Here is a 67,337-nt window from a genome sequence, read left to right as displayed (position 1 = left end):
GAAGGGGTGGAAGAAGGGTGCGGGGAAAGGAGCAGAAGAGGGGTGGGGAGAGGAGCGGAAGAGGGGTGGGGGAAAGGGGTTGAGGCATGGGGGGAAGAGGGGTGGGGGAAAGGGGAGGAAGAGGGGTGGAGGGAAAGGTGGGGGAAACAGGGGAAGAGGGGTGGGGAAACAGGGGGGATGGGGTGGGGGAAGAGGTGGGGGGAAAGGGGGAAGAGGGGTAGGGGAAACAGGGGGGATACATATTGACTATTGGTGAGTTATTGTATTACTGTTGGTTATGAAAGGAACCTGAGTGTCAGCAATATTATTTATTAAACAGTGCAGGTTTAGAGGGTTACCAGTAGTTACTGTTAGAATCAAAGTTCTTCCCACCTCTAATTTCCCCTTTATAACTCACTTCCCCACTCTCAGTTTACCCATGTGTTCACAGGTTGTTCCCTGGTTCTTGGAACTTCTCGTAAGAATAGCTGCCTGTTCCACATCACAAATGAATTTTCTCAATACTCAATTCAACGATAAAGTAAATACAATAATATTTGTGGAAGTCATGAGCTTAGATGCCTTGTAATGTCACATGGTCATAACTAACCCTCAGAACACCTCCAACCATAGTTAGTAATCCTCTGCTACAAGCCTTGCTGGCAATCTCACACCAGCTATAATATCCACCTTCAACAATAAATTAATTCTTCATCAATATCTTCTTTTGGATCTTGTTCAAACATCAGTCTCTATAAGTGACATGATTAATATATTATTTCAAACAATGGTGGTGGGATGAAGCTTTTAAGTGGTTACTTAAAGGCGTAAATTGGTCCCCTCCCTGAGGCTTGATCGGGGGGGGTGGGGGTGGGGGGGGGGGGGGGGGTGGGAGGCGGTAAGAAGGCAGCGCCCCACCCCAGCCTCCAAACCTGCTTCAGGATGAGGGGAATTACATTTAGCCCAGAGGGAGAATGTGGTAGTGATTACTTTTAAATCGTTCAGCAAAGAACTGGCATATTCATGATAGCTGAATGGTGCAGTAAGCCTCTTTTGGTTATCGTATATTCTTTGTGTAAAGAGAGATCAAAAATTATGGTGCAACACATTTAATCCAAGGGCACAAAGTAAAATTGCATATTGCCAAGTGAGTGTTTAGCTCTTATATATATATATGTTTCCAATATGTTGCTCTAATAATGGAATTTATCCCTACTTTGTTGGTTATGTATAATTTTCCCTAATATGGTTGTGGCAAAGTTTTATTATTGCCTCAGTTATAATTGTTAAGGCGTTAATGACCAAGAAATGACAAAGTGCAGTTTAATAAAGAGTTGTCTGCAAAGGACCCCATAATGTGTCAACCAAAAAAAAAGGCCCACAGAATGCCTGTCCATAATGTTAATTGGTTAATTTGAGAGTTATATAGAATCACAAATATCTTTATAATTGTCAAAGGCTTCCTACGCACTAAATCAATAAATGACTCTGTTCTAACATAATTCACATAAATGCAGTTGGGTATTGGTTTTGTTTCAAGATGTGTACAAAGATGGTCCCGAGCTACCTGATACATCAAAGGACAGGCTCAAAGCTGGGATAAAGGCTTTGAATAACAACTGTTTCAGATAATCTTGAGAAGGGAAACAAGAAAATTCTCGTCCTTTTTGACTGCGCTATGATCCCCATAGAGATTAATAACTTTCAAAAGTGATGAATTTCCCAAATGACCAAAGGATAAGATTTCACTTTTTAAGACTTACACTGTAACAAACAAACTCCAATCAACATAGTTCAAACATTAATACATCAAAGAAAAAGGTACATTTTACATTAACGAATGCAACCAAAATATGCTTGACAAAATGCTTTCACGCTCCACCTTGCTTCTGGCAGGTAGTTGCTTAAAAAGACAATCTCAAAGTTACTCCCAGCTCTCCAATAGAGGTTCACCTCCCTGCCATGCCACAATTGGTCACAACTGTTCCACTCCACCTAAATTTTCCAAGTTCGATTATCGCCAGCAAAAGCCCATTGAACCTTTAAAATTATTCCGCTTGTTGTTTTTTAACACTAGCGGATTTCCCTGCTTATCCATGGCAGCAGTTTTTCTTCTGTTCTGTGAACTCTTGTCAGAGGTGCTAAAAGTGCCACATGACACCACATGGCAAACCAAGATCACAAGGTCACTCCTTAGAATTGAAGTGTTTACTAGGCATTCATCACACCCCATTTTAGAACTTGTTGTACCTGTTCATTCTCAGATATTTTCGACCAGTTTGCTTACTCTAAGGTTTTACCCCAGTGTCCTTATTTGCAAGATGGAAAAAGGACAAACACAAGTAAAGGTTCAACAAGTTTATTAATAATAACACTATTAACCCTTAAATTACCCACATAAAACAAGAGGATACCCCAGATTCAAGTATACTACCCGTAAAGATGGTTTGGTTGAACTGCAGGCTCGAATCTCTGAATCCCTCTGGTCCATCGTCACAAAGGTGAGTCTCGATGGCAGCTTCTTCCTTCCTTCCTTCTTCGGTCAGTCTTCCGAATGGGCAAGGCTGTCTCCTTCATCGAGTCTTCGCTCCTGTGTGTCTCCAAGTGTGTCCCTTTATCCCCCAGCCTGTTTGCCTTTCCAGAAACTACTCTGGCTTCTGGCCAATGAGGTTCCAGGAGGGGATTCCAATACCCAGTGGGTTTCTTGATGTCTGCCTGACAGGACACCAGGGTCCGCCCCCCAGGTGTCCATCTCCATGTTGTTGCTTATGTATAACTTGTTATCAGATAAGGTATCCACAGGAACTCTTGGTGACAGAAAGTCTGGCCCGATCTGGGCTTCTAACAATAGGCCGGTGCATTTCAATGAGGTGCAATGATCTCCTGCTAAGTCTCGATAGATTGTAACGACCTTTGATGGGTGGTTGATGGGTCAGGCGCAGACACGTTTGTGTATTTGTACAATTGGCCTGCCTGAGGTTTGACTGTGTTTGATTTTAATGTGCCCAATTCTTTAATTTAGGATATCCAATTTTATCAGCCTTAAAACTAGGCCCTGTTTATATCACCACATTCCCTCCTCTTGACCCAATGAGCGTCAGCGAACCGGATCACACAATCCTCACCAAACCATCTCAACAAGCAAGTACCCCGAATCTGGGGTTGACAGTACCATCCCTAACCCACAATGGTACCAACAAATTGAAATGAAGTAAAATAATTAAAAGAAACAATAAGAAACAATACATCAATCGGGTATATACAAAACAAAGCAATAAACAGTACAAAATGACAAGTGACTAAAATAAAATGTTGGGTATGTGGCATGTGCCCTTGTTGTTGGAGGACTATGGCACAGTATGACAATAGATTCTTCATCCCACAACCAAAATGTGGTGTGTCGGAAAATTATGACGCAGTATAATGTGGGCAGATAAGAAACCCTTTTCAATTGGGTGATGCGTGGAGTGGATGGATAAAGCTATTTACAATCTGGACTGTGATGTCCTGATTCTTTCTTAGTGGGGGGAACCTATATGGGCGGGCTTTGGCAGCCAGATACCCACTGCATTACCACCTCTGGTGGTGAGCGCCGGGTCAAACAGTCCTGGGAGTCCCGGTACCAGGGGCGCCACAGCGGGTAAGGTTTACGGGTTCCCCATCCTTTCCATCGGGGTCCCCTGGGCCGGGGTTTTATTCCTGAAGCCCTGTAAATTGGGGCGGGGACCGAGGTTGCGTGTGCTGTTCCTGGGGATACTGGGTGGGGGTTGATAACCTGGGGTACAGATTGTGGTCCATGGTTTAGGTCCGGTGCTGTGGGGTGAGGGTTGGGGCTTCCTTGTGACTCAAAGACTCCTTCCAGGGTGACATGGTATTGGTGAAAATTTTGCTGGGAGCCAAATGCCTTCATTTGGTTCACATGATACCACCCGGCTTTCTTGTGGTCTACCATGACCTTGTATACCGAGGAGCTGGCCTTATCTACCACTGGATAGGGTCCAGCATATTTGGGGGACAAGAACGTACCAGGCTGGAAGACTCTGAACATTATCTGTTGCCCAACCTCATATTCGATGGGTTTTACCTTCCCATCAAAATAGGCCTTACTTTGCTGCTTCCGTTTGCCTTTCTTAACGGCTGCAGCCTGTTGTGCGGCCTGTATGTTTTCCAGGATGGCTCTCACGGCATTTTCGTGGGTGAGGGCTGTGACTTCGCGCCCGGACAGATTCAGCCCGAGTAAAGGTTCAATTCCTCGCATAGGTCGCCCGGTCATGAGGACATGGGTGAATCCAGTGGAACTAGATACGGAATTGCACACTGTCATTAATATGAAGGGAAGGACTTTGTTCCAGGAGTGATTGTTCTGCTGAACGGTCTTACGGATCATATCTTTGAGAGTACGGTTCATCCTCTCTACTACACCGCGAGATTGGGGGTCGTAAGCAATGTGGAATTGTTGCTTTATCCCGAACAATTCCATTACGCGTTGCATTACCTGGGCAGTGAAGTGAGTGCCCTGGTCCGAGTCGATGCTGCGGGGAAGGCCCCATCTAGTGAATATGTGCTGCACTAGGATGTCAGCCGTGACCTTGGCTGTGTTAGTGCGGGTTGGAAAAGCTTCCATCCTGTGGTGAACCATAGATGGTTATCACTATGGGTACTTGTACATATGTTACTCTTGTTACTGTTGGGGTTAGGGTTGGGGTGTTCCACCTGTTGGCATTGTTCTGTGGTACACTCCGGTTGGCTCCGCCTTCCTATAGGAGTATAAAGGTCACTGCACTTCCTAGTGACCCTTTAGTCTGGGATTGTATTGTTAAGCAGTATGCTCTATTCTTGTTGCTAATAAAAGCCTTTATTTCCCGGGTACGATCCAGCCTCCCGAGTGAATTAATCGCGCATCAATTTTATTAGCAACAATTTTTGTTTTGAAAGAAAACATGGAGCAAATGTTAAAACCCGATCGGCTTACCTTAGATCCGCGTGCCGCTGGAGCGTCGAACACTTTCGACCATTGGTTGAAGTGTTTCCAGGATTATATCGACGCCTCAACAGCAGTCCAAAACGACGCCGACAGATTGCGGGTCCTCCACGCAAGGGTAAGCGACACTGTGTATGTAACAATCCGTGATTCCCAAGACTACAAAGAGGCCATCGAATTACTCAAGAAGCTGTACCATAAACCGCCAAACGAGATTCATGCTCGTCACCTACTAGCCACTCGATGGCGGCAGCCCGGCGAAACGACGGGACAGTACCTGCGCGAACTTCAGCAGCTAGCCAGAGCCTGCAATTGCAAGCCAGTGTCGGCTACTCAATACACTAACAATCTGATCCGAGATGCGTTCGTGGCGGGAATCAGCTCATCCTATATTCGCCTGCGGCTGCTAGAGCAAGGTAACTTGGACCTAGCGAAGACGGTTGAATTGGCTGATGCGATGGAAACGGCCTCCAGAAGTCTTGAAACTTACCCCACCGACCACGTGGGAACATCGTGGCAAGTACAGCCACCGACTCAACTCTACCCAGCGGCTCCTAGGAACTGCGCGATCGTGCTTTCAACCTCGGACCTGACGGCTGCGGCAGCTCCAGGAGGCCCACGGTGCTATTTCTGTGGATTGGCGAAGCACCCTCGCCAGAGATGTCTGGCCAGGATGGTATTTTGCTCCGCTTGTGGAAAGAAAGGGCACTATGCTAAAGTGTGCTGAACGAAGCCCCCTTCGAAGCCAAGCAGTGCTGCGTGTATCTCCCCAGGATCCGTCTCCTCATCTCCAACTTCGTCGAGGCCTTCAACCACGTGCGATTCACGGGCGCCGCCATTCCTGATGACGACGACGCAAGACACGTGCGACCTGCGGGTGCCGCCACTTTCAACGCCATCGACCACGTGCAATGCATGGGCGCAGCCATTTTGGTCGACACCGGCCGCAGACGACCAGCAGGGGTCCTCATCATCGACCATCTCAGCTGCCTGCAGTTGCACTCGGGATCCAACAGTGGCGTCAATCCTCCTGGACCAGGCCAAGCCTCACAGACTCGACAAGTCCATGATGGACATAGAGGTAAACGGACGCCTGATACATTGTCTGTTTGACAGCGGGAGCACGGAGAGTTTCATTCATCTGGATACCGTGAAACGGTGCACTCTCCGAGTACAAACTGTCAGGCAGACAATCTCGATGGCGTCGAGGTCCCGATCTGTTACCGTTCTTGGGAGCTGCGTGGTAACTCTAACGGTGCGGGGCACAGTTTATGAGAACTTCAGGCTCCTCGTGTTACCGCACCTTTGCGCTCCAGTACTCCTGGGGCTAGACTTTATGGTCCACCTGAGGATTGTGACCCTGCAGTACGATGGGCCACTCCCTCCACTTTCAGTGGGAGAACAGCAGCTTCCAAATTGCCCAGCGCGCTCCACGTGCAGTTTCTCGACACTCAAGATTACCCCGCCTTCTTTATTTGAAAATCTCGTGCCAGGCTGCAAGCCCATCGCAACTAAGAGCAGGCGTTACAGCGCTGAGGATCGGATCTTTATTCGATCTGAGATTCAGCGGCTCCTCAGGGAAGGGATCGTTCAACCTAGCACTAGCCCATGGAGAGCGCAAGTCGTGATGGTCAAGACTGGAGACAAGCCCCGGATGGTCATAGACTATAGTCAGACCATTAATAGGTACACGCAGCTGGACGTGTACCCTCTCCCACGCATATCTGACATGGTCAACCAGATTACGCAGTACCGGGCGTTCTCCACCATCGACTTGAAGTCAGCCTACCACCAGCTCCCCATTCGCCCAGAGGACCGAAAATACACGGCCTTTGAGGCGGATGGCCGTCTCTACCACTTCTTAAGGGCCCCTTTTGGCGTCACTAATGGGGTCTCGGTCTTCCAGCGTGAGATGGACCGAATGGTGGACCAAAACGGGCTACGGGCTACCTTCCTGTACCTGGACAACGTCACTATCTGCGGCCATGACCAGCAGGACCACGACGCCAACCTCCTGAAGTTTTTACGCACTGCGACTCTCCTGAACCTGACCTATAACAGGGAGAAGTGTGTATTCAGCAAGCACCCCCTAGCAATCCTCAGATACGTGGTGGAAAACGGGGTCATCGGCCCCGATCCAGACCGTATGCGTCCCCTCCTTGAACTTCCCCTAGCCACTAGCATCAAAGCACTGAGAAGAAGCTTAGGCTTCTTCTTGTATTACGTACAGTGGGTTCCCAATTATGCGGACAAAGCCCGTCCGCTCATAAAATCTACCTCTTTTCCCCTGGCAGCAGAGGCTCGCTTAGCCTTTGAAGGAATAAAAGCTGACATCGCGAAAGCCACGATGCATGCTGTCGATGAGTCCATCCCCTTCCAGGTGGAGAGTGATGCAAGTGATTTCGCCCTGGCCGCCACACTTAACCAGGCGGGCAGGCCCGTTGCCTTTTTCTCTCGCACCCTCCAAGGCCCTGAAATTCGGCACTCCTCTGTGGAAAAAGAGGCTCAGGCCATTGTGGAGGCCGTACGGCATTGGCGCCATTATTTGGCTGGAAAACGATTTACCCTGCTCAAGGACCAGCGGTCCGTGGCCTTCATGTTCAACAACACGTTAAAGGGAAAAATTAAAAATGATAAAATCTTGAGGTGGAGAATCGAACTCTCCACCTACAACTATGATATCATGTACCGTCCGGGGAAGCTCAATGAGTCCTCAGATGCCCTGTCGCGTGGAACATGTGCCAGTGTGCAGGAGGACCGGCTACAGGCCCTCCACAATGATCTCTGCCATCCGGGGATCACTCGGCTCTTCCATTTTGTAAAGGCCCAGAATCATCCCTACTCCATAGAGGATGTCAGGTCGATAACTCGAAGCTGCCAGGTATGTGCTGAATGCAAGCCGCACTTCTATCGACCTGACAGGGCACACCTCATTAAGGCCACTCGCCCTTTTGAACGACTGAGTGTTGATTTCAAGGGCCCCCTTCCTTCGACAGATCGGAATGTGTACTTCCTCAACGTGGTTGACGAGTACTCCCGATTCCCTTTTGCCATTCCCTGTTCTGACATGTCCGCTGCCACGGTCATCAAAGCCCTGCGGAGTCTTTTTAACCTGTTTGGTTACCCCAGTTATATCCACAGTGATAGGGATTCGTCGTTAATGAGCGACGACTTGAGGCAATACCTGCTCTTGAAAGGAATTGCCTCAAGTAGGACTACGAGTTCCAACCCCAGGGGTAACGGGCAGGTCGAAAGAGAAAACGCTACAGTCTGGAAGGCTGTCTTACTGGCGTTAAGGTCTAGGGGTCTTCCAGTCTCCCGTTGGCAAGAGGTACTTTCTGATGCGCTCCATTCAATCCGGTCCCTCCTGTGTACGGCAACCAATGCTACCCCACATGAGCGGATGTTTACCTTTAGGGCGGCACGGTAGCACAGTGGTTAGCACTGCTGCTTCACAGCTCCAGGGACCTGGGTTCGAATCCCGGCTTGGGTCACTGTCTGTGTGGAGTTTGCACATTCTCCTCGTGTCTGCGTGGGTTTCCTCCGGGTGCTCCGGTTTCCTCCCACAGTCCAAAGATGTGCGGGTTAGGTTGATTGGCCGTGCTAAAATTGCCCCTTAGTGTCTTGAGATGGGTAGGTTAGAGGGATTAGCGGGTAAATATGTAGGGATATGGGGGTAGGGCCTGGGTGGGATTGTGGTCGGTGTAGACTCGATGGGCCGAATGGCCTCTTTCTACACTGTAGGGTTTCTATGATTTCTTCTATGATTTCCCTAGGAAGTCTTCCTCTGGGACCTCACTGCCGTCTTGGTTGACGTACTCAGGACCGGTCCTCCTGCGGCAGCATGTTAGGATCCGCAAGTCCGACCCTTTGGTTGAACAGGTCCATCTCCTCCACGCCAACCCTCAATATGCCTATGTAGCATATCCTGATGGACGAGAGGACACGGTCTCTATCCGAGATCTGGCGCCTGCAGGGGACCTGGAAACCCCCGTCGCTCCCGCACCCCTGGTTAGGGTTCCTTTGCCCATTCTCTCCCCTCCTGACACGGCGCGGGCAGTATCGGGACCTCCACTTAATCCTCTTACTCCCATGTACAGCTTGCCTGAGTCCAGGAGATTGTCGCCACCTCGAGGCTTGCCTGAGTCCAGGAGATTGTCGCCACCTCGAGGTCCACCCGTCCGTGAGGAACTGGAGGAGTCACTGGACACCACCTTGGAGAGATGGACACCACGGTCACCAGAACCGGCGCTACCGCCAGTGCTGCGGAGGTCGCAGAGACGGTGCGGACCTCCGATACGACTGAACTTGTGAATATATGGACAGTTCGTACTGTTTTTTTGCCCCACCGGCCTTTGTTTTTAAAGGAGGGGTGAATGTGGTGAACCATAGATGGTTACCACTATGGGTACTGAACCATAGATGGTTATCACTATGGGTACTTGTACATATGTTACTCTTGTTACTGTTGGGGTTAGGGTTGGGGTGTTCCACCTGTTGGCATTGTTCTGTGGTACACTCCGGTTGGCTCCACCTTCCTATAGGAGTATAAAGGTCACTGCACTTCCGAGTGACCCTTTAGTCTGGGATTGTATTGTTAAGCAGTATGCTCTTTTCTTGTTGCTAATAAAAGCCTTTATTTCCCGGGTACGATCCAGCCTCCCGAGTGAATTAATCGCGCATCACACCCATTTACTAAAAGTGTCTACGATGAACAGGATGTATTTGTAACCTCCCACTCCGGGCGGTAGAGGACTAATATAGTCAATCTGGAGATTTGTCCAGGGACCTTCCACAGGGCGAGTATGTTCCCCTTTGTGGGCATACTTATCAGGATTTTTCTGTGCACAGATGATACAATTATCCATGTAATGCCGCACATCCTGTTCTAGGTTTGGCCACCAACACAATCCTTTGATTCGCTCACTTCTGGTGAGCAATTCTGCCCCTTGATGGCCCTGGACATTGTGGTTTTGGAAAATGATTTGGTTACGGTCCCTGGTTGGGACCACGTATAGGCCGTCCTTAAGGACAAGCCCATCCTGTACCGATATTGCGTTTCGCCATTTTTCAAAGGAGGCGGGGTTTGCCCCTTCCTGAATTTGTTTCAGGTCCTGGTCACTGCTCTGGGCTTGTTTTAGGTCTTCAGCCTTGCTCTGGCAACAGTCACAGCTTCAATTCGCTCTGTAACTATTAGAACCATAGAACCATAGAAAATTACAGCTCAGAAACAGGCCTTTTGGCCCTTCTTGTCTGTGCCGAACCATTTTATGCCTAGTCCCACTGACCTGCACTTGGACCATATCCCTCCACACCCCTCTCATCCATGAACCCGTCCAAGTTTTTCTTAAATGTTAAAAGTGACCCCGCATTTACCACTTTATCCGGCAGCTCATTCCACACTCCCACCACTCTCTGCGTGAAGAAGCCCCCGCCTAATATTCCCTTTAAACTTTTCTCCTTTCACCCTTAACCCACGCCCTCTGGTTTTTTTCTCCCCTAGCCTCAGCGGAAAAAGTCTGCTTGCATTCACTCTATCTATACCCATCAAAATCTTATACACCTCTATCAAATCTCCCCTCAATCTTCTACGCTCCAGGGAATAAAGTCCCAACCTATTCAATCTCTCTCTGTAACTCAGCTTCTCAAGTCCCGGCAACATTCTTGTGAACCTTCTCTGCATTCTTTCAACCTTATTTGCATCCTTCCTGTAACTAGGTGACCAAAACTGTACACAATACTCCAAATTCGGCCTCACCAATGCCTTATATAACCTTACCATAACACTCCAACTTTTATACTCGATACTCCGATTTATAAAGGCCAATGTACCAAAGGCACTCTTTACGACCCTGTCCACCTGTGACGTCACTTTTAGGGAATTCTGTACCTGTATTCCCAGATCCCTCTGTTCAACTGCACTCTTCAGAGTCCTACCATTTACCCTGTACGTTCTACTTTGGTCACTTGTCTGCGTTAAATTCCATTTGCCATTTTTTAGCCCATTTTTCTAGTTTGTCCAAATCCCTCTGCAAGCTTTGAAAACCTTCCTCACTGTCCACTACACCTCCAATCTTTGTATCATCAGCAAACTTGCTGATCCAATTTACTGCATTATCATTGATATAGATGACAAACAACAATGGAGCCACCACCGATCCCTGCGGCACACCACTAGTCACAGGCCTCCACTCAGAGAAGCAATCCTCCACAACCACTCTCTGGCTTCTTCCATTGAGTCAGTGTCTAATCCAATTTACTACCTCCCCATGTATACCTAGCGACTGAACCTTCCTAACTAACCTCCCATGAGGGACCTTGTCAAAGGCCTTGCTGAAATCCAAGTAGACAACATCCACTGCCTTCCCTTCATCCACTTTCCTGGTAACCTCCTCGAAAAACTCTAATAGATTGGTCAAACATGACCTACCACGCACAAAGCCATGTTGACTCTCCCTAATAAGTCCCTGTCTATCCAAATATTTGTAGATCCTATCTCTTATCACACCTTCCAATAACTTGCCCACCACCGACGTCAAACTTACTGGCCTATAATTTCCCGGATTTCTTTTGGAACCTTTTTTAAACAACGGAAGAACATGAGCCACCCTCCAATCATCCGGCACCTCCCCCGTGAATACTGACATTTTAAATATGTCTGCCAGGGCCCCTGCAAGTTCAACACTAGCTTCCCTCAAGGTCCGTGGGAATACCCTGTCTGTCCTGGGGATTTATCCACTCTGATTTGCCTCAAGGCAGCTAGCACCTCCTCCCCTTTAATCTGTAAAGGTTCCATGACCTCCCTACCTGTTTGCCCTATTTCCGTAGACTCCATGCCCACTTCCTCAGTAAATACGGATGCAAAAAAACCATTTAGTATCTCCCCCATCTCTTTTGGTTCCATACACAGTCTACCACTCTGGTCTTCAAGAGGACCAATTTTATCCCTCACTATCCTTTTGCTCCTGACATACCTATAGAAGCTCTTTGGATTTTCCTTCACTCTGTCTGCCAAAGCAACCTCATGTCTTCTTTTAGCCCACCTGATTTCCCTCTTAAGTAGCTTCTTGCACTTTTTATACTCCTCGAGCATCTGATCTGTTCCTTGCTGCCTGTACATTTCATACAACTCTCTCTTCCTCTTAATCAGTGTTACAATCTCCCTTGAGAACCAAGGTTACTTATTCCTATTTACTTCGCCTTTAATCCTGACAGGAACATACAAACTCTGCACTCTCAAAATTTCTCCTTTGAAGGCCTCCCACTTTCCATTTACATCCTTACCAGAGAACAGCCTGTGCCAATCCACACTTCCCAGATCCCTTCACATTTCATCAAATTTGGCCTTTTTCCAGTTCAGAACTTCAACCCGAGGACCAGATCTATCCTTATCCATGATCAGGTTGAAACTAATGGCATTATGATCACTGGATCCAAAGTGTTCCCTCACACTCACATCCATCACCTGCCCTAACTCATTTCCCAATAGGAGATCCAATATCGCATCCTCTCTAGTTGGCACCTCTATATACTGATGTAGAAAATTCTCCTGAACACATTTTACAAACTCTACCCCGTCTAAACCTTTAACAGTATGCAAGTCCCAATCTATATGTGGAAAATTAAAATCCCCTACTATCACAACTTTGTGTTTCTTGCAGTTGTCAGCTATCTCTCCGCTGATTTGCTCCTCCAATTCTCGCTGACTATTGGGTGGTCTATAATACAACCCCATTAATGTGGTTAATAAGTTAATAACCCCATTATTGGTTGCCAAAATTTCCCCTCTCTAGCACCCTGTTTGGCTAATTCATCCGCCCTTATGTTCCCAAGTGGGGAGGTGCGGTGGTGGGCCTTTACTTTAATTATGCCATACTCCCGGTCTTGGGCAGCCTGGAAAATAAATCTTAACAGTGGGGCTGATGGTAGAGGTTTCCCATCTGCAGATATGAATCCCCTTGCTTCCCATAGGGGCATGAAGTCTGTTAAACTGTTGCAGACATACATACTATCGGAGTGTATGTCTGCGGGTGTGGGGAACAGGTCAGGATGGCTGACTACGTATGCTATCGCTGCCAGTTCTGCAGCTTGTGCACTCATGTGTGCTGGAAGTTTTAAGGCTATCTCCCTCAGGGGCTTGCCTTGTTGGTCTTCCACGTATATCCCACATCCTGTCCTCCTGTTTCCCTCTTCCACCATGGATGACCCATCTACAAAAATATTTTAACTATCCTGAGCCTGGGTTTGGCTGATTCCCCTGGCAAAAATGGCCCCTTGGGGTCTTTTATTGCCAGATCCTGGCATTCATGGGGCTCCCCGCCGTAGGTTAGGTTGTCTGCCAGGAATGTGGGGACCCGGGTGTGTTTGACCGCAATGCCTCGACCCTGTAACATGAGTGTCCACCGTGCTATAGGGTTTTGACTAACCGTCCCATCTTTAATTCGGCCGTTCAGCAGTGGTTGTATGGGGGTGTGTTCTGTAAGTATAGTGAGGGGGTTCAAGCTGACTATGTAGTTAAAGCGGTGCACTGCCCAGAACACTGATAGTAAGTGGGTTTCGCACACCGAAAAACTTCATTCCACCGGAGTTAGTATGCGGGAAGCGTAAGCAATTGGGCCGAGTCGTCCGTGCCGTTCTTGGAGGAGCACGGCAGCTAGTGTGCTGTCAGTGGCCGCTACTTCAAGGGCAAAGGGGAGTTCAGGGTTGGATACCTGTAAGGCAGGGGCTTGTGCAAGGGATTGTTTGAGGTCTGAGACTGCTTGTGTGTGTCGCGCAGTCCAGACCCACGGGGTGTTTTTCCGTAAAAGTTCGGACAGGGGAGCGGCTTTAGTGGCGAAACTGTCTATGTGGTTGCGGCAGTACCTCACTAAGCCCAGAAAGGAGCGCAGGGAGCTCACGTCCTTTGGTAAGGGAAGGCGTGTTACAGATTCGATTCGCTTCCTTTCTATCTCATGCTTTCCCTCAGTCACTACTGTACCCAAGTAAGAGACCTGTCGTCTCATGATCTGGGCTTTCTTGGGATTTACCTTTAACCCTAATGTAGTGAGGAGGTTCAGCAGTTCATCCAATAACTTTAGATGTTCCCCTCTTGTTTCAGTCTGTAAGAGGAGATCATCTATGTATTGTACCAAATATTCTGGTTTGGAGAACCCCTTCAAGCCTTTTGCTAAGCGCTGGTGAAATATGGAGGGGGAGTTATGAAAGCCTTGTGGTAAACACGTCCAGTGTACTGTTGTCCCTGGAACGTGAAGGCAAATTTGTATTGACAGTGATGGTCTAAGGGAATTGACCAGAAGCCGTTACTGATGTCCAACACTGTGAAAAGTTTTGCGTGTGGGGCTTGTTTCATCATGGCTTCTGGGCTAGTCGCCACTGTGGGGGCTGTGATTGGGATGGTCTGATTTAGGGCTCGATAATCGATTGTGAGTCTCCAGGAACCGTCCGGTTTCCTTACCGGCCATATGAGGGAGTTGTTAGTGGAAGCAACAGGGCGCAGGACTCCTTGTTTTAATAAACTGCTAATCACCTTGGCCACTTCCCCTTTGGCTTGCTTACGGAAGCCGTACTGTCTTTGGGGTTTATGGTCAGGACCTTCTATGATTACCTCCCCTGTTATTCGGCCACAGTCATGCTTGTGACTGGCGAATGCCTGTGTGTGTTTGGCTAATATACCCTGTGCTTCAGGGTCTTCCGTCATTTCTGTGGGCCTGACCCACAATTCCCCAAAAGTAGATATTCGATCTATGTTTCTGCCGGTGGCCACCTCGACTGGGGATTGACAGGTGGTTGGCATTTGCCAAATGCAACAGTTAGCGGGGTCAAACGATAGGTTGCATTTCCTCATCAGGTCGGACCCTAGAATGTGCTCTGCCTCTGGGTGGAGTTTAACCAAGATAGCTGGGTGATGACATATTATATTACCCAGTCGAAATTCTAATGGGTCTGTTTCCAAGCCTTCCTGTAAATGTCCCATAAAGCCACTTAACATTATTGTTTTCCTGGTAGGCCAAGTGCAGCGGAGGTCACGGGATGTGTTAAGAGTGGTACGGGATCCCCCTGTGTCCCATAGGAACTCGATGGGGCGGCCTCCTACTTTGCCTTTTACAAGGGGCCTCCCTACACTATCCCATTCAGTGTTGCAAACCCAAGTTGGGAAGGTCTGACACAGTCATGCTTCCGGTCCGGAGTCTAATTGGGGATAGAGGCTGAAAGGGGTGTCGGAGGCATCCACCGGGGTTGTGATGCATTGTCTGGCGGGTCCTTCTAATGACATAGGTCGGGGTTCTCCTCTGTGAAATCGTTGGGGCGGTCGTGGGGTCTGGCTGGGCGGGGCTCTACATTCCCTGGCAAAATGGCCGATCTGGCCACAGTTGTAACACTGCGCTTGTGGGGGTGGATATCTGGAAGTGGCTTTGTCTTGTTCCCTGCACCTGGGGTTGGGGATATATCGGGGTTCTGCGCGGGGCTGCGGTTTTCTGTATCGATGATTGGCAGGGGTATATGGGGGTGGGTGCCCTGAGTTTCCCTGTCCCCTGTTTCCACCTTCCCCTTCGTTACGCCAAACTGGGGCTGGGTCTGTGTGGATTGGGTTCATCTTTCCGTGTTTTGTGGGCTTGGGGGTGTCTGTTTGTCTGACTTCCCGTTCCCACACACGAGTCATTTTGCAGATGGCCCAGGCTTCTGTGTGTGTGTATTATCATCGGGATCAAAATTCTCACAGGCTTTCCGACTCCCCTCGGTGGCGTGTGCTATCAGGGTCTGGATCCATGTGGGCCGGTGGTGTGCAGTTAATTGGACTCAATTTAATTGGCCGAAAACCGCAACAAATTGGTTCCATAGTCAGCCAGCATAGGCTGTCGGGTGCTCCCCTCTCTTTTGTTGGCAGTTGTTTAAGCCTTGTACCGGGTCATCCCTATTGTAGCCTATGGCGGCCAGAACGGCCGCCTTCATTTCTGGTAGGGTTCCCCCGGCCACGTTCTGGGGTTTGGGTAGGGCGGAACGGATGGCAGGACTTAAACGTAACAGAATAAGTTTAACCTGTTTTGCCTCGTCTAGGCCGTTTAAAACACGATATTGGGTGACCTGGTCAAAGAGAGCATGTGGATCCCCGGAGGGTTCAAATACTCCAATCACTTTAGCTGTGTCAGTGAGCTGTGTCATGGTGTATGGAGTTACATAAGTCACATTGTGATTCTGTCCGTCCTGTCGTTGGGTGGTGACTGGATTCATCGGTACAGGAACCGGATTAGTGACTGGGCTTATTGGGATGGTAAAGGACGAGGAGCTGAGACTGAGTTTCCCCAGGTGGGGGCCGGATTAGGTGGTGCTGTTGGTTCCACTACCGGGAAGGGAGGTGGGGGTCCCCCGTCGGCAGTGACGCTAGCTGTTGCATAATGGCAGGCATCCTCTTCTAAATCCCCCCACTCTACCCCTGGGTCACTATCCCGTTTCAGTCGTGTATGCACACATTACACCCCTTTTTATGGCTAGTTGTGCTTTTAAATCTTCAATCTCGCGCAGGCATTTGGAGTGGTCTGTTGCGCGGGCTGTATTTACTTTTCCTGCTTGGTGCAAAACTTTTACTGCAGCCTGTAGGTCGCTGCATTGACGTTTAACTTCCTCTACCTGTTGCAGCGCAGCCTCTCTCTCACGGACAGCAGGCTGTGCCTTTAGGTGGGCTTTATCACACTGAGCCTGGAATTGGCTCATGTATATCATATTGATTTGGTTCCTTTCCTCTCGTGTGTTTACCTCTGCTTACAATTGTTGTATGCGCGCGGTCTTCCATCGGGCGCACTTAAATGTGAGGATGGTTAGGTACACTGCCATAAGTAGGATTCCTATTATGGCCAGTTGTGACAGAATGCGGACCCATGGGTGGATTTGGACCTTTGAACCCCAATCCCAGAGATCTTCCCATTCAGCATGACTGGCCATGATTATTTCCTTTTAGGATTCGTCACTTGAGTATAGGTAAGGGATCAGGGTAGGGGTCCAGTTTTCACTAAATTCCCTCCCGTAGATTTTACCCAAATTCCCTAGACTGTTCTAGTTCTAACTACACAGTTTGTCCACCTTGTGTTACAGACACCAGGTTTATGGCCCAATTTACTGGTTGAATCTGTATTAGTCCTTCACTCACTTAAGACTGGCCGTCACGTGGGGCAGCTGCCCTCTTAAATTCAGGCTCAGACGGAGTGTTGGAGAATACCGGGTTGAAGGTTTGACTTCGGAGTAACGTATCACTTCTTATCGAAGTCCCATCTGGGGTGCCACTGTTGTACCTGTTAATTCTCAGATACTTTCGACCAGTTTACTTACTCCAAGGTTTTACCCCGGTGTCCTTATTTGCAAGATGGACAAAGGACAAACACAAGTAAAGGTTCAACAAGTTTATTAATAATAACAGTATTAACCCTTAAATTACCCACATAAAACAAGAGGATACCCCAGATTCAAGTATACTACCCGTAAAGATGGTTTGGTTGAACTGCAGGCTCGATTCTGCAGTCCCTCTGGTCCGTCACAAAGGTGAGTCTTGATGGCAGCTTCTTCCTTCCTTCCTTCTTCGGTTAGTCTTCCGATTGGGCAAGGCTGTCTCCTTCATCGAGTCTTCGCTCCTGTCTCCAAGTGTGTCCCTTTATCCCCCAGCCTGTTTGCCTTTCCAGAAACTACTCTGGCTTCTGGCCAATGAGGTTCCAGGAGGGGGTTCCAATACCCAGTGGGTTTCTTGATGTCTGCCTGACAGGACACCAGGGTCCGTCCCCCAGGTGTTCCATCTCCATGCTGTTGCTTGTGTATAACTTGTTATCAGATAAGGTATCTGCAGGAACTCTTGGTGACAGAAAGTCTGGCCCGATCTGGGCTTCTAACAATAGGCCAGTGCATTTCAATGAGGTGCAATGATCTCCTGCTAAGTCTCGATAGATTGTAACGACCTTTGATGGGTGGTTGATGGGTCAGGCGCAGACACGTTTGTGTATTTGTACAATTGGCCTGCCTGAGGTTTGACTGTGTTTGATTTTAATATGCCCAATTCTTTAATTTAGAATATCCAATTTTATCAGCTTTAAAACTAAGCCCTGTTTATATCACCACAACTTCTAGTTTTACTTTAAATTAAAGGGGTAATTTTAAAACATATTTTTCTTGTAAAGTTCAGCATTCATTATGATATTCAGTTCAGGACCAGAATTATCACACTATGAAATTATATTAAGGGACAAATTGCAGCCAGCTACTAAGTATGTGAACTTTGGGATCAATGTTTGTAAAGGTGTGTGTGTTTTAAAAGTTTCAGTGACAAGCTGGTAGGAGATGAGAAGCTAGTTGGCATGCAGTAAGTAGATTTCTGTTTGAAATAATTCAAGTAATTGAGTGGTGTCTGTTATTCTTATATTTAAAGGATTTCTTTTCACTCTGTTCCACTGTTCACCTCCCACTTAGCTCAAAATTGCATCTTGATTTGTGAGGAATGTATATCCAATCAGACAATTAAAAACAGAACAATCACATGACAACGCTTGACAAGGGTTCTCAGTTACGACCTTGGAAGTTTTTCCGCCATTGTTCGCAATATTGGGCAAGAACAGATAAACTCCAGATTACAGGAAATACAAAAACCCCTTATTCAAACTATCCCAAGAAAATATTCAGAATAAAATATAAAAACCTAAACATATGAGAATAATATAGGAGAACAACATGACTGATATTCCATTATTATGTAGATTCCATTTCATATTACACTTAAGAGCCCTAGAATCCTGTGAAACCTCAAGGGAAATTTCCTTGACATACACCAAATTTTCCAGCAAGGAAATTGAGATTTTGTGGCTTTTCTTTTTCATTTGTTCATGGGATGTGGGCATTGCTGGCTGGGCCAGCACTTATTGCCTATCCCTGAGGGCATTTAAGAGTCAACCACATTGCTGTGGATCTGGAGTCACATGTAGGCCAGACCAGATAAGGACAGTAGATTTCCTTTCCTAAAGGGCTTTAGTGAACCAGATGGGTTTTTATGACAATCTATAATGGTTTCATGGTCATCATTAGACTTTTAACTCCAGATTTTTATTAAATTCAAATTTCACCATCTGCCATGGTGGGATTCGAACCCACATCCCGAGAGCGTTGCCCTGGGTCTCTGGATAGCTAGTCTAGTGGCAATACCACAACACCACCACCTTCCCCTTTTACCAAGTGGTCTATACATATTTAAAACTTAAATAGAACATCAGCAATTTATTGCTTGCAAAATTGCAATTGCTCCTCATTGTTCCACAGGACCAGGCTGAGGAGAAGGCAGTTGGTTTGTTCACTACATTTATTTATTTATTTTAAGTTAAATTTGTGTAAAAAATCGGAGGTTTTTTTTTAAAACAGGAAGTGGGCCCAGCAGGAGTCTGGGAAGGTTTTTGGAGGGTTTAAAAGTAGGCCGCACTTTTGAGCGGGCAGCAGAGTGAGCATAGAACATAGAACATAGAACATTACAGCGCAGAACAGGCCCTTCGGCCCACGATGTTGCACCGACCAGTTACAAACAAAAAAAAAAGTGACCCTCCAACCTAAACCAATTTCTTATCGTCCATGAATCTATCTACGGCTCTCTTAAACGCCCCCAAACTAGGCGCATTTACAACTGATGCTGGTAGGGCATTCCAATCCCTCACCACTCTCTGGGTAAAGAACCTACCCCTGACATCGGTCCTGTAACTACCCCCCCTCAATTTAAAGCCATGCCCCCTCGTGCTGGATTTCTCCATCAGAGGAAAAAGGCTATCACTATCCACCCTATCTAATCCTCTAATCATCTTATATGTTTCAATAAGATCCCCTCTTAGCCGCCGCCTTTCCAGCGAAAACAATCCCAACTCACTCAGCCTCTCCTCATAGGATCTCCCCTCCATACCAGGCAACATCCTGGTAAACCTCCTCTGCACCTTCTCCAAAGCCTCCACATCCTTCCTGTAATGTGGGGACCAGAACTGCACACAGTACTCCAAGTGCGGCCGCACCAGAGTTGTGTACAGTAGCAACATAACGCTACGACTCCTAAATTCAATCCCCCTACCAATAAACGCCAAGACACCATATGCCTTCTTAACAACCTTATCTACTTGATTCCCAACTTTCAGGGATCTATGTACACATACACCTAGATCCCTCTGCTCCTCCACACTATTCAAAGTCCTCCCGTTAGCCCTATACTCAACACATCTGTTATTCCTACCAAAGTGAATTACCTCACACTTCTCCGCATTAAACTCCATCCGCCACCTCTCGGCCCAACATTGCAACCTGTCTAAGTCTTCCTGCAAACTACGACACCCTGCCTCACTGTCTACCACACCACCGACTTTGGTGTCATCAGCAAATTTGCTAATCCACCCAATTATACCCTCATCCAGGTCATTAATAAATATTACAAACAGCAGTGGCCCCAAAACAGATCCCTGAGGTACACCACTTGTAACCGCACTCCATGATGAATATTTACTATCAACCACCACCCTCTGTTTCCTATCCGCTAGCCAATTCCTGATCCAATTTCCTAGATCACCCCCAATCCCATACATCTGCATTTTCTGCAGAAGCCTACCATGGTGAACCTTATCAAAGGTTATATATATTATATTCAAAATCCTTTAAATATAAGCAGGAGGCAGAGTGAAAGCTGTAGGGCTTTGGCTCACAGGGCTTGGGCGAGCAGGGGTGAGTTAATTCATTTTTTGCTGTTTCTACCTGGTACTGGCAAGGTATCTAGAGGGGATGGGTGTGAAGGCAGTGCAATGTTCCTCTTGCACTATGTTCGAGGTGAGGGACGATGTCAGTGTCCCTGCTGATTATACCTGTGAGAAGTGCATCCATCTGCAGCTCCTCCAAAACCGTGTAAGGGAACTGGAGCTGGAGTTGGAGGAACTTAGGATCATTAGGGATGCAGAGATGGCCATAGACAGAAGCTTCAGGGATACAGTTACTCCGCGGAATGAAAATAGATGGGTGACGGTGAGAGGGGCTGGGAAGAAGCAGTCGGTGCAGGGATCCCCTGTGGTCGTTCCCCTTAGCAATAAGTATTCCGCTTTGGATACGGTTGAGGGGGACGACATACCAGTGGTGAGCCGCAGTGAGAGGATCTCCGGCACTGAGTCCGTCCCTGTGGCTCAGGAGGGTAAGGAGGAGAGCGGGAGGGCAATAGTTATTGGGGACTCTTTAGTTAGAGGGATAGATAGGAGGTTCTGTGGCAGCAAAAGAGACTCGAGGATGGTTTGTTGCCTACCGGATGCCAGGGTCCGTGACGTCTCGGACCGTGTTTTCCGGATTCTTAAGGGGGAGGGGAAACAGTCACAAGTCGTGGTACACATTGGTACCAACGACATAGGTAAGAGAAGGGACGGGGATTTAAAACAGGAATTTCGGGAGCTCGGCTGGAAGCTGAGAGCAAAGACAAAACATGTGGTCATCTCTGGTACGCTACCGGTGCCACGTGATAGCGAGTTGAGGAACAGGGAGAGAGTGCACTTAAACATGTGGTTGCAGGGATGGTGCAGGAGGGAGGGTTTCAGATACGTGGATAATTGGAACACGTTCTGGGGAAGGTGGGACCTCTACAAACAGGACGGGGTGCACCTGAACCAGAGGGGCACCAATATCCTGGGAGGGAAATTTGCTACGGCTCTTCAGGGGGATTTAAACTAATTTGTCAGGGGAGTGGGAAAAGGAGTTGTAGTCCAGAAGTCAGTGTTGAGGGTGGTGAGGTATTGGGGAAGGTATCAAGGTCAAGGGTGGGTACCGGTAGACAGGAAGGTGGGTTGAAGTGTGTCTACTTCAATGCAAGGAGCATCCGGAACAAGGTGGATGAACTTGGGGCGTGGATTGCTACTTGGAACTACGATGTTGTGGCCATTACGGAGACGTGGGTAGAACAAGGACAGGAATGGTTGTTGGACGTTCCGGGGTATAGATGTTTCAGTAAGTGTAGGGAAGCTGGTAAAAGAGGTGGAGGAGTAGCATTGTTAATCAAGGATAGTTTAACGGCTGCGGAAAAGCACTTTGAGGGGGATATGCACACTGAGGTAATATGGGCTGCAGTTAGAAACAGGAAAGGAGCGGTCACGTTGCTAGGAGTTTACTATAGGCCCCCAAATAGTAATAGAGATGTGGAGGAAGAAATTGCTAAGCAGATTATGGATACGTGTGGGGGTCACAGGGTAGTTGTCATGGGGGACTTTAACTTTCCAAATATTGATTGGAACCTTTGTAGGTCAAATAGTTTGGATGGGGCACTTTTTGTGCAGTGTGTGCAGGAGGGTTTCTTGACACAATATGTGGATAGGCCGACAAGGGGTGAGGCCACATTGGATTTGGTACTGGGAAATGAACCGGGCCAAGTGTTAGATTTGGTTGTGGGAGAGAACTTTGGAGATAGTGACCACAATTCGGTGTCTTTTGTTATTGCAATGGAGAGGGATAGGGCCGGACGGCAGGGCAAGGCTTACAATTGGGGGAGAGGTAATTATGATGCGATTAGGCAAGAATTAGGGGGCATAAGATGGGAACAGAAACTGTCAGGGAAAGGCACTGATGAAAAGTGGAACTTTTTCAAGGAACAAATACTGGGTGTCCTTGATAGATATGTCCCTGTCAGGCAGGGAGGAAATGGCCGAGTGAGGGAACCGTGGTTCACAAAAGAGGTGGAATGTCTTGTGAAAAGGAAGAGGGAAGCTTATGTAGGGATGAGGAAACAAGGTTCAGATGGCTCGACTGAGGGTTACAAGTTAGCAAGGAACGAGCTGAAAAAGGGGCTGAGGAGAGCTAGGAGGGGACATGAGAAGTCCTTGGCGGGTCGGATCAAGGAAAACCCCAAGGCTTTTTACTCTTATGTGAGGAATAAAAGAATGACCAGGGTGAGGTTAGGGCCGGTCAAGGACAGTGGTGGGAACTTGTGTATGGAATCAGTAGAGATAGGCGAGGTGATGAATGAATACTTTTCTTCAGTGTTCACCAAGGAGAGGGGCCATGTTTTTCAGGAAGAGAAGGTGTTACAGGCTAATAGGCTGGAGGAAATAGATGTTCGGAGGGAGGATGTATTGGCAGTTTTGAATAAACTGAAGGTCGATAAGTCCCCTGGGCCTGATGAAATGTATCCTAGGATTCTTTGGGAGGCGAGGGATGAGATTGCAGAGCCTTTGGCTTTGATCTTTGGGTCCTCGCTGTCCACGGGGATGGTGCCAGAGGACTGGAGAGTGGCAAATGTTGTTCCTGTTTAAGAAAGGGAATAGAAATGACCCTGGTAATTATAGACCGGTTAGTCTGACTTCGGTGGTTGGTAAATTGATGGAAAAGGTCCTTAGGGATGGGATTTACGACCATTTAGAAAGATGCGGATTAATCCGGGATAGTCAGCACGGATTTGTGAAGGGCAAATCGTGCCTCACAAATTTGATAGAATTTTTTGAGGAGGTAACTAGGTGTGTTGATGAAGGTAGGGCGGTTGATGTCATATACATGGATTTTAGTAAGGCGTTTGATAAGGTCCCCCATGGTCGGCTTATGATGAAAGTAAGGAGGTGTGGGATAGAGGGAAAGTTGGCCGATTGGATAGGTAACTGGCTGTCTGATCGAAGACAGAGGGTGGTGGTGGATGGAAAATTTTCGGACTGGAGGCAGGTTGCTAGCGGAGTGCCGCAGGGATCGGTGCTTGGTCCTCTGCTCTTTGTGATTTTTATTAATGACTTAGAGGAGGGGGCTGAAGGGTGGATCAGTAAATTTGCTGATGACACCAAGATTGGTGGAGTAGTGGATGAGGTGGAGGGGTGTTGTAGGCTGCAAAGAGACATAGATAGGATGCAAAGCTGGGCTGAAAAATGGCAAATGGAGTTTAACCCTGATAAATGTGAGGTGATTCATTTTGGTAGGACTAATTTAAATGTGGATTACAGGGTCAAAGGTAGGGTTCTGAAGACTGTGGAGGAACAGAGAGATCTTGGGGTCCATATCCACAGATCTCTAAAGGTTGCCACTCAAGTGGATAGAGCTGTGAAGAAGGCATATAGTGTGTTAGCTTTTATTAACAGGGGGTTGGAGTTTAAGAGCCGTGGGGTTATGCTGCAACTGTACAGGACCTTGGTGAGACCGCATTTGGAATATTGCGTGCAGTTCTGGTCACCTCACTATAAGAAGGATGTGGAAGCGCTGGAAAGAGTGCAGAGGAGATTTACCAGGATGCTGCCTGGTTTGGAGTGTCGGTCTTATGAGGAAAGGTTGAGGGAGCTGGGGCTGTTCTCTCTGGAGCGGAGGAGGCTGAGGGGAGACTTAATAGAGGTGTATAAAATGATGAAGGGGATAGATAGAGTGAACGTTCAAAGACTATTTCCTCGGGTGGATGGAGCTATTACGAGGGGGCATAACTATAGGGTTCATGGTGGGAGATATAGGAAGGATATCAGAGGTAGGTTCTTCACGCAGAGAGTGGTTGGGGTGTGGAATGGACTGCCTGCAGTGATAGTGGAGTCAGACACTTTAGGAACATTTAAGCGGTTATTGGATAGGCACATGGAGCACACCAGGATGGTAGGGAGTGGGATAGCTTGATCTTGGTTTCAGATGAAGGTCGGCACAACATCGTGGGCCGAAGGGCCTGTTCTGTGCTGTACTGTTCTATGTTCTATGTTTAGAGTTATGAATTTAGAGGTGTGAAATAGATAGAGTCAGCCCGGCTGCCTGTCAACTGGGCACAGGGAGCAATCCCTACACTAAAATGGAAAAGCCTGCGCCAACCTGATATTGGGCCTTGAGCCTCCTTTAAATAAGACCCCAGCATGCTGCAGACACTGGCTGAATACTCCTGTGTCTTCTGGTTCCACGTTCAGATTTTGTTTTTAGAACTTACCTTTTCGATGATGGACTTCAATACTCCCTTTATGGACCACTCATTCAGCTGCAAAGACTCAGGTATCTGAATGCAATGGGCCCAGGTCCTTACAGTCTGCAGCCAGACCTACATGTAGTATGAAAATCAGGTTTGAAAAGTGCAATTTCAGATTGCACAACAACAACAAATGATAGATAAGGAATAATGTTGCATTTGTTTATTTCTATCAACAGTGCACACTAACTTTTATTCATTAGATGGTAAAGCAAAATCACAAATCTTAAATCTCATCATAAACTCTTCAAAATAGCAATGACAGATTGATTCACAATATTTATTTATTATTTTAACTGATTTGAATAGAGTAAACTGGACTAAAAGTGACCAAAGATAGACATTTTACTAGTTTTTCTCCCCTCGACTCAGGGAAGAGGTTTGCGAAGGCTCACGTAAACCTGTTTGCAGGACCCTCTAGCAATATCCTAAGTGGATAGGGAGGCCTATTCATTCTATCACCCTATTGTTCTTTCTGTTGGAAGGTAACTAGTCTCTATTTAGACTCCCCATAGGATTGTGGCTTAGATCAAACTCAGCAAAGTGATCATCCTATTAAAATGACACTGTATATCCTTACTGCACAGAAAGAAAAGGCTCTGTTGATTCTGTAATAGATCAGAACAAGGGTGGCATAGTGGTACAGATGTTAGTACTGCTGCCTCAGAGCACCAGGGACTTGGGTTCAATTCTGACCTTGGGACTGTGCAGAGTTTGTACTTTCTCTCCATGTCTACATGAGTTACCTCCGGTGCCTCCAGTTTCCTCCTGCAGTCCATAGATGTGCAGGTTAGGTGGATTGGCCATGCTAAATTGTCCCTCAGTGTCCACAGATGTGTAAACTAGGGGGATTAGTGGGGCAAATACATGGGCTACAGGGATATGGCCTGGATGGGGTGCTTTGTCGGATAGTCAGTGCAGACCTAATGGACCGAATGGCCTCCTTCTGCACTGCAAATATTCTATGAAAAAAAACAATGAACTCATTCAAAATGGAATCATTACACTTTTGGATGTTGCATGCAACTCCTCAAATAGCCGGTGATATCCTGTCATGAAATATTTCCAATCCTGGCAGCCTATCATTGCTTATTACTACAAACTCACTTCAGCATCTCTACATCAAGGCTACCACTACAAATAATTGTAATGCAATTTTTACACATCTATTTACAACACAATTTTAAGCAGACACAATCTCATTTGTATATTTATATTTACAAACCTTAGAAACTTAGAAACCCTACAGCACAGAAAGAGGCCATTCAGCCCATCGAGTCTGCACCGACCACAATCCCACCCAGGCCCTACCCCCATATCCCCACACATTTACCCACTAATCCCTCTAACCTACGCATCCCAGGACACTAAGGGCAATTTTTTAGCATGGCCAATCAACCTAACCCGCACATCTTTGGACTGTGGGAGGAAACTGGAGCACCCGGAGGAAACCCACGCAGACACGAGGAGAATGTGCAAACTCCACACAGACAGTGACCCAAGCCGGGAATCGAACCCAGGTCCCTGGAGCTGTGAAGCAGCAGTGCTAACCACTGTGCTACCGTGCCGCCCCACGATTAAACCTGATTAAAAAAAGCATGCAAAATCAGTTAACTAAGAAGACAATTAATTTGATTATCAGCATTAATTGTCCTAGAAAGGTAATGGACAGTGGTAATTTTAAATGTTATCAGAATTCCATCTACAAAATTAACTTGCATTTTCAGATCTAACAGTTGTGACAAAATATAAAATAAATGCAAGCTACAATTTTTATAGAAAAAATAATTCTTGGATAGAAAAAAAGCAAACATAAAATACAAATGAACAAGTATTGTATTATTTTTAAAAATGAGTTTCCATGATCAGCTTATCTTTGAAATATGTAATTTCCACTTGTCATAAGATATGTGAATTGGTACAAAAGAATATCTCATAATAAACCCCAGAAATTTGAACACTAGTGAATTGCCCAAGTACTGGAAATTTACAACTAAGTCCCAGAGCCTGTTGGTTCTGATATAGGTTGTGTATATGTATAGCCTATGACTAAGTTATGTGTAGCAAGACCAGGACAAAATTCAAGTTTATGCTGAAACGTGACAAATAACGTGCATGCCACTCAAGAACCAGGCAAAATCAGCCTAAACCTCCCCTTGACATTCAATGGCATTTACAATCGTTGAATCCCTCACCATCAGCATCTTAGATGATGCCAATGACCACAAACTTGACTGGACCAGCCATATAAATACAATGATGACAAGAGCAGGTCAGAAGCTGAGTATCCAGTGGTAAGTGACTTGTTCCCTGACTCCCCAAGCCTTTCCATCATCCACAAGGCACAAGTCAGGAGGAGATGGAATGTTTTCCACAAGCCTAGATGCTCAGAATTGCATTGTCTGTGTTGTAAGATAGAAATGATACCCCGGACTTTGTGTCAGGGAGGGAAATTCCATAGAGCTTTATTCATTCTAACTTTGGCCATCTTTATCAGGAGATTCAGCAAAGTGACAGATGGAGAAAATAGAAATGGTCTGTGGAGAGAAAGAACTAGGAGCCTCAAGGCCAATTCTTAAATTCCTCATCCCCATAGTATGTAATAATAGAAGAAGAATGGAAGATATAGAACAAAACAGCACTTAAACGTTCTGCCTTGATGTGAAATTGGAATTTTAAAAATTATGTAAAAAGCTGATGCTCACATGGTGAAGGATGATGGGTTGTCAATATCAAAGTCAGAAGTGCGCCTGGTCACATATGTTTCACTGCTACGTCTTGATGGGTTGTGGCGAAATGTAATGTACCTTTTGCTTAAACACCAGATATCTTGAATAATCTTTGTAAAATAAAACCTGAACTTAACGCCAATAAATGCATAGAGGACAGGGTTCAGACAACAGTGGAAAAAGGCCAAAGACTGTGTCACTGTACGCAAAATGGCCATGAGTTTGTGATCCTCACAGTGAGGCGTTTTATACAAAGTCTTATGAAGTACAATGACATTGTATGGCACTTGACAAATGACGAATGCTACCACTACCGCCATTACAACTCGAAACGCCTTGTGTCTCTGGAAATTTCTAGCTTGGAGAAGCGTGTTAATTATCAGAGAGTAACAGAAAACCATGATTAACAGAGGTACAAAAAATCCCAATGTTAGTTGTACTGATGGAGCAACCAGTTTACCTATCCTTGAATAGTTTTTAGGGTATCTAACATCACATACCAATTCTCCTGTTGTCTCGAAGTAGTACATTTGACTAAAAATGAATGTAGGCAGGGATACAACAATTCCAACCAGCCAGATAGCTACACAAATAATTTTACTGTAAACCAGTGACTTTCCCCTGTAATTGAAGGACTTAGTTGCATGAACAATAGCAACATATCGATCAATACTAATAACAGCCAGCAACAACATCCCACTGTAGAAGTTGATGCTGTATACTCCCTTGAGAATTTTGCATGCACTGTTCTTAAAGATCCACCCTTTTGCTTCGTTTACAGCCCAGAATGGCAGAGTAACTACAAACAGTATATCGGCTATAGCCAAATTCATTAGGTACATGTCAGTCATAGACTTCGCCTTCTTGTAAAAGGAGTAGGTTAGCACAACCAAACCATTTCCAATAAGACCTGTTATGGTAATGATTGAATACAAAATTGGAATAAACACCCATGTGAATTTCCTGGTATCGCTCATTGTACACAAGTATGCCATGTCTTCATAAACAAAAGAACTGTTCTCATAGTATTCTTCATAGTATTCTTCCGAATATTCCATGATGTTTGGTCAGTAAAATCTGAAAAACAAATAAACATAATTAATGGTCAGTAAAGGCAATAAAGCTGTTCATATGATGCTGTTAGACATCATGAGACCATCTTGAGTCCTCAGTGATCCAGTTGATTCCTCCCCAATTCTTATAATCCATTTATAACCATCCTAACATTTATTTACAACATACCATGAAGAGGCAAGCCTCTGAATCTGGAGTAAGGAAACATTCTGCCCAGATATTCATCATTCCCTGCAGCCTGTGGTACTTTAATTTAAAGCCAATGCCAACAGGTTGTGGAGGTATGGAATGTGCCCTTCCCAAAAACTCATTGTCTCCTGAGCTGTTTTTGTTGGCAATTTTTATCTGTGGTGGCTTGCCATTACCTTCCACTATCAAAGGCAGAGGGGTGATGCAAGGTCCACAGTCTACCTCAGCCAGAATGAGACTTGAAATCATGCTGTTGGCAGCCTTCTGAACCACATGCTAGTCATCTAGTCAACTGAACTAACTGGCCCAACTTGTACATTCCTAAAATGTAGGCAGGTGTTAAAATAACAGGCGTTTTCACAACTTTTCTGTCCTAATTATGCCTTTTTAAGTTTAGTTACATGCCCACATACCATCTACAAGAGGCACAGCAGCAACATGCTCTGACAGCACCTTCCAAACCTCCACCCAGAAGGACGAAGGCAGCAGATGTATGGGAACACAACGACTTGTAAGTTCATCACCTAGTCACACATTCCAAGCTTGGAACTATATTGCCATTCCTGATTGTTGCTGGGTCAAAATCCTGGAACTCACTTCCTAATAGCACTTTGGACTGCAATAGCTCACCATCACCTTCTCTCAAGGGCAATTAGGGCTGGGCAATAAATGCTGCCCCTGTCTGTAACATTCACATCTGAAGAATGAATGAGTAAAACAAAAACTACCTCCCTTTTAATGTTCTAACTCTTATGAGTCTGATGGCTAATTCAGAGATTCTTGAGATAGATCCAGCTATGTTTTTTGTGCCATTCCCAGTGCCGATGACCCAGATATGGGAGGGAGACTTTTCATTAACATTAAAATAATTGATGGGCTTATCTGTCACAAGTTTACATTTCACCATTTTAAATTAAAAATCTTGCCTGATCTAAAAATGCTTAAACTTCAGCAGAATGAATGGAAGGGAATGGAAAGAATGTTGAGATTGTGTAGTTCCTTAGAATTTGAGATAGAGGTGTGAGATCTATCTAACTGAAAATATTCTCAAGCAGCATTTGGAAGAAATTTTAAATATAGGGGAAAAATAGTAATTTCCGTGCAAGTTGTAATGCGCAGGTTTAACAGGGTTGCTGTTCATGTTGCAGTGCATCCTACAGTGGCAACTGTAATGCACACACATTAACCAGAATTTAGTCAGTGCAACAGGAGCTCTGACAACAGGCCCATGAACTGGGAAAACACCAACCTCGGCTGTCTGTGGAAAAGCCCTGGTCACATTTTTTCATTCACCCCACAACTAATTAGTTACCAACGGGGTTCCAGTCCCTTTATAGGATGCGAAGCTGCCTTCAGGAGCTGCCAGCCAGTTAGAGCTCAACAGTCTCTGTCACACCATTGGGATTACTGGCCACAGCTGGGACTGCACCAAGCTGAGAGGATGACATGGGAGAAAGCCACTCTCGCAACAAACTAAATGAGCTTTGGGGTAGCTGGGGCCTGTCAGGCAGGACCCAGCAAGGGGGTTGGGGGGGGGGGGGGGGGGGGAGCTGTGAGAAGGAGCAGGGCATGGGAGATGTTGCCACAGAGGGCCCTATTTTACCATTTTGATTCTAAGCGCTGGGCGGACTTGAAACTGGGAGTGTTTCAGATCCGACTTTTAGACCCATTCTCAGGTACGCCCATACGCACCCTGCCTGAAAAAACATCAGCGATTCTGAATCTCACTGCAGAAACCTGTGGGCGGGGCTTAACGCACCTGAAACCCTGCAGCTCCGATCGGCACCTCCAACTGCGCATGCGCAGAAAAAAAATGATAGAATGCCGCTCTCCTGCCACATCCCTCTCGGGCCAGATAATGCCTTCCCCTGGCCCCCACAGACATTGCCCCACCCCACAACATTATTGAACCCCTTATCCCCCTGCCATCCAGACCGATCGCGGCCCCCTCCCTCCACTGATCTCAGGCAGAGTGGCAGCGGACCCCCCCCCCCCCCCCCCCCACCCCACCGATCTCAAGCAGAGAGCCATTGGATGCTGGGCACTTACCTCCTGTTTAACCCTCACTGATGGAGCACCCGAATCAGACTTATATGGAGCATGTCTGTTTCGCGCCGATTCCGGATGGGCAAACGCGGTGGTAAAGGGGGAAGTGCTGGTAAAGTTGGGCGTGCAGCCCATTAAGTCCATTTAAATGGCTGTGGCGCCTGTTTCAGGCGCGGTCCTGATCGCGGCCATTTTCGGGCCTTGGTAAAGGGGGAACCAGCGTGGAGGCGAGCGCGGATCGCGCAACTCGCCTCACGCCTGACTTTAGCAATGCAATGGTAAAATTGGGCCCATAATTTCCATCCCTATGTAATTCAGCCACCTTCAGATAAAGACCAACATTGTGTTTGCTTTTTTGATTGCTTTTGTAGCTACTAAATTTAAATGATTTATGTACTTGAACTCTCAAATTTCTCTGCTCTAACTTTCTCAGTAGAAATACAATACTCTGATTTATAATTTGTGGGTCTAAAGTGGATAACTTCTCACCTGTCTGAATGAAACTTCGTTTTCCATTGTTTTGCCACCCAATTAAGTTGTCTTTGCTCCTTTACAGCTTCCTGACCCCATATATGCTATTTACTTCTCCTCCTAATTTGGTATCACCGACAAACTGAGACATATGACTCTTTATTCCTTTAACAAAGTCATTAGTGAAGACTGAACGGATGCCCGGGAAGCTTTACTCATTACCTCCAGCCAATCTGACTAAATGCTTTTTATCCCCATACTCTTATCTCCAACCTCCCAACCAATTTTCAATTAAAATCAAAATTCCACCTCCGTTCCCACATTGTTTGAAGCACTTTGAGGCATCCTGGGGTCAAGAACCACATCAATTCATGTTATTTATTTCTATCATGAATGTATTTGTTACCTGTTGAGTAGAATGATGTCTGTTTTTCTCCAATACAATGTTATATCAGCAAGATGTAAATTATTCCAGTGTGTTCACCTGCAATTTCAAAGTATAATACTGAATATAAATCATGTAGTAATATGTATTCTAGTAAACTGATACGAATTTAGGAACCCTGGTCTCTCAAATTCTATTATGTATGTATGCCTTCTGTGTTTAAAAAAAATGATCATAATGCACACATCTATCTCTCCTAAAAACCAACAAGAATTGGCGCAGTTTTATTTTTAAAATAAAACATATCCATATTAATTCTAATTATATTTTATAATGCTCTGTCTCTCTTCATCCAACTTTGTCATTGACCAAGGGTTGCTAATCATAGCTCTCCAGACATCTTTGTGCCATTATCTCGCAATGGAGCAAGACAAAGAGACAGACTCAAAGAACTACCTCAGCCAGTATGGAGATTGAACCCACACAATTGGCATTATTAAGCACCACACACAAGCCAATTGAACTAACTGGCCCCCTGAAGAAATGCTACATCGTCAAAAGTAGCAGGATGCAGATTTTTTTAATAGTAAAACATCTGCGATACACTTGATCTGGACTCCTTATGCGAAACATCCCTCCACTTTGACAACAAAGCAAGTAGAACTGCTACCATTAATGTTCAAAGACAGGTTAGTATCATTAGCCAGCACGGGAATCAAACCCACGACCGCGGTATTATTGGCACCCTAACTTCTGAGCTAACCGGCCGATAAGGCATTAAACTGGGGCAAGAGATAAAAGCAAATTACTGTGGATGCTGGAATCGGAAACCAAAAGAGAAAAGGCTGGAAAATCTCAGCAGGTCAGGCTGCATCTATGAGGAGAGAAAAGAGCTGACATTTTGAGTCCAGATGACCCTTTGTCAAAGCTCGCAAAGAATTTGAATTCAATTTTTAAAAAATCTGGAATTAAGAATCTACTGATGACCATGAAATCATTAAACTGGGGCCGTGTCTGTGGCGGTTTTAATTGATGAAAAGCAGGAAGTTCTCCTCTACCAATACTACCAAAAAAGATTAACTGGTCTGACACACACATTGCGTGACAGGATCTTCCACTGCAATAGTGGAAGATTGTGAACTCAGTCATGCAGCATTAACTCGCCAATAGTAACCCTCAGGTTAATGTCAACAGATAGTGAAATAAAAGAGGTTTTTTTCAAATATTTAAAGGGCAGGAGTTTCAGATGCCTTTTATGGCTCCCCTTGACTGTTTTCCTTGACTGCTCCCCTGTGCACTTTTTATGCACATCCATGTCTACTTTTAACTTTCCAAAAAGGCACCTTGTCTCTCACAAAGAACACCTTTCCTTTCTCAAAAGGCACCTGTCCTCCATATCCAAAAGGGTATCTTATCTCTCCAAATGAGCATCTTACCTCTCCAAACAATTCTGACAGCTGTAGACCTTATTACATGAGTTCTAAATTGCATAAGTTGTGTTTTGGACATACCACGAGTGAAAATCAGAAAAGCCTGAGGCAACTTCACTTTAACACATGCAGTTGCCTCCATGAGCCATGGATGTGCAATTTAGTATCTGCCCCTATCCCCTCCCATGAAAATAGCAAATACTCACAATTCAGTGGGTCCAGTTAAAGAATTAGTTGGGTTTTCACTTGGTGAGTCATAACTCGCAAGCAAGCTCGAGCAGTCACTAATGATAGGGACAACTGTGTCTAAATAGGTTTGCGATCTTCTCCAAGCTCTACTCAAAGGGAGATGGATGCTGAACTCTGGGGACTATTACTGAGAAGGAACATGCTGGAGGTACATTAGTAATTCTGCCTACGGGATATCTGTCATTCTCCACAATGGGATGGTGGAGTACAACTTGATCATTAGTGGATTGATGATGTAGGGAACTTTGTTTATATCTGCCATGGAGAGACAGTCCACCTTCATGGAACATCAAGTATGGCTCTCAAATTAGTCTATGTGGGTTACGTTCACAGTCGTGCAGAAGATGTCTACTGCCTTAGCCAGGAAGACAGATAGCTTATCTGTGGCATTCACCAAACTGGTCAGCAACAGAGTGCTTGGAGATATGGCACTAGCCCAGGATACAGATGATTGTGTAAGTGGACATAGGAGTGTGAACGCCAACCAAAATGTTCCCACTTCTCACCTATTGTCTCTTCTCCAGCGAGTACATGACATGTTACAATATGTCCCAATGCCTCAGTTTACACCTGCACAGGTGGAGCTGTCTGTGGCACAACTATCAAGTGCTCCAAAACCCAGATGTCATGGACCAAAAGCATGTCAAGAGTCAGGCAGGGATCTGAAGAGCGTTAATTCCCCCCCAGGACCACCTCAACAGGTTTGATCAGAGATTTGGGCAGGATTTTTGCCCCAACATGGGTGCAGGAAGGAAGGCAGGTGGACACAGACCCATAACTTCCAATCTCCAGTGGCCGAACCCCAGAAGATGCACTGGGGGACCCCCTGGAAGCCCTCGCACAAAAACTGCATGGGAATTGCCCAAGAAGTTCAAACTTCTGATGGGCAATCAAATTGCGCAGGAAAGACTAGAAGAATTCAAACCACATCTAACTCTTTGATAACTATAGTACAAACTCCACTCTGCCCCCTCCTCCCACTGGACCCCTGACTACCATCCTCCCACGGTCCCCTGGCTATGCCCCACACCCAGGACTAACCCTCACCTCCCTACCCCTGACACCTTCCGTCTCCCCCTCCCCACCTTAAGCTAACTAAGAAGTCAATTAAGGCCAATGATCAGAAGCTCTTGCAGTGCAGCAGCGGCCTTGAGGCAGCCTCCAAGCGGCAGAATGGGGAGAGCAGTGTTCCAAGAAGACTGAAGCATCCCCTCACCTACCTAGCCATAGCTGTGGCTTCCCTCCCTCAGTGGTGGTCTGGCAGCTGTGGACATTTTTTAGTTCAGAGTTTTTGAAGTTGCTGAAAGGATGTCCCAAAATGGAGACACCTCCTTCTGCCTCACCTGCCACGACCCATGGTAGCACCTTCCATGCTGGAGGGCCCACCCACTCCCATGGCAAACTCACTCTCTGAGCACGAATTGGCCAATCCAAACAGAATCCATGTCAGGTGACAGTTCCTGTCGCAGTGTGGGGTCAGGAATTGGAGTTGACCCCAACATTGAGGTCCCAACCAAAACGACAAAATCCTGCCCTAGACGTGAATGGAGATCTTGCTATACTCAGCTGAATGGTCAATAATTGTCCACTTAGCAGTTGGATTACAGGGATTGAATAAAGCTTGAATTTAAGGCCATTTGGTCCACCTTAAAAGTATGAAAACAACATTATGCGAGATAATGCCAGACTTCTGGCAATAAAACAGACAAAGTGAAGGAAAAGGTGGAATTTCACATGTGAATGTTAATAATAACCTTGAGCTATTAATGGTCGGAACAAAAGGTTCTGGAAAACACATCCAAGGCTTCACAAAGTTTTGCGTCGTGACTGAGAGCAGGAGGCGCTGCACAAAATCCCACATTCCCATTCAAAATGTTAGTGAATATAACTGCTGCCAGAATGAGAAACACCTACCCAATTCATTCCCATTCCTAATGTTGTACAATGAAATCAATGAAATGCAGGCATCATTTGGGTTCAGTTCTTCTTACGATACAGGCAGGCAGTAATCATTTGGAAAGTTAACTGTATTTGCATATATGAATGATTACCTAGATTATTAGATAAGACACTGACTAGAACAAAGGAAATATGATTTGTGTGTGTGGATGTGTGAATATCTCACACCATCTGCAGTTCACTACTTAGGGACAATTATTGCATTTATATTAAAGATTGCTATGTGATATAGACCAATGAATGATATCTTGTAGACATGACTTCCTATGATAACCCCCATGATGTGCATGGGGAAATCACTAATTGATCTCCCAGTTGGGCTCATGAAATATGAGCTCCCTGGGGATTTGTAATTAGCCAACCAGGTGGAGTTCGTATACTGAGCCCTGTATAAAGCAAGACCATGAGTAAGTCCATTATTCTTTTGTCCCTGTTGGGATCACCACAGGCTTGTGGTTATTCTTTATTTTCATTTAGCGCAATAAAAGTATGGTTCTTTCACTGCCGACTCCTGGCGTTATTATACTTCCCACTCACCTCAATTTTCAAAAAGTCAGAAAATGGTAAAGAATCACTCACAGGTGTTGATGATTCATTTCATGGCTGATGGTATAATCTTCAAACACACCTATACTGTGATTGAGTTACTCATCACAGACAGCTTCAAGTTTAAAAGGAAGTGCATGCAGTCCTTTATTTGTCTGTTTTACATCTGATTAAAATTAACCAAATTTAGCTGTCGCAAACTATGCTCAAAGTATGAGACTGTGAATTCAATGCTATTAATTTGAGCTACATCTCTCTACCTAGATGCAAACAGGCTTATTTATCTTGGAAATTAAGCATGGGACTAACGGACACAAAACGAACACTGACAAATCTCGAGGTTAGTGATTATAAAAAACTTAAATTTCCCACAGGGCAGAGGAACAAAGTCCCAGATTCAAGGTCAACTGGCACCTTCAAAAAGATTTTGGATGTGGAGAGCAAGAGGTTTACAGAGTATTTGACAATGCTGGCTAATCCCTCAGAGCTGCACTATTACTTCGCTGGAATGTGATGAGGTGGAGATGTCAGCGTTGGACTGGGGTATTAAAGAACCCTTCTTTGTTCTTGTTCTTCAAAATGGCAATTTTTAAATTTCCTTCTTTTATACGTTTCCTTTCTCTCTCTTTATTCAGTCTTTCCCCCTCTTTATTTCTTTTTCTGTAACAATTAGACTCTAATTCACCCCCCTTCTTAATCATTCCTCTGTTTCTTTCTCAATCCTGAAATCTTGTTGGTTGGAGGAATACACTGTTAGGCTTGTTATTTAACTAAGATCCCAGATGCTCCTTACCCCTGACATGCAATTATCAGCTCATATTTCCAGCATTATTATGGCACAATTAAATGTAAAGCTGAGGGATGCGGTGAAAAGTCTAATCAAGGAAGCACGTCAGATGATGCCCTCATCCAGAAAAATCTGGACCAGAGTTTAGTTGCACATTTGGTGAAGTAATGCCAGAATGGGAATAACGCCAAAGGCATTTCCTGGTCAGTCTGATATTTTTTCCCCCGTGGGGAGACAGGAGGAAAGAACCTAATGTTGCTTGAAGTAGGGGGGTCAACCAGTGGTATGGAAGTGAAGACCACTTTGGATATAATCCTACCTGAACTCTGGGCCACTTGTCTTTTTGAATTTAGTCATGTGCCTGCACATCCAGGAAACATCATATCTGCTCATAAGAACATGAGAACTAGGAGCAGGAGTAGGTCATTTGGCCCCTCGAGCCTGCCCCACCATTCAATAAGATCATGGCTGATCTTTTCATGGACTCAGCTCCACTTACCTGCCTGCTCACCATAGCCCTTAATTCCTTTACTGTTCATAAATCTATCCTTGCCTTAAAAACATTCAATGAGGTAGCCTCAACTGCTTCACTGGGCAGGGAATTCACAACTCTTTGAGTAAAGAAGTTCCTCCTCAACTCAGTCCTAAATCTGCTCCCCCTTATTTTGAGGCCACGCCCCCTAGTTCTAGTTTCATCTGCCAGTGGAAACAACTTCCCTGCTTCTATCTTATCTATTCCCTTCATAATCTTATATGTTTCTATAAGATCTCTCCTCATTCTTCTGAATTCCAATGAGTATAGCCCCAGTCTACTCAGCCTCTCTACATAAGCCAACCCTCTCAACTCCAGAATCAACCTAGTGAATCTCCTCTGCACCCCCTCCAGTGCCAGTATATTCTTTCTCAAGTAAGGAGACCAAACCTGTACACAGTACTCTAGGTATGGCCTCACCAGCACCTTGTACAGCTGCAACATAACCTCGCTGTTTTTAAACTCCATCCCTCTAGCAATGAAGGACACAATTCCATTTGCCATCTTAATTACCTGCTGCACCTGCAAACCAACCTTGTGTGATTCATGCACAAGGACACCCAGGTCCCTCTGCACAGCAGCATGCTGCAATTTTTTACTATTTAAATAATAGTCCATTTTGCTGTTATTTCTACCAAAATGGATGACCTGTGCTATATTTTGTCCCATGAGACAATGAGGGGAAAAGGGAAACTTCCTGTACAGCTAATAACCAAATGCCACTAAACAGATCTGCAGTTCATGAAATGAATTCCAGTTGATACCCCTGAGCTCTTTTGCAAACTGTTGATCAAATTGCAAGCCACTGTTCTGAAGTGCACTGCAACCTATGTTGGTTTGGTTTACAACCCATGTTCTGCAAGAACTGGAAGACAGGTATATGACATTCTCACCACATCCTGCTTTCAAAGGCAAAACCTTTAAAGATCTTTAAACTCTGCTGCTATGGTCAAGTACTTGTTAACGCTGTTGCTTCAAAAGCAATGGTAAGCATTTCCATGCTGAAGTAAAAGTGGTTGTAAATAGTGCTTTTAACTTTAAGGTAAGCAACAGTTATTTTAACTTGCAAATCAAATGGAGATATAAATGAAACTTCCTCATAAAGATATGTTTTCAATAGCGCTCTTTAAAAAACTGACAAGGAGCTGTAATTTGCAGGGTTTTAGTAAAATGGAAGAAATGCTGGGACAGGTTTAAAACTTTCTATCTGGGTGTAGGGCTGATCTTATACATCAAGTCCTAGTTTAGAAATTGACAGAATTGAGTGGATTGATCTGTGATACCAACATTATATATATCTGCCCAGCAAGTTTAAAACCTACCATATTAATCTTCTATTGCTATTAGTACGCTGGTAACAAAACAATCAGAATACACAATTTAGAAGCATGAAATCCCTGAGCATGTAATAAGCACAGATACGCACATGAGGGAGACCTTGACACTGATACAGTAGATAAATCACAGGATGAGTCTCTGAGTGCTGTTCAGAAACAGTGGGCAGTTGTAATGTTTAGCTAGTACAAGACAGGTTCACATGATATCCCTCCCCAAGTTACCTGCAAATTTTAGTGCTTTCACATATAGGCTAGAGGCACAGAGCCTGTATTGAGGGAGGATGGAAAAAAGAAAGACCCGTATTTATATTGCAGCTTTCATGACCTTGCAAGGTCTCAAAACACTTGATAGCCAATTAGACCTTTTAAGGAACAATCAGACCACTGTTGGAAAGTAACAAATGTGATATCCTATTTGTCAATGCTGATTAATCACTTGCCTTGTTCCTAATGGCAGTAACAAGTAATCTTAGTAGTGTGAAGGAGTCCACCACCTAGGTTTCCATGATAACAGAGGAATGGTTGCATTGCTGACTGCCATTGAGGAAGTGGCCATATCCATCACAGAGATCTCAGTTACACAGCTCATCAGTGCAATAAAAATATGAATGACCCAACTGCTTTTAGAGACTTGGGGACCAACAAAAACAAAACAGCTTTTTTCCTGAATTTTCCCCTACTGTTTGTTGATCAATTGTTAAAGGGGTCTCACAACCACTAGATTAAAGTCCAACAGGTTTATTTGGAATCCTGTGGAATCCTGAGCTTTTGGAGCACTGCTCCTTCATCAGGTGAGTCGAAGGAGCAGCGCTCTGAAAGCTCGTGATTCCAAATAAATCTGTTGGACTTTAACCTGGTGCCATGAGACTTCTTATTGTGTCCACTCCAGTCCAACGCCGGCATCTCCGCATCATTGTTAAAGAATGAGTGATATCCAGCAGCAGATGATTAGTCCCGAACTGTGATTCTAATGACAGTTTAACCAGGTGAACCTTTCATTAAGGAATTAGAAAATCTAATTTTCATTAAGAATTTGTTTTTAAAATTGCTCTTTTCTCACCCTCAGGAGGCTTGAGAATGCTTCACGGAAAATTAATTATTTTTAACTAATGATTAAGTGTAGTCACTATTGTGAAAGAAATGGAGCAGTAACTGTATCCACAGCGAGGTTCCACAAGGAGGAAGTGTAGCACATGTTCACCTAAACATTATAGCATTTCAGAGACAACTGCTGAATTCCACAGGTCTTCTTCAAATTTATGTGGAATCCATTAGAAGCACCTAATGACGGAGACAGGATTTTGGTTTAAGAACTAATCTGAAACACAGGACCTCTGACTCACTCCCCTATTGCAAACATCAACCTAAATTCTGTGCTCCAGCGGTGGAGATGTACAAAGGATGGGCGTACACATGCAGGATGTATTACTCAGTTGAAGCTATCAGCTTGGGCGAGGCTCATAAAATCCCGTCCAAGGCCAATGGAGAATTCTGTTCTGGGAGCCTCGCCCATCCCAGAATCATGATGGTAAAATTCCGGCAATCCACTTCCACAATTTCAATAATAAAAATGAGTTACATTTAGATAGTGCCTTTAACATAGTAAAATGTCCCTAAGGCACTTCACAGAAGCAATATCAAATAATTTGACACACAGGCACGAGGAGCTACTCCAGTTGGTGAACCAAAGGCACGATTTAAGGAGAGGTTTTATATCTTAAAGGAGAGAAAAGTGAAGACTGTTTGGAGTGGGATTCCAGAGCTCAGGGACTGGACAACTGAAGGCATTGTCACCTATGGTGTAAATTGGAGATGCAGAAGGAGCCCAAATATGTTCTATGTTCTAAATTGGAGGAGAGCAGGAATCTCAGAGAATAAACAAAATATGAAGGCCCTCAGCACTGAAGCTAATGCACAGAAACATCTGATCAGTCAAGCTATAAACATTTATTTTTAATATAATATTTCCCCTAAGGAGTTAGTTCCTCTGTCAAAATAGTGAAAAGAAGCGATATCTAAACAGGTTGGAGGCTATTTAAAATATTGAAATTTGACTTACTGAGAACTTCTGATGTAATGTAGGAATCTGCAAACACCACATCTAATGGAAAAGACACCTCAGTGTTCATTCTTGAGAACTTGTAATCTGACTAAACTGAATAACAACTTAATTATACACACTTAGAAATAATGGAGGTGGAGATGGAAAACACCTATTATTATAAAATTAATGTACTATACAGCATCAGTTAACAAATGAGTGCTTAAACTGTGGACGTTGGCACCACTAAACGCATAATAAAAGTATTGGTTATACCATTGAAAATATTTAGTATTTTATGTTTTATGGTTTTAAAGACAGTGGGAGAAATTTTGAATGGGCGAGAGTTTAAAATGGCCAATATTGGAGTTATCACCCATTACACATGTCTCCGATTGTCTTACAATACAAGTCAGAACCAAAACTACCAGCAGCGAACAGTATTGGCTAACATAGTGCAATCAGTTGTGTGGCAACGTAATTGCACTATGCCATCAAGTGGGCAAGTTGTTGTCCACTTAGACACAGGCAGCATGGTGGCACAGTGATTAGCACTGCTGCCTCACAGTGCCAGGGACCCAGGTTCGACTCCTGGCTTGGGTCACTGTCTGTGCAGAGACTGCACATTCTCCCTGTGTCTGTGTGGGTTTCCTCTGGGTGCTCCGGTTTTGTCCCACAGTCCAAAAGACATGCTAGTTAAATGCATTGGCCATGCTAACTTCTCCCTCAGTGTACACAAACAGTGCCGGAGTGTGGCAACTAGGAGATTTTCACAATAACTTCATTGCAGTGTTAATGTAAGCCTACTTGTGACTAATAAATAAATAAACTAAACTTGCATTGTTGCCGTCAGTGATTGTTCCAGGCTACCCTCCCAAAACTGAAACTTTCTCTATTTGCTTTTTACAACAAGGTCTTTAATAACACGTTCACGATTTTACAACAAACAGCTGACAAATTAAACATTTTATCCTGAGTGGTTTTAGAAATCATTGGCCTGGATTTTCTGGGGAGCGGCAGTCATCCTCAGACTGCCACTCCTCTTGAACATTTCCACATCCTGGCGCTGCCCCACATTTCATGCTGGGTCTTCCGAGTCCAGCTTCTCCAAAATGCATCACAGCATCATAGAGTCGGGGTAAGAAGGGACACTTCCCCTTTTTACAGAGCTGCCGCATGGTAAAGTTAAACGTCCAGTGTGACCTCATCAGTGGATGAATGTTAGTGAATGGATGAGTGGATGAACGAGTGAATGGTTAGGGTAGCAGATGGGTTGTCTAGTCAAGTCAGGAGCCAGTCAAGTCATGTCAGAGTGGTAATGAGGTCGCCAAGGGTGCGTGTGGTCTGGAACGGTGGTTGGGTCGGGGGTTAGTCAGAGGGTCAGGATTTGTCACGGGGATCAAAAGGCTAGTTGAGTGGTTCAGGGTTTTTTTTTCAGGGCGGGTCAGTGTGAGTAATTTGGTTTAACTGATTAACCAAATCAGTTGCCTAGGCTTTAGGCTTGGATTTCCAGGGCAACTATCAATTTAAATCCCACTGAACTGACAGTTCCAGTTCTCTGACTCTAACTCAGAGTCGGAAAGATTTGTGAAATGTGCTGGGAAGCAGGGGTACTGCCCGAGCACAGAGGTCAGCACGTTGGCACTTCCTTGGGGTCCCAACGTGCATCTTGCATTGTACATCTGGCCAATGACAATCCAGAGACCTGAAAATTTGAACCAACACTTGAATTGCAAGATTCAAGAATATCAGCAAAAATAACACAAAATTGTTCAGAGTAGAGAGTCCCTATAGTGCAGAAGGAGGCCATTCAACCCATCAAGCCTGCTCCGATTATATAAATCACACCCAGGCCCTATCCTTATAACCCCACGTATTTACCCTGCTAATCCCCCTGATAATCTCCCTGACACTAAGGGATAATTTAGCGTGGCCAGTCCACCTAACCTGCACATCTTTGAACAGGATTGGTTTAAAGATAATGAAAACACTTTTAACTGAAATTAGTTTAGCTGAACAAAGTACTGGGGTACAATTCTAGAGGAATAGAAAACTAAAGCGCCGAAGCAAAGCTAAGTCGATATAGAATCTTGCTTAGATCACACTTGGGAGTTAAGTGTGCAGTTTGGATCTCCAAAATGTGAAAAAAGGAGAAAATGCAGAAAAGATGAATGTTATCGGAATTTTGATGCAACTATCAGGAAAGATTGAGCAGGGTTGACTAATTTCTGTGGAAAAAAGGATAGACGGAGACCTGATAGAGGTTTATATAATTATGAAGGAATTACATATACCGGATGCAGTCCAAAGATGTGCAGGTTAGGTTGATTGGCCATGTTAAATTGCCCCTTAGTGTCAAGGATAAGTACGTGGGGTTACGGGGATAGGACCAGGTTGGGATTGTTGTTAGTGCAGGTTCATTGGGCTGAATGGCCTCCTTCTCTACTGTAGGGATTCTATGAAAAACCATTCCTACTTGTGAGCAAGTGCAGAACAAGGATCATAAATATAAGATAGCCACTAACAGATTAAATAGTTCTGTGAAAGGGTCATATGGAGTCAAAACGTTAACTGTCTTTCTCTCTCCACAGATGCTGCCAGACCTGCTGAGTTTATCCAGCATTTTCTGTTCTTACTTCAGATTTCCAGCATCTGCAGTATTTTGCTTTTATTAGAGGTCTCTAGAGAATGGTTAGCATCATGGTCATATTTCTGGATGAGCAATCCAGCAAACCTAGACTAGTGATCCCAGAGTCATAATTTAATGCCCCAACATAGCAGCCGCAGAATTTACATTAAGTTAATATCTAAAGCTGGAGTTAAAAAGCCAGTTTCATTCATGGTGGCCAGTAAACTCCCAGACTGATGTAAAAATCTCGCTGGTTCACTCTTTGTGATAATTCCTTCCTTGTCATTTCTTAATTTCTGCTGAACTTTGGGCAGTTTGGTGTTTTGGATTTGCACACAACACAAGGAGCAAGGCTGAAAGACCATAAATTAATTTCAGCCATAACTGAGGCAGGTTTCAACCACTCTTGGCTGCTCCTATGCCCAGGTCTCTGACCTACAAAATCACTCTTTACACCACACTTTACACCAGTGAATCAATGCACTAAAACTGCCATGGCTAATCCTAATAGACCAGTTTTCTTACAGTGAAACAAATATATAAAGTGCCAAGTTTTCCTACAATTCACTGTCAAATATTAGTGCAGGTTTACATCACATGTTCAGTACACCTTTCAATCGCTCATCAAAAATTATAAGATTAACATTTCTCCCATGTCCTACTCAAATTAATTTGTTTGGATTCTACTCATGCACTCTATATGATTCCTCCAGGTCCTATTCATATGCTGAATAATACTCAAAGTTCTACGCCATAATTTCTTCATTGTAAAATTGGTGTAATATCAGTTCCTCTGTAGATGAGGGATTGACTTGTCTGAGGCATTTGAGGAACAAAGCTCAAAGTGTATTCTGAATGCACGGTCTGAACCAACAACTTGGGCTTTTCTGCAGAAAGAATTTAATTATTTCACAATTGTTTTTCTAAGTATAAATTCATGGAGGGAAGTGGGTGAGCAAAATGTAGAACATAGAACATAGAACAGTACAGCACAGAACAGGCCCTTCGGCCCACAATGTTGTGCCGAGCTTTATCTGAAACCAAGATCAAGCTATCCCACTCCCTATCATCCTGGTGTGCTCCATGTGCCTATCCAATAACCGCTTAAATGTTCCTAAAGTGTCTGACTCCACTATCACTGCAGGCAGTCCATTCCACACCCCAACCACTCTCTGCGTAAAGAACCTACCTCTGATATCCTTCCTATATCTTCCACCATGAACCCTATAGTTATGCCCCCTTGTAATAGCTCCATCCACCCGAGGAAATAGTCTTTGAACGTTCACCTTATCTATCCCGTTCATCATTTTATAAACCTCTATTAAGTCTCCCCTCAGCCTCCTCCGCTCCCTCAACCTTTCCTCATAAGACCTACCCTCCAAACCAGGCAGCATCCTCGTAAATCTCCTCTGCACCCTCTCCAATGCTTCCACATCCTTCTTATAGTGAGGTGACCAGAACTGCACACAATATTACAAATGTGGTCTCACCAAGGTCCTGTACAGTTGCAGCATAACCCCACGGCTCTTAAACTCCAACCCCCTGTTAATAAAAGCTAACACACTATATGCCTTCTTCACAGCTCTATCCACTTGAGTGGCAACCTTTAGAGATCTGTGGATATGGACCCTAAGATCTCTCTGTTCCTCCACAGTCTTCAGAACCCTACCTTTGACCCTGTAATCCACATTTAAATTTGACCTACCAAAATGAATCACCTCACATTTATCAGGGTTAAACTCCATTTGCCATTTTTCAGCCCAGCTTTGCATCCTATCTATGTCTCTTTGCAGCCTACAACAGCCCTCCACCTCATCCACTACTCCACCAATCTTGGTGTCATCAGCAAATTTACTGATCCACCCTTCAGCCCCCTCCTCTAAGTCATTAATAAAAATCACAAAGAGCAGATGACCAAGCAATGATCCCTGTGGCACTCCGCTAGCAACTTGCCTCCAGTCCGAAAATTTTCCATCCACCACCACCCTCTGTCTTCGATCAGATAGCCAGTTACCTATCCAATCGGCCAACTTTCCCTCTATCCCACACCTCCTTACTTTCATCATAAGCCGACCATGGGGGAACCTTATCAAACGCCTTACTAAAATCCATGTATATGACATTAACTGCCCTACCTTCATCAACACACTTAGTTACCTCCTCAAAAAATTCAATCAAATTTGTGAGGCACGACTTGCCCTTCACGAATCCGTGCTGACTATCCCAGATTAATCCGCATCTTTCTAAATGGTCGTAAATCCCATCCCTAAGGACCTTTTCCATCAATTTACCAACCACCGAAGTAAGACTGACCGGTCTATAATTACCAGGGTCATTTCTATTCCCTTTCTTAAACAGAGGAACAACATTCGCCACTCTCCAGTCCTCTGGCACCATCCCCGTGGACAGTGAGGACCCAAAGATCAAAGCCAAAGGCTCTGCAATCTCATCCCTTGCCTCCCAAAGAATCCTAGGATACATTTCATCAGGCCCAGGGGACTTATCGACCTTCAGTTTATTCAAAACTGCCAGGACATCCTCCTTCCGAACATCTATTCCCTCCAGCCTATTAGCCTGTAACACCTTCTCTTCCTCAAAAACATGGCCCCTCTCCTTGGTGAACACTGAAGAAAAGTATTCATTCATCACCTCGCCTATCTCTACTGACTCCATACACAAGTTCCCACTACTGTCCTTGACCGGCCCTAACCTCACCCTGGTCATTCTTTTATTCCTCACATAAGAGTAAAAAGCCTTGGGGTTTTCCTTGATCTGACCCGCCAAGGACTTCTCATGTCCCCTCCTAGCTCTCCTAAGCCCCTTTTTCAGCTCATTCCTTGCTAACTTGTAACCCTCAATCGAGCCATCTGAACCTTGTTTCCTCATCCCTGCATAAGCTTCCCTCTTCCTTTTCACAAGACATTCCACCTCTTTCGTGAACCATGGTTCCCTCACTCGGCCATTTCCTCCCTGCCTGACAGGGACATACCTATCAAGGACACCCAGTATTCCTAAAGTGTCTGACTCCACTATCACTGCAGGCAGTCCATTCCACACCCCAACCACTCTCTGAGTAAAGAACCTACCTCGGACATCCCTCCTATATCTCCCACCATGAACCCTATAGTTAAAGCCCCTTGTAATAGCTCCATCCACCCTGGAAGTAGTCTTTGAACGTTCACTCTATCTATCCCCTTCATCATTTTATAAACCTCTATTAAGTCTCCCCTCAACCTCCTCCGCTCCAGAGAGAACAGCCCTAGCTCCCTCAACCTTTCCTCATAAGACCTACCCTCCAAACCAGGCAGCATCCTGGTAAATCTCCTTTGCACTCTTTCCAGCGCTTCCACATCCTTCTTATAGTGAGGTGACCAGAACTGCACACAATATTCCAAATGTGGTCTCACCAAGGTCCTGTACAGTTGCAGCATAACCCCACGGCTCTTAAACTCCAACCCGCTGTTAATAAAAGCTAACACACTATAGGCCTTCTTCACAGCTCTATCCACTTGTGTGGCAACCTTCAGAGATCTGTGGATATGGACCCCAAGATCTCTCTGTTCCTCCACAGTCTTCAGAACCCTACCTTTGACCCTGTAATCCACATTTAAATTAGTCCTACCAAAATGAATCACCTCACATTTATCAGGGTTAAACTCCATCTGCCATTTTTCAGCCCAGCTTTGAATCCTATCTATGTCTCTTTGCAGTCTACAACAGCCCTCCACCTCATCCACTACTCCACCAATCTTGGTGTCATCAGCAAATGTAAATGTCTATTTAAAGAAATGCCATCATCTTCTTTATAGTAAATGTATAGTGACAGGAGCATAAGATTGTAACGAAAGATCATGAAAGTGCTTCATCACAAAAAACAGCTTCCTCACAAAAAACAGCTTCCTCATGCTAACATGAACACGCGAACTTTGGGGCAAGTGTGCAGTAAAATACTGGCCACGAACCAAGGCTACGTCATTCCAGTGTGTGTGGCCTTTTTGAGCACTTCTCCTGCCCTCTCTCATAAATGAAAAGATGACAAACTATACTGCATATTTTTAATGACATGTCTCAGATTATTATACTATTCTGTACCGTGATGACATACTAAACACCAGTGCTCGGAAGCATCTCACATTCAAGTATCAGAGAATTAACTGAGTTTAATGTAACGTAACATAGAAAATAGGCAGGTGTAGGCCTTTCAACCCTTCCTACTTCGCCCACCACTCGTTATTATCATGGCTGATCATCCAACTCAGCAACCTGTTTCTTCTTTCCTCCCATATCCTTTGAGCACTTTAACCCTAAGTGCTGTATCTAACTATCTATCTTCTTGACATCATACAATGTTTTGACGTGAACTGCTTTGTGTGGTAGCGAATTCCACAGGCTCACTATTCTCTGGGTGAAAATAATTTCTCCTCATCTCTGTCCTAAATGGTCTACCCCATATCCTCAGACTGTGACCCCTGGTTTTGGACTCCCCCGCCATCAGGAATATCCTTTCTGCATCCACCCATCTAGCCCTGTTAAAACTTTATAGGTTTCTATGAGATTCCCCCCCCCCCCCCGCCCCCATTCTTCTAAACTCCAGTGAATGCAATTCTAACTTACTCAATCTCTCCTCATATGTCTGTCCCACCATCCCAGGAATCAGTTTGCACTCCATGAAGGCCAATAAACCATTTGCCTTCTTTACCACCTGCTGCACCTTCATGCTTACTGCTGCACCTGCATGTTTACTTTTAGCAACTGGTCTACAAGGACACCCAGGTTTCGTTGCAGATTCTCCTCTCTCAATCTATAGCCATTCAGATAATTAATAATCTGCCTTCCTGTTTTTGCTGCCAAAGCAGATAACCTCACATTTATCCACATTTTACTGGCCATGAATTTGCCCACTCATTCAGCTTTTCTAAGTTACTGAAGGACCTTTGCATCCTCCTCACAGCTCACCCTCCCACCCAGCTTTGTGTCATCTGCAAATTTAGAGATATTACATTTCGTTCCCTCATCTAAATCATTTATATTGTTACTAGCTGTTCTAAAAATACTGCATATTGTAAATGTGACTTGTTCTTGCACAAAACTGTTCTAACTCGTGAATATCAGAATGTACTTTATCCGCACAGTATTGAAATATATATACTGTATGCAGCCATCCCTTTCATCCAGTAACTTACAGCTCCATGTTTTGTTTTTGGCCCTGACAACCAGCATAGGCCTCACAGGCACAGGCCTGGATTGGAAAGCCTGGTGGGTGACCACATGTTACTGAATGATAGGCCGCTTGATAATCTGACAAGCAATTACATAGTAAAAGAAATTGTCTAGGAGCCTCTGGGAATTCAGGATATATCTCCAGAGCATTGCTCGAGTAACCAGCAGGTACAGTCATTGGGGCATTAAATTTTTTTTAAAATTTTCAATGAATAATTTTGTTTATTGTTTACAAAAGTACTGGTGATGGGGTGGTGGTGGTGGGGGGCGGGGGGGGGGGGGTAAAATAGATTTACTAGGTAGAACTGTCCAAAGTGTGAGAGATGATGTGATAAAACCTTCAGGAATACATCCAGCGAGAGTTGCAACCCTGTCTTGTACAGGCAACTTCAGAGGTGATTTGGAAGAATCCTGTAATGTGAAAACTCAATGTTGAATATGAAAATCTCCTCATTAATGGCCCCAGGACCAGTTTTTGTTTTTAACTGGGGTTCCAGTCATAGCACAAACCCTACTGATAAAACCTGGTTGCAATGGAAGTCACACAACCTGGCCCATTAAAATAGGTCTCTAAAAGGCAGATGGAGATTTCTGTTCCAGTTAAGAATGTTTTCTTTGTTTGTTTTCCAGCTCCATTGCTGGCTTTTGCCACCATAATTTTTTAAACTTTGTTGAAGGAAATGCTGGAGGTGGGTCCCGTGATGTCACGCTGGCAGGTCAGTCTCTGAATAAGCCCACCTGTCAGCAACCTCAGCCTTCAAGAGTAGAGGGCACCCTATTGAAAGGGTGCCCCAAGCTCAAAAAAACAAAAAGGATTCCCCCATGGACACAGAGACATCCCCCCAACACATTGTGGTGAACCATCGTTGGTTCCCACTGGACAGTACTGAGCCAGGGCTGGCCAGTACTACAGGAATGTATATAGGTTACTGTGGGATCGTACTAATGTTGCTGTTGGGTTAGGGTGGGATTGTTACACCTGTGTTTGTTACGTTTATGGCACATCCCAGTCGGGCTCCGCCTCCTGGGAGAGGTATAAGACTCCCTGCTCGGACGGGACCCCTTCAGTCTGGGATAGTGTGTTAAAGTTCTGATAGCTCCATTGTTAGTTAATAAAAGCCTTCTTTTACTGAAGCTTCGAGCCTCGTGTCCAATTGATGCGCATCAATTTTATTAACTAAAATTAAACTCTCGACGGAAGAAAAAAAAAGAAAGGAGAGTATGGAGCAAATCCTCAAGCCAGAACGTCTGACGCTAGATCCACGTGCGGTGGGCGCTGCTAACACCTTCGACCACTGGCTGAAGTGTTTTGAAGATTACCTAGCAGCCTCCGCAGCGGTCACCACAGATGATGACAGACTCCGGGTCCTCCATGCAAGGGTAAGCGACACAGTCTACCTCGCGATCCGTGCGGCCACCACTTACCCTAGGGCCCTCGAGCTTCTAAAGAAGCGCTATATGAAACCTCCTAACGAGATCCATGCTCGTTACCTCCTCGCTACACGACGTCGGCAGTCGGGCGAAACCTTGGAGGACTACGCCAATGAGCTCTTACAGCTAGCCAGGGGCTGTGACTGCAAAGCTGTGTCGGCTGAGCAGAGCATGTACGACCTCGCCCAGGATGCATTTGTGGCCGGGGTCGGGTCTTCATACATCCGTCTCAAGCTGCTAGAAAAGGGCAATCTCAACCTTACCCAGGCCATGGAATTAGCTGAAATGCTCGAGTCGGCTTCGAAGAGCTTAGTCCTGTATCCAGAGGACCACGTGGAGACAACGTGGCAGGAGCAGTCGCAAATCCCTCCTCGCCCCTCGGGCTTGAAGTGCAGTGTTATGGCGTGCTCCCATGTGGGCCAGACGACGGCTGCTGCCCCATGCGGCCCGCGGTGCTATTTCTGCGGAGGAGCAAAACATACCCGACAAAAGTGTCCCGCTAAAGCAGTAATCTGTACCGCATGCGGTAAAAAGGGGCATTATGCAAAGGTGAGCAGATCGAAGCCCAGGAACGGCAGTGCGGCCTGCGACCCTTCGGAACTGGGATCATCACCATCGTCGTCGAAGTCCTCGCGGGGTTCGTCCACGTGCGAGTCCAGAACGACGCCATTGCGGTCGACGGAGTCGGAGGAGGATGACCACCAGGGGTCGCTAAGTTTGGCGCCCTCACCCGTGTGCGATTCATGGGGGCGGCCATTTTGGTCGACGATGACCATGAGCGACCAGCAGGGGTCCTCAGCGTCGACCTCAGCTGCCTGCAGTGACGTTCATGGACCAACGGTGGCGTCGATCATCCTGGACCAGGCTAAGCCTCACAGGCTTGATCGTTCGATGATGGATATCCAGGTAAACAATCGTGTGCTTTATTGTCTGTTTGACAGCGGGAGCACTGAGAGCTTTATCCACCCTGACACTGTGAAGAGGTGTGGACTCCAGATTCAACCTGCCAAACAGACAATCTCTATGGCATCAAGGTCCCGGTCTGTCGCTGTGCTAGGACGTTGTGTGGTAACCTTGAAAGTACAAGGCACAATTTACGAGCGTTTCAGGCTCCTTGTGTTGCCGTATCTTTGCGCACCAATTCTCCTCGGACTAAACTTTATGGTCCACATGAAGAGTGTGATCCTACAGTACGGTGGGCCACTCCCTTCGCTGGCAGTGGGAGAACAGCTGCAGTCTCCAAATTGCCCAACGCGCCCCGCCTGCAATCTTTCTACGTTAAAGATCACCACACCCTCTTTATTTCAGAATCTGGTACCAGGCTGCAAGCCCATCGCTACTAAAAGTAGGCGTTACAGCACTGAGGATCGGATCTTCATCAGATCTGAGGTTCAGCGACTCCTCAAAGAAGGGATCATACAGCCCAGTGTTAGTCCGTGGAGAGCACAGGTTGTGGTAGTCAAGAGCGGGAACAAACTCCGGATGGTCATTGATTACAGTCAGACCATTAACCGATATACGCAGCTGGATGCGTATCCTCTCCCGCGCATATCTGATATGGTCAATCAGATTGCGCAGTACCGGGTGTTCTCCACCATAAACCTCAAGTCCGCCTACCACCAACTCCCCATTCGCCCAGAGGACCGACAATACACGGCCTTTGAGGCGCATGGTCGTTTGTATCATTTTCTTAGGGTTCCATTTGGTGTCACCAATGGGGTCTCGGTCTTCCAGCGTGCTATGGACCGAATGGTGGACCAGAACAGGCTGCGGGCTACCTTCCCGTACCTGGATAATGTCACCATCTGTGGCCATGATCAGCAGGACCATGACACAAATCTCCAGAACTTCTTACGCACTGCATCTCGCCTGAACTTGACCTACAACAGGGAGAAGTGTGTATTCTGTACGCGCCGGTTAGCCATCCTGGGATACGTGGTGGAAAACGGGGTCATTGGCCCTGATCCAGACTGTATGCGCCCCCTTGCTGAACTTCCCTTGCCCGCTAGCGCAAAAGCACTGAGAAGATGCCTAGGCTTCTTCTCCTATTATGCGCAGTGGGTCCCCAACTACGCGGACAAAGCCCGTCCGCTTATTAAGTCCACGACTTTTCCACTCACGCCAGGGGCCCAATTGGCCTTCAAGGAATTGAAACACGACATCGCGAAAGCCACGATGCACGCGGTAGACGAATCCATCCCTTTTCAAGTGGAAAGCGATGCATCTGATTTCGCCCTGGCCGCCACACTTAACCAGGCGGGCAGGCCCGTCGCGTTTTTTTCCCGCACCCTCCAAGGCCCCAAAATTCGGCATTCAGCGGTGGAAAAGGAGGCCCAGGCCATTGTGGAGGCCGTCAGACACTGGCGCCATTACCTGGCGGGAAAGCGGTTCACCAGCGGTCCGTGGCGTTCATGTTCAACAACTCGCAGAGGGGCAAGATCAAGAATGACAAGATCTTGCGGTGGAGAATTGAACTCTCCACCTATAACTACGATATCATGTATCGTCCAGGGAAACTCAATGAGCCCTCGGATGCCCTCTCGCGCGGAACATGCGCTAGTATTCAGGAGGATCGCTTGAACGCCCTCCATAATGATCTGTGCCATCCTGGGGTCACTCGGCTCTACCACTTTGTCAAAGCCTGCAACCTGCCTTACTCGGTGGAGGACGTCAGGTCGGTAACAAGGAGCTGTCGGATTTGCGCGGAATGCAAACCGCACTTTTACCGACCTGACCGGGCACATTTGGTCAAGGCCACTCGCCCCTTCGAGAGGCTGAGTGTTGATTTTAAGGGCCCCCTTCCCTCAACGGATCGGAACGTGTACTTTCTGAACATAATAGATGAGTACTCCCGGTTCCCGTTTGTTGTCCCCTGCTCGGACACATCGGCTGCCACGGTGATCAAGGCATTCCGTGATCTTTTTACCCTGTTCGGGTACCCCAGCTATATCCATAGCGACAGGGGCTCGTCGTTCATGAGCGATGACTTGAGGCAATTCCTGCTCTCATACGGGATTGCCTCTAGTAGGACCACGAGTTACAACCCTAGGGGTAATGGACAGGTGGAACGAGAGAATGCTACAGTCTGGAAGGCTGTCCTATTGGCGTTGAGATCCAAAGGTCTTCCAGTCTCCCGTTGGCAGGAGGTCCTCCCTGATGCGCTTCACTCTATCCGCTCCCTCCTGTGTACGGCAACCAATGCTACTCCCCACGAGAGGATGTTCTCATTCCCTCGGAAGTCTTCCTCGGGGATATCTTTACCAGCCTGGTTGACGTACCTAGGACCCGTCCTCCTGCGGCGACATGTAAGGGCCCGCAAGTCCGACCCCTTGGTCGAACAGGTCCACCTCCTCCACGCCAACCCTCAGTATGCCTATGTGGCATATCCTGACGGGCGAGAGGACACAGTCTCGATCCGAGACCTGGCGCCCGCAGGGGACGTAGCAACTCCTGTCGCTCCCATACCCCCAGTGACGAATCCATTATCCCTTATTTCTTCCCCGGACGTAGCGCGGGCAGCATCGGGACCATTGCTTAACAGTTTTACTCCAATGCACAGCTTGCCTGAGCCCCGAAGATGGTCGCCACCGCAGGATGTGTCAGGATCCCCTGCACTACCGTCTCATCAGGGTCAACCGGCCTGTGAGTCCGTGGGAAAACAGCTGGACGCCGTTTTGGGGAGAACGCCACCGCAAGTGCCTACTCCGGTGTCACCGCCGGTATTGAGGAGGTCACAACGACGGTGCGGTCCTCCAGACCGTCTGAACTTATAATCTGCTGACATTTTAGTCTGTTTTCGTACCCCGCCGGCCTTTGTTCTCAAAGGAGGGGTGAATGTGGTGAACCATCGTTGGTTCCCACTGGATAGTACTGAGCCAGGGCTGGCCAGTACTACAGGAATGTATATAGGTTACTGTGGGATCGTACTAATGTTGCTGTTGGGTTAGGGTGGGATTGTTACACCTGTGTTTGTTACGTTTGTGGCACATCCCAGTCGGGCTCCGCCTCCTGGGAGAGGTATAAGACTCCCTGCTCGGACGGGACCCCTTCAGTCTGGGATAGTGTGTTAAGGTTCTGATAGCTCCATTGTTAGTTAATAAAAGCCTTCTTTTACTGAAGCTTCGAGCCTCGTGTCCAATTGATGCGCATCACACATGCATGGGGAAACCCCCCCCCCCCCACCCCGTAGGCACAGAGAACCACCCTCCCCCATGGATCTTCCCAATGGAAGCCCCCTCCTCCCTCGGCACTGCCCCATGGCACTACCTCCAGCAGCGAAAGCGTTTTTGGGATGCCCCCTCGATTCTCTGCCCCACTGTCATTCTTGCCTGCCGAAAACAGGGATGTAAAATTCGCCCCCCCCCCCCACCCCCTTCGCTGTCTGAAATGTCAATAGAAATGGAAATGGATCATAAAGAGTAGAAAACAATCCAAAAATAAACGTGCTTTCTCACTTTTAGTAAATCACAAAGGTATCAATAATCACAGTTACTGGAAAATGAATGTAATGTGAATGCTAGAGTTCGGGGGATGATTGGAAACTGGTTAACCATCAGTCTCAAATGTTTATTAGATTACTTGAAGCTCTCAATTAGAATTTAACGCAGAATAAGTATCAATCCCAAATTTCCCCAATTTTCTATTGAAATGCCTCCAAATTGCAGCTGAGAAACAATTTCCACATCAAATACTGATTCAGTGGAACTCACAATTTCATTATTTGGCAGTTAGCCACATTGTGAGTACAACATGAGGAAACACAAACATAAGGAAGCTTATGAGAAGTCCTGTCAGCTGTTTCTCAATCCTGTTTGTATGGTTTGCAGAGACTGAGGACTTCTCAAAATAGAAGAGATACACTCAACCACTGAATCTGCAGTAAACATAAATGTCATTTGGGACAACAGGTGACCTCAGGGTGTGGCAGGCTTCATATTAACACCTTTTGAATAGATGTTTAACTGACATTTAATTGTAGAATCAATAAACTGCTACCTATATTGTATAAGCAAATAAATACCTCTTGAACTGTGTACAGCACATGTGGAGCTATGTCAACACTTCCCCTGCAGTGACTAATCACTGGAGTCTCGGTTACAAAATTGTTCTGTAGGATTTAAATATGAAACCAATGTATGTCATTGGCAGAAAGGTCAGACAACATCAAAACTAAACATTCAGTACAAAACTCTTACACAAAACAGCTTTAGCTGATTGACCTGATTATACTAACCTACTTTAGGTTTGATGGTTTGAGCAAACCCATTTCTCATTTTGAACATACTGAATTCAGGCTGTACTCTGAGCAATTTAATCTCCAGATCTTTGAATTCACATTTGTACATTAAGTTCCCGGCAATTCTGGTTTAGAACCAAGCCTGCTGGTCTGAACTAAGCTGGAATGCTCTGCATGATGAGCAATTCCAGGCCTGTTACTGTCACTCAATAGGAATCCGCAAAGGTAATGGTATGAGTTAGCTGTAACACAACGATAGTGCTCTCACCTCCAAATCAGAGGTGCTGAGAGAACGGGTCTTTTAGATAAGATGTGAAAAGGTGGATGCGCACTTTTAAAGGCACTATTTTGAATAATCATGGAATCATAGAATTCCTGTAGTGCAGGTCATTCGGCCCATCAAGCCTGCACTGAAAACAATCCCATCCAGGCCCTATCCCCGTAATCCCACGTATTTACTCTGCTAGTTCCCCTGACACTAAGAGGCAATTTAGCATGGACAATCAACCTGAGTCGCACATCTTTGGAATGTGGGAGGAAACCAGAGCACCCGGAGGAAACCCACACAGACACGGGGAGAACACTGTGTGCAAACTCCACACAGTCACCTGAGGCCAGAATGGAACCCTGGTTCATGGCACTGTGAGGCAGCAGTGCTAACCACTGTGCCACCATGCCACCCAAGTGCAGGGCTGTTCTCCCCAGTGTTCTGGCCAATATTTATCCTTGAACCAAAAGCACTAAAAGAAAATATCTGCTCACTGTCACACTGTGAGACTGCCATCCCTCACTGTGGCGTTTTTTGCAGTGGTGGAGATGGTTCGCAATGGAATCTTCCAGTCCCGCCGCTGTAAACAGGGTTTCCTGTTGTTCGGGTTGCTGTCAGTGGGACCGGAAGATCTCGCTGGCAGGAATGGGCAGAAAATTCCACTCCTTGTGTACAAGCTGCCAGCTACATCTCTTATATTACAACAGTGACTGTACTTCCGCGGTTGCAAGAGACTGCCAGAGGTCAGAAGGGGTGCTATATAAATGATATTCTTTTTCTCTGGTTTGAATGCAGAGTTGGCAAACTTCTGTTTTGACTTGGCTGTAACATGCAGTGTGGTCCTGCAGTGGTTCTGGTGATCTCTGTCTCTCTTCCCTCTTTTAAATGGGAAAGCATATGATGAGAAGGTCTAATGCATTCTATCATTTCACAGACCACATCCAATATGTCTATCACAGGCTTTAGCTCATCCATCAAACTTCTCGAGGAATCCACAGGCTTTTGCACACTCGACATCTGAGGATAGTGGTTACTTACATAATTAAATGGTGCTTAAAATTACCAACAGATTAACAAGATTAAATTTGGTGTTAAAAAAAATATTCACCAAAGAATAAAATCTGTACTAAGTTGAAAGCAAAAAAGGAAAAAAACCCACCACTATTTCCAGTATCAGAAATCTTATATTTTTGGTTAGCTTGCGAAACATGATCAGAATCAAGATCGGATCATGTATTTACAAAGAGTTCCTCTGCTGAACAGTAACCTTTTATCAGAGATCTCTATTACAAAGAGAGAGCATTCTGATTTTGATGGTGAGGGATGATCAATTAAATCTTTATTAGTTAAAATAATTGCAATACGATTGGAGGCACAATGTGATGCACAGAAGTTTAGGAAATAACGCTGCACAAGAGTAGGTAACAGCATTTTCATAATATTTAACACATAAAAACCTGTTTTTTTAAATCTTCTGACTCGAGGAGATAAAGCTTCAAATTAGCCACAGAAATACGAGATCTACCCAAAATCAAACATGTGGCAAATTATCAGCTTCTATCGAATCCAGTCTGTCCCCTCTTAACATCCACATTAATGTGGTTTACAGTATAGAATTCATTTAAAATGAGTCATAAAGATACATATTTACAGTGAAATATTTAAGGCCATGTTCCAAATGGCACAATGCCAATATTCCACTTTATTTAGCTTCAAATATAAAAATAAAACTTTTCTGAAAAGAAGAAATGATGTTGCATGATCAGCATGTTTCCAATTACCAGCTGTTTGTTCATCTGGATCAAATTTCAGACTGAGCTTAAAGTGAATGGTCAGCACTCCTGCCAAAAACATGCTGGGACAGTTTAAATATTCAAATCAGGGTGCTACATCTGTTGTCGGAACACATTTTTCGACCTTTTGGCCAAGATCAAGTGTAGGATTGAACCCGAGATCAGGTGTAATGCCTGATCTTGTCAGCTTGGATCCAATGTGTTTCTTTCGTGAGGATGGATTCACTTTGAATTTGAATTAGTTTTTGGAGCAAGCAAGGAGATGGATTAAGGGCTTGCCTGAACATTGGCTTTGTAACTATGAGAAAATAATAAAATTTAAAAAATAATTTGCAACATTTTTATTTATTTGTTCATTCATGGGATGTGGGCAGCGCTGGCTCATCCAGCATCTATCGCCCATCCCTAATTGCCCATTCCTTGAGAACATTCAACAAAAGATTGCATGCTAGATGCATGCCAGTCCTGTTCCTCCAGCAGTAAGGATACTTCAGTAGCAAGCAGTAAAAGAACTAACTTCACAAAGTAAATCAAAGTAAAGTTTAATAAAGAAATTTCATTACACCACACCTTGGGCCACAAATGCTCTCCACAATCCCCATCTGCTTTCTATTTATATCGGGTCAGCTGGTCATCTGACCACCACATCATTTTTACCATTGGTTACATTGTCTACCAGGTCAGCTGGTCAGCTGACCCTCATAGCATGTTTCCATTGGTTACATTATAACAAGTCCCACTTTCGAAAGATGCCAAGAGGCTGGGCCAACAGTTCTTAAAAGTATGACTGGAAACCTCTCGAAAAGGTAGGAGAAGGAGAAAGAGTGCACGACAATTGTATTTTAATGCAGGAAAAAGGGAGGTTCCCCAAAATGCAGGTGAGCATTGAATAGAAGCCTTGAACCCCAAACCCCACTTCCTTCATGAATCAAAATGGCTGCCACTCCCTTAGCTACAGAATTATGCACATGTGCTACCACAGTAGCTCTTAGGGAACCTTCACATATAATTAATGCTGCCACCAGTATGAGTTGTAACGAAGCATGGCTTGAGCTTTTCACAGCCCACATAATCAATCCTGGCTTATGATCCTCTTGAGATAGCCATAAACAGAAATTTAAGCAATATAATCAGAACACTATCAAGATCATTGATAAATTGTATTTTGTGTGTTAAAGCATTGGTTCCAAAGGTCAGTGGGTTGTGCAGTCCAGCTCAACAAGGATCTCCAAAAGCATTGCATTGCTACACCATCTAAAGGGGCATTTCCATTTACACATGAAAGAGGGTGCCTCAACCAATGACAGAATAAAGCACTGAACCTAAACCTGAGATCAACTTGGCAAGATAGGCAGGTCAAGAGAGTGTGTTGCCAAGATAAGTGAACGCACGTATCCACTGCTGACAACTTCTGGTCATGGACTAAACCTTGGGCTCAGGATAGGGCTTTCCTGGAGCAGGCTGGTACAGTTTTCTTCTTGCTGATTATAAGGCGGAAGTTGTTATACACATTGAAGGATCAGCCCATGCCACATTGGATGCCCAGCTCGGAACCAGCAGTTAGTGCACAGTCGATGGGAAATCATGAAGTATGCCCTTGGAGACATTGGTATTTGCCTGAAGTTCTCAGACTGAATAGCTTCCTGTCTAGACTACTTTGATGCCAGGATGACCATCATGAAAGGCACTGGACAGCATGGCAGAGAAAATATGCTGATGAGGGTAAACTCCAGCATGCAATCCTGTTCAACTCCATTAATGACTGAGAATGGATCTGAAGACTCACTGTCATACAGGACATGTGCAAACATGCTTTCATGGAACTGTTGAACCATTGTGATGAGTTTTTCAGGGCAGTTATATTTCCCCATTACCTTCCAAAGACCCTCACAGTTAGTTGACTGCGTCAAAAGCCTTGGTCAGGTCAACAAATGTGGTGCAAAAGTTCATTTTCTGTTCTTGGCATCTCTCCTGGAGCCGTCTAACTCTAAGCACCACATCAGTTTTTCCTTTCCTGAAACCACATTAACTCTACAGCAACAGATTCTGGTCTAAGGTGGTGACATCATCAAAACCAGCAAAACCATTTGCCAGAAATGCACCACTACTAACACAGTGAAGAAGTAAATGGTGCAATCAAATAAAAGATGCTAAAAGAAGTTACACAGTCCCAAAAGAATCCAACTGAATCAGAATATATCAGAATATATGCAACAGGGTACTGAAAGCTTCTAGTATGGCAATGGACATTGTCACTGGGCTGAATTTTCAACTTTGAAACATGTGGCGAGAACTGGGAAATTTCCGAACTCTGTACACCCACTTTGTGAGAATGTTCCTGGTATGGTGGTATTTTTGTTCCGGTTTGGGGGTGGAGCTGGTAACTAGAGTCAGGTCTTTCACCACTGGAAAGAGTTCAGCGGCAACCCTGTGTGTAGCTGGTTGCTTAGGTCAGCTGAGTCTCATTATGCATTCTTGGCTGAAAGCCCAGATATCCATTACTCTGTAGGAACACTTGCATCCGAGGAAGAACCTTGCTTGATTGACAACTCTTTCTCTCTTACCTATTCTTTCAAGTGCATAATGTGTATTTACGCAAGATAAAGCAGTTTTAAGTACTTGCATTTTTTAGTTACTGATATTTTAAGGGTCTAGATGTTTGACACTTTTATAGAGATGCAGTGAAAGCAATTTTATGAATGAATGACTGACTTTTTAAAGCTTTTTCACACAGCTATTGTTACTATAGAGTGCTGTGGATCTGTAGAGAGTCTACACTGGGTGAATGGACATGGAAGTGCCATAGGTTGGCATGGAAGATATGAGGGGCATAGGAGGTCATTGGAAGGACATATGTTATCATGGAAGATACGAGGGGCATAGGAGGCCAGTGGAGGGACATAGGTTGGCATGGAGGGTATGGGGAGTCATGGGGGAATGGGTGGGGGAATATAGGTTGGCACAGAGGGCATGGATAAGACCTTCTGAACTTAGTTTTCAAAAGGTTCCCTCATCCAGACTATGGTTCATGTCTGAACAGGCCATGAGAGGGGGACTGCTGAAAGCCACATCCCCTGTCCTTGGCTCCAACCCTCCAGCCACCCATCTCCCTTAACCCCCACTCCATGATTCCAATCCTGCCTTCATTCACCTTTGGTCTGGGGTCCAACAATGATCCTGGATCACTGGTGGGTGCATTGCCTCCAGCTCCTCTCTCCTGCTAGCAAAAATGAAGAGCTGCCGCCTCTGACTGGCTGGCAACTAATACGGGCGAGTCCACCACTGGGAAAGCCCAACAGTGGCCTGAAGGGCACTTAGTTACATTGAGCCTCCCCACAAAAGCTGATAGAAGTTCCCAGCCAGTTGTCTGAACAGTGGGTGAGACCCCTATTGGCCTTACATAATCCTGGCCACAGTATTACCCCAGTGGTTGGTTTTAGGGCCACAACTTTTTTGATGTACTTTCATGACCTGGGTGAGTTTATAGCATATAAATCTAAAGTTTGCAGATGACATGAAACTCGGAAATATAATGGAGAGTGAGGAGGATAATAAGAGACTCCAGGAGAATATAGACAAGACTAGTGAAATGAGTAGGTACATGAGCAATGAAATTTAATGAACAGAAGTGTCAAATTATTCATTTTGCTAAGGAGATGAAGAGAGATTATATAAATTAAATGGTACAATGTGAAAGGAGGTGCAGGAACAGAGATACCTGTCCACAAGTCTCTGACTGTGAGAGAAAAGGTTGAGGAGGTTGTTGTGAAGGCATGGTAAATTCTTGTTTTTATAAATAGAAACAACTCAAACCACTATTAAAAAACATGTAGGCCCCCACTGGAGTATTATGGCCAGTTTTGAGTACCACACTCGGAGTGCAGAGGAGATTTACTAGAAAGTTAGCAGAGATATGAGATTACAGTTTTGGGGAGACATTGGAGAGATAGAATGGGGAAGATTAGAACCATAGAAAATTACAGCTCAGAAACAGGCCTTTTGGTCCTTCTTGTCTGTGCCGAACCATTTTTTGCCTAGTCCCACTGACCTGCACTTGGACCATATCTCTCCACACCCCTCTCATAGAACATAGAACATAGAACATAGAAAGCCACAGCACAAACAGGCCCTTCGGCCCACAAGTTGCGCCGATCACATCCCCACCTCTAGGCCTATCTATAGCCCTCAATCCCATTAAATCCCATGTACTCATCCAGAAGTCTCTTAAAAGACCCCAACGAGTTTGCCTCCACCACCACCGACGTCAGCCGATTCCACTCACCCACCACCCTCTGAGTGAAAAACTTACCCCTGACATCTCCTCTGTACCTACCCCCCAGCACCTTAAACCTGTGTCCTCTCGTAGCAACCATTTCAGCCCTTGGAAATAGCCTCTGAGAGTCTACCCTATCCAGACCTCTCAACATCTTGTAAACCTCTATCAGGTCACCTCTCATCCTTCGTCTCTCCAGGGAGAAGAGACCAAGCTCCCTCAACCTATCCTCATAAGGCATGCCCCCCAATCCAGGCAACATCCTTGTAAATCTCCTCTGCACCCTTTCAATGGCTTCAACATCTTTCCTGTAATGAGGTGACCAGAACTGCGCGCAGTACTCCAAGTGGGGTCTAACCAGGGTCCATGAATCCGTCCAAGTTTTTCTTAAATGTTAAAAGTGACCCCGCATTTACCACTTTATCCGGCAGCTCATTCCACACTCCCACCACTCTCTGTGTGAAGAAGCCCCCCCTAATATTCCCTTTAAACTTTTCTCCTTTCACCCTTAACCCATGCCCTCTGGTTTTTTTCTCCCCTAGCCTCAGCGGAAAAAGCCTGCTTGCATTCACTCTATCTATACCCATCAAAATCTTATACACCTCTATCAAATCTCTCCTCAATCTTCTACACTCCAGGGAATAAAGTCCCAACCTATTCAATCTCTCAAAGATTAAAGAGAGATACTCAAAATCACAAAAGGGTTTTGATAAAGTAAATGCTAAGTAAACGTATCGATAACTCTGATCCATACAAACAACCTTCCCACCTTTTCCCACTGATCTAAATGACAACAGGAGCTAGATGTTTAGCCCTGTTACATGGCAGGCCCAGTTGTGTGGAAGCTGGGGGTCCTCAGAGTGGGGGACACAGTGCTTCCATCACAGCTGTTGCCTCATGCTGGGAGGATGCTTGCGTAGATGTGAAGTGCTGGTGCCAGAAGCTTCCCTACTGGGCAGACTGCGATGGCAAAAAGCCACACTGGCAGATTTGAGCACATATTATAAACTTGGAGCATGAAGGTCCACTCCATGCATTTGCCTGTCACTCACCAAAGAACATTCACAGAGCTGCAGAAGGGTCTTGCCACCAGTGTTATTCAAAGGGCAATAATCCAAACCTGTAGGCAAGATGATTTAGTCTCATTTCTGCTGTTGCAAGATTTGTAGAAGTACACTGGAGTGTTGGACAACTCTTCGTCCAGACTTGAAAAGTTCTATTCTCTCTCCACAAGTACTGCCAGACCTACCGAGATTTTCCAGCAGCTTTTGTTTCAGATTCTAGCATCCACAGTAATTTGCTTAAACCACTGCAATACTTTTCCAAACGTAATCATGGACCACTCTAATGGAAGTCCATGGCAGGAGGAGAAGGAACACCTTATGGGTGTCACAGTGGCACTGTGGTTAGCACAGCGCCTCACATTGCCAGGGATCCAGGTTCAACTCCAGCTTTGGTGGGGAAGTTGTTGGAGAAGATTCTTAGAGATAGGATGTATGCGCATTTAGAAAGGAATAAACTCATTAATGATAGTCAGCATGGTTTTGTGAGAGGGAGGTCATGCCTCACTAACCTGGTGGAGTTTTTTGAAGAAGTGACCAGAATGGTTGATGAGGGAAGGGCCGTGGATGTCGTCTATATGGACTTTAGTAAAGCGTCTGACAAAGTCCCTCATGGTAGGCTGGTGAAAAAGGTTGGCTCTCATGGGATAAAGGGGGAGGTGGCTAGATGGGTGGAGAACTGGCTTGGTCACAGAAGACAGAGGGTGGTAGTGGAAGGATCTTTTTCCGGCTGGAGGCCTGTGACTAGTGGTGTTCCGCAGGGCTCTGTATTGGGACCTCTGCTGTTTGTGATTTATATAGACGATCTGGAAGAAGGTGTAACTGGGGTGATCAGTAAGTTTGCGGACGACACAAAATTGGCAGGACTTGCAGATAGTGAGGAGCATTGTCAGAAGCTACAGAAGGATATAGATAGGCTGGAAATTTGGGCAAAGAAATGGCAGATGGAGTTCAATCCTGATTAATGCAAAGTGATCCATTTTGGTAGAAATAATGTAGGAAGGAGCTGTACGATAAATGGCAGAACCATAAAGGGTGTAGATACGCAGAGGGACCTGGGTGTGCAAGTCCACAGATCCTTGAAGGTGACGTCACAGGTGGAGAAGGTGGTGAAGAAGGCATATGGCATGCTTGCCTTTATAGGACGGGACATAGAGTATAGGAGTTGGGGTCTGATATTGCAGATGTATAGAACGTTGGTTCGGCCGCATTTGGAATACTGCATCCAGTTCTGGTCGCCACACTACCAGAAGGACATGGAGGCTTTGGAGAGAGTACAGAGGAGGTTTACCAGGATGTTGCCTGATATGGAGGGGCTTAGTTATGAGGAGAGATTGGGTAAACTGGGGTTGTTCTCCCTGGAAAGATGGAAGATGAGGGGAGACTTAATAGAGGTGTATAAAATTATGAAAGGCATTGATAGGGTGAACGGTGGGAAGCTTTTCACCAGGTCGGTGGTGACGTTCACGAGGGGTCATAGGTTCAAGGTGAAGGGGGGGAAGTTTAACACAGATATCAGAAGAACATATTTTACACAGAGGGTGGTGGGGGTCTGGAATGCGCTGCCAGGCAAGGTGGTGGAGGCGGACACACTGGGAACGTTTCAGACTTATCTAGATAGCCATATGAATGGAGTGGGAATGGAGGGATACAAAAGAATGGTCTAGTTTGGACCAGGGAGCGGCGCGGGCTTGGAGGGCCGAAGGGCCTGTTCCTGTGCTGTATTGTTCTTTGTTCTTGTTCTTTGTTCTTTGGGTGTCTGTTTATTTGGAGTCTGTGGAGTTTGCACATTCTCCTTGTGTCTGTGTGGGTTTCCTCCAAGTGCTCCAGTTTCCTCCCACACTCCAAAGATGTGCAGGTTAGATGGATTAGCCATGGTAAATATGTGGAGTAACTGGGAAAGGGCAGGGTGGGGAGGGGAGCTGGGTAAGACACACTGTCAAGAAAGTCCATAACCTTCTTCTGCACTGTGGTGATTCTTCTTTCATGAGCCGTTTTACTATTTTAAAAGGCACTACATATCAATGCAACAAAAACAGAAAATGCTGGAAAATCTCAGCAGGTCTGACAGCATCTGTGGAGAGAGAATAGAGCTGACGTTTCGAATCTGGATGACCCTTCGTCAGCTCTGATAGTCATCTACACTCGAAACATTGGCTCTACTTTCTCTCCACAGGTGCTGTCAGACCTGCTGAGATCTTCCAGCATTTTCTGTTTTTGTTTCAGATTTCAGCATCCGCAGTATTTTGCTGTTAGCTATATCAATGCAAGTTGTTGCTATTGCCAAGCGGTTACTTTGCCTTGCAACAGAAAAAGCGAATTATCCAACAATAAAACAGGAATGATGCGCTGACCGTACAAATGCAATGAATGCAGACATATATAAAGCCAATCTAAGACGCACGCGAAACGTTATAAGCTTTAAGGTACACTACACAAAGGATTTATTTGACATCTACAAATGACAGCAGTATGAACAAGAATTGTTACTGGCAAAAGGTGAAGCGGGACATCGTAATCTAAAACAGAATTACCGGATCATAAAGCACTAAGCGCAGATACGATGGAGAAAATATGGCTAAAGATGTCTTTGGCAATTTCTGATAGTAATCAGCAAGCGGGCGCTGGGGGATCAGGCGGAGTGAACTGGCAATTGAAGGTTTCAAAAGCGTTAGAGGGAAAATTGCACAACCAAACCTACACAAGTGTTAAGAGGCTCCTTCAATAATCGTTCAACTGAAAGCTGGGATGTACAAATGGTGATTTTGAAAGGTTTAAAATATGTGAAAGCGCGGCATTACATGGGGCAAGTGTAAATGCGCAAGTGCCGCTCCGGTTACCTGCTCAGGGAGCCCCAGCGGGTTTCACAGTCTCCGACCTCACTCTAACCATGAATTTGACACCTCGGTTTGGTCGCTGGCGCTTTGCGGTGGTCACAGGCAGCTTTTCATCTCCTTTCAGCACCCCCAGAGACAAACATCTCCCGCCGGTACTTTCCGAAAAATAATTACAACGGAGGCGGAAATCTCAGCCAAGTTTTTCTGAAATATCAACACAAAGATTTTGAGTAACTTTGTTGTCCAAAGGCGCACACAGAACACTGGGAACTCTCAGCAAGTCATTGACAAAGAAAAACTACAAATATTACATTGCCCCCCTCAATAAAGCCTCAATAAAGTTAGTTTCCTAATAAACCATAACGTATCACTGTGTGAAACACCTTTTTAAGATTCAGTTACAATGCAATAATTTAAAAATTGCACCTTGATTTTGTTATTCAAATTGACAGGCATTTGAATTTTCAATGCGTTTTAATCAGGGCGATGGGACATCTAAATCCTAATAATTAATAAAAGCTAATTACTGCGGATGCTGGAGTCTTTGACAAAGGGTCATCTGGACTCGAAACCTCAGCTCCTTACAGATACTGCCAGACCTGCTGAGATTTTCCAGCATTCTCTCTTTGAGTTCTTAATAATTATTTTTTGCGAGAATATGGAGTCGTCCTCTCAATAAATAGCTTCCTCACACCCCATTCCCAATTTCTTAATAAACGTTTAGGTGTTTCATTCACCAGGAGTTCCCCCTTCTCTCTCTCCCTCCCCTCAGTCCAGTGCAGAGTCATCTCCAGCGACACAAAAACAGAAAATGCTGGAAAATCTCAGCTCTGACGAAGGATCATCCAGACTTGAAACGTTAACTCTGCTCCCTCTCCATAGAGACTGACAGACCTGCTGAGATTTTCCGGCATTTTCTGTTTTTGTTTCCGATTTCCAGCCTCCTCAGTAATTTGCCTTTTACCTGAGCGATCTCCAATGAAATCTGTGGAGGAAGGCAGGAGTCTAAGAGTTACCTGGCATCCGAAGGAACTTTGCTACTCGATGAGGAGGGCCTGCTGCTGAGTGCTGCATTCACCCGGCAGGATGCACTGAGATCGAAACTCCCATTCGCAGCAACAGGAAACTTGACAGAATCGGAGTTTCAATATCTCTGCGGTTCACCCACATCACGGGTGAGATACAAAACAGCAGGTCAGCGTCTGTGGGGAGAACTTAGCCCTGCAGTCTCCAGCAATCTCCCGGACACGGCCGCAGGTGGCTGGGGGTGGGAATCCCAGGAGTGTTGCTGTTTCCTTTGTTTATTGGCTATAAATATTATTGGACTTGGTGGTTGTGAGTGATGAACTGACAACCCCTAAAATGGACGTTTCATTCGCGGCATCTTAGGACTGAAAAACAGATGAACAATATTTAAATACGAAGAGAATGAGAGATAGATGGAAATGCACACACATTAGAGGAGAAACACAATAAGCTGCTTATGTAGAAAACAGGAAACAACTTCAGGACACTCAAAGTGCTCCACAGACAGGGCGAAGTAATTTTAAAATGTAGATTCCGTTGTAGAAAACACATCAGTCAGATTCCACAAAAACGATTAAATGAATGACCATAGTGTGTTTTAAATAATTTTGGCAGGGTCACCAGGAGAACTCCCTTGCTCTTCTTCGAGAGAGGCTGATGCAGCCTCAGTTTAACGTCTCGTCCAACAGACAAAACTCTCCAGCATTGTCGATCTCCTGAGCTCAGCATTACACAGTAGTGCAGCACAGATTATGTGCTCAAGCCCCTGGAATGAGACTTGAATACTTGAATTCACAAGTTTCTGTCCCATGGTAAGATGACCATCTCTCACCCACATACCAACATCCACATCACACCTTGCCAAAGACAAAGTAGGTATTTTATTTAAGGTCAGAGGTTC

General features: G+C 45.4%; 1 protein-coding gene across 1 annotated transcript; it reads right to left on the bottom strand.

The window, feature by feature from the left end:
* Positions 1-27,493: 27,493 nt before the first annotated feature.
* On the bottom strand, positions 27,494-66,484 carry ccr6a (chemokine (C-C motif) receptor 6a). Its single transcript, XM_078230587.1, has 4 exons — positions 66,427-66,484; positions 65,414-65,614; positions 31,803-31,880; positions 27,494-28,693 (listed from the first exon to the last, which is right to left on the bottom strand). Exon 4 carries the CDS (start codon positions 28,672-28,674, stop codon positions 27,589-27,591), a length of 1,086 nt encoding a protein of 361 aa, XP_078086713.1. The 5' UTR covers positions 28,675-28,693; positions 31,803-31,880; positions 65,414-65,614; positions 66,427-66,484; the 3' UTR covers positions 27,494-27,588.
* Between the last annotated feature and the right edge of the window lie 853 nt (positions 66,485-67,337).

Source organism: Mustelus asterias, chromosome 15 (genome assembly GCF_964213995.1).
Source record: "Mustelus asterias chromosome 15, sMusAst1.hap1.1, whole genome shotgun sequence".
In the NCBI taxonomy this organism is placed as follows: Eukaryota; Metazoa; Chordata; class Chondrichthyes; order Carcharhiniformes; family Triakidae; genus Mustelus; species Mustelus asterias.
This window is presented reverse-complemented; position numbering and strand designations above follow the sequence as displayed.

Bases quoted from the DNA above. Each gene is read 5' to 3' on its own strand.
- ccr6a (XM_078230587.1), bottom strand. From the start codon at position 28,674: ATGGAATATTCGGAAGAATACTATGAAGAATACTATGAGAACAGTTCT.